Source organism: Hetaerina americana, unplaced genomic scaffold (genome assembly GCF_022747635.1).
Source record: "Hetaerina americana unplaced genomic scaffold, ioHetAmer1.1.p SCAF_91, whole genome shotgun sequence".
NCBI lineage: Eukaryota > Metazoa > Arthropoda > Insecta > Odonata > Calopterygidae > Hetaerina > Hetaerina americana.
This window is the reverse complement of record NW_027287550.1, coordinates 433,602-505,690: the sequence shown is the minus strand read 5'-3', so window position 1 is coordinate 505,690 and position 72,089 is coordinate 433,602. Positions and strand designations below refer to the sequence as shown.

At 36.8% G+C, this 72,089-nt stretch overlaps 1 protein-coding gene across 1 annotated transcript; it reads right to left on the bottom strand.

The window, feature by feature from the left end:
• Nucleotides 1–14,025: 14,025 nt before the first annotated feature.
• Nucleotides 14,026–62,402, bottom strand: LOC139699816 (serine-rich adhesin for platelets-like). Its single transcript, XM_071598241.1, has 6 exons — nucleotides 62,126–62,402; nucleotides 50,184–50,549; nucleotides 40,040–42,271; nucleotides 35,397–35,714; nucleotides 26,175–26,336; nucleotides 14,026–15,273 (listed from the first exon to the last, which is right to left on the bottom strand). Exons 1-6 carry the CDS (start codon nucleotides 62,276–62,278, stop codon nucleotides 14,026–14,028), a joined length of 4,479 nt encoding a protein of 1,492 aa, XP_071454342.1. The 5' UTR covers nucleotides 62,279–62,402.
• Nucleotides 62,403–72,089: the final 9,687 nt, after the last annotated feature.

The window sequence follows — 72,089 nt, the reverse complement described above, 5'->3', positions numbered from 1 at the left end:
CTGAATATCTCGCGAAAATCAAAGTGAAGTATGTTCCCCCTCAGTCTTCACCTATGTGACTTATTCCCGTTTGTAGAATGTGAAGAACGACCTTCATGATGAGGGTTTTTCATCAACAGAAGCAAGCGTAGGCGAGCTGAAAAATGTTATAATTTGGACCTATTGCCGTTGACGTAATATGTAATACTTCAGGTCGTATCTATGAAACTTGTAGCACGTATAAATTACACATTAAGCTAAGAATATGACATAAAATTAAATTTTGGCACCATAAATTATGCGAATAAAACTTGCGTGACCCCTCTAAATTGAACACCCCTCGTTTATTATTTCATTATAATAGTTTAATGCATCGGAATAAATTAATATCTTAGGAGCCATACATATAAGGAAATTGGAAGTTTCTGAGCCATCACAAAAGTATTAGTCTTGTTTGCCGTCAGGTGACTGAAAGGGATCACAAAATGATTTCTCAAATTATTTACCACTCAATTTTCATATCATGGTAAATGTAGATAAGCCTAATTTGATGAAGCAATGAATAAAGAAGTTGTCTAGTAATTCTGTTTATCTTCACTAAATCGTGCCCCACGATACCTCTTTCCTTTTTTTCTGAGTACATTCCATAGTTAATAGACAGAAAACAAGTCGCAAATTTTTGCTCGAGGAGGGCGTTGACGATCAAAAGGAATGAGAAAAGAAGAATTATAAGGAAAAGTAGAGGAAAAGGCAACACGAGGAACTAGAAGAAAACGAAGAACCAAATCGGTGGTGTATATCCTGATCAAATAAAATTATTAAGAACTTGATGGAAAGGAAAGGCCCTACTAGGTAGGTCAATGGACATATCAGCCAAAAAACAGCACTTACATCGGACTTTTGACAATGGTATAACAATATAAAGGTTTATTAACATGCAAGAACTCTATGGAATAAAAACCCACTTAAGTGGGAATCGACTCCGCAACCTCTGGGTTGGCAGCCGAGGAGGTTACCCCGCCGCCACCGGGGTCGTCATCATGCTAAGAAATGTGAGATATTAGATAGAAAACCTACCAAGGAGTACGTAAGTTAGAACTAGAATGGGAAGAATGTAGTGCTGCAGTGACAAATCTTATAATTGAAATACTGACGATGAAATAGCAATCTTCACAGCATACTTAGGTGACATTATGCCCCACAACGGATTGTACGATGCTAAGACTGAATCAGCTTTCGAGCAGTAATATATTCCGTAGCAAATTCAAGCTTAGAATTTTCGATATAAAGCTTAGTTGAAAGTCTTTAAAAGAGTAAAGTTTTGGAGTAGCACAAAGAGTTTATGTTAGAGATGCTAAATCTCAATTTAAACAATGAGCAATCGGAAATAGATACTCGTTACCAAAATGTTCAAATGACATCATAGGCTGGAATTGACATTAGTAAAATTGTGACTTTTTGTAACTCTGAAAATTCCAAAGTCCAGAAATTGAAATATTTCAAGTGCTAGTATGCATATCGTGTTCAAGCCCAAAGGTTTAAACGGATTCAACAATTGGGAGACACCAGAGAGCGGGTCCCTACTATATATGTTCTCGATGTGGTTCTAATTTGCTGACTCAATTGAAAGCATGACAAATAACTTCACTTTCAACTAATAATTCTAGCACCACCTTTAATAACACACCAAACAAGAGCGAGCAGCTCCTTGCGATTTGACTCCCTCGCTCCGCCACTCTTTCGCATGTGATATGAGTAAACCGACTATCCTTCAATCCGCGTTTTCCAGACTCTTAAGACAACCATTTCCCCTTAATGAACACAGTAGTCCTTATGTCTCCGCTAAGGCGTGTGAAAGGGAAGGTTAGAGGACCGGTGATCAGGAGAGAAGAGGAAATAACCGGTAGAGGGAAGATAAGGTTTGATTTTTTCCCCTGTCTTTTTGTGCCATTGTATCCCATTGTACCATTATTGGAAAAATACCTGAAACTAATAGTCCCGCAATCTACTTCTCTCTTAATTAACAAATTTCGTTTTCCTCAGAATGAATTACTCCGTGGAAAAGAAAAATTGTTGCATTCAAATATCCAAAATGGATCCTCAAGAAAATGAGACTTATCATTCAAATTTCTATTTTCAGTTTTGACTGCAAAACGGATTCACATTAATTATAAACGAATCCTTTGGGTCACAATTTGTGCATTAACAGATCCATTGTAGGAAATAAAAATTCTAGGTAATGCTCCAAATCATTTAATCTTTGTGAGATTCAGTTCATCCCTGAAAATGCTTCTTGAAATTGACATAGATACCTCCTGAACAAAAAAGAAATTTCCTCTCAGGCAATTTACTTCGTCACTTTTGTGGAGAATGATAGTGGGGCGTGGAAATTATTTGCAAGAATTATGTTCAGGGCAATTTCTAGACATTTTATTACCTACGTTCATACTCGTTAATTTCTGTACAAAAATGTAATTATTTTGAATTCACATCATTATTCAAGTTCATTATTCAATCGCACGTTCCCATCGACCTCAGTAATCACCCCGAAGTTGGTTTTTCATAGGGGAAGGTTGAGTCCAACTTATACAGTAAATCTCATTGTGCCTGAAATACACACGTTACGTAAATACTCGTAAGGTTAGGGTTGATCAGTTCGTTTCCGTGTGCCGCCGAGGTTTCTCAGGATGGTCTATGGCCCGAAAAAATCACACAACTGAGGCTTCCTAGAGGTGCCCCTCGGAATTGGGCCCAGACCCTCTGGTCAGTAGCCTAGTACTATACCCACTGGAATGCCACCCATCTAACATTCATTCCCAGCTAAATAAAACCCAAGAAATCTCCGCAATGATGCCTGCCAGCGGAATCGAAGGGCTCCATAGAAACAGAGAGAAGGAAGTCCGTAAACGAGGTGTGTGTGTCGTTCATCGGCCGGCACAGGGTCGCACCCAAAAGTGGTAGGACTGATTTTCTCTGGCGCGAACGGAGCCTGTATGTATATGCATATATATATATATATATATATATATATATATATATATATATATATATATATATATATATATATATATATATATATATAAACCATAAAAACAGTAATCAACAGCAAAAGACATTTTCGATGTACATGCATGATCTAAGTAACGAGAAATTACATGTTTACTTCACTTTTTTATCATTACACTATGTGTTTAACAAAAATTATCTCATACACAAAGGCACCGAACACACGGAGTACTTCCGTATTTTCACCATGAGACGATGGAGCGAAATATCTGCCCTTATTGTCTGCATCTTATAGTGAGTGTGTGAGTTGGTCTTCTCTTTTTTTTAATGAAATTTACCATCGTGCATTTCTAAATGCGTAGTACTAAAGTCACTTACATGCAGATCACATGGATGCTGAGCAAGTCGCTCGAAATCACATAGACCTTTATCACTCAGAATTTTTTATTGTTTAAATAACCTCGGCAAAAAGGTTTATGTTGCCTTACGTTGTTGAAATAAGTATGTTTAAGCATAAAAATAAAACTGAATATTCTATCAATCGTCCAGGAGGAACACCAGAAATTATTTGTACGTACTTGAAACCCAAGCCGTCAATGACTAAAATTCTTTCGATGGTATAGTTAAATCTTTGAATTTCGTGTATCATGAAAATAATATTTTAAAATTCCGAGCATAATCTTAAATGATGTTTTTTTCTAAAGCCGTGCGAAGTTTTAATTCTCATCCTCCTGAATTAAAGAAAGACCACCTGGGGCTCCTTCAAATCCTGACTTTACAAATCATCACGATTTAAATTCAAATGCCTAAAAACTCAAAAGCTTAAAACAGCTAAGAACTAGATTATTCTTAAATATTTATTTTCCATGCTTTCTCTCTCAAAGAAAATTATTTTTGTGTATGATACATTTCCAGGCTGAATAAAAAAACATTATTGCAATAATTTCATTGACTTAACTAAGTTTGACCTCATAAAAATCAGTCCGAATGCAAGTGAACGAGAAATGAAGAGTTATAACCAATTAGCTAGGTTTCCTAGAGCTATGCGTCGTCCCATTTTTACATTTGTGATTACGAGGAACAAAATGCTTCCTTCTTAGAGCAGACGAAGAGTGTACTCATGTGAAAGACACACGCGAAAATTGTAAACATTAATCGGTCACAGTCTAAGGCCCGACCACAACGAAAGGTAAAATTAAAAGGAAAACTAATTGAGAACAGTCTAGGATGGATTACGAGAAGCTATTTAATGGAAAACTTCAGTGAAAAGAGGTATTAAGATATGATTGGTAGGATTGGCAGAGAGCAGCGTAGCTAGGGAGGCTCCTACAAACCAAACTAAGAGACGATGAGTACCGTATTCAAAATATAAATTAATTTACATTCACATACATACATATATATATATATACAGGGTTCGTCCGGAAAATAAGTGTACTGATTTTTTCCCGCCGCTCCAGGCGCGCCCAGCACCGCTCTGACGGGCTGCGATTGGAGGGGGTATGTTGGCAAGCGACGCTGAAAAAGGCAGTCGGCTCTGAGCTGTGGTGTAGTGAGGAGCTCTGTTAACGCGAACCTCCACGCTTCGACCCACGTCACGGAACGCGATGCCGAAGTTTTTGGAGCAGCGTTATTCCATCAAATTTGCGGTAAAGCTTGGGAAATCGTCTACCGAAACTGTCGATATGATTAACCAGGCTTACGGGGAGTCAGCCATGTCCAGAAACATGATCTTTCGGTGGCACAAGATGTTCGTGGAGGGCAGAGAAGAGGTCGACGACGAGTCTTCGAGAGGTTCCCGATGATGCCTTCGCGGGAGCGTTCCAGGAATGGGAACGCCGCTGGAACAAGTGTATCGACTCACAAGGGTCCTATTTTGAGGAATATTAGCTTAAGATATGTAAAAGTGTAACAATTTTTTTTCCTGAGCTCAGTACACTTATTTTCCGGACGAACCCTTTATATATATATGGCACATTGGCGTCCACTCCTTAAAAGCCACCGCGTCGATTTATGCAATATAATTTGAGTGATAACAACAGTTTGGAAACACCAGCAATCAACGTACACCGATAGTTGAATGACAAAATAAGAGATAGTATGCTCAATGAAGAAGTTCATCGCCAGATGCACATAGGTGATGGTTTCAACCTAAGCACCATTAAAAAAGTTTGATGGTGAATTCCCCCTGGATTATCTCGTGATTTGTACTGTTATTAGCATGGATACCAAGCTATAATGATAAGGATTAAAATTAATTTTCTGCAAGTTGTTGTTCACATCAATCGGCAGGACAAAAAATACGCTGTTCATGTGCCTAAAAAATTCGGAATACTAATTCTGACAGCTGAAAATGTTTTCAAGTCCCAAGGAAGGCAGTATCTCAGGGTCTTAAATCCACAATCGGGGTAGCATTCGCGACCGATTAAATTTTCATGAACTGAACGGGTCGAATGAACGTATCACACCACGATCCGGTCTCAAGATCCGGGACCTCACAATCAGCCCACCCCCTATTTCCCAGGAGGGAAGCCGCCGACCACTCTCACCTCCTCCCCCGCCGCCTTCTCCTTCCCTCCCCATCCTAATCCTCCTCCTCCATCCCCGATAACCCCTTCCCATACTCCCACTCTTTCGCTGCAATCAACCCGCACCGGTTTTTCGAGACACGGGCGGCGTTGTTGCCGGATCTAAGACCTAAGCAGAGCGCACACACATAGGCCCTTGCTCTCCCCCTACCACACGACCCACGAGGGAAGGGGTGGAAGGGTTAATGGAGGGTTTAGTAGTCGGGGTGAGGGAGGATGGTGGTTTGGGGGAACGGTGAGGGGGATTGAGTGAGGGATGGGAGGAGAGAGAGGTCCTGGGACCCCCTCCGGTGCGACGGGGCAGATTGCAGAAACCCTCCCCACTCCCCTCGCGCACGCCCCCCTTCGCCGCATCTCGCCCACCCACTCCCCATCCCACCCGGCACGTCCCGGCCATCTCCTGAAACGTTCGGCCGAGTTCGATTCCCGGGTGCGTGGGAGGAATGCCACTAGGCAGGGTCGGTGGCCATCAGGTGGCCGGCCAGCCCCTTGAGTGGGCGACACGCGCTGAATGTGCAGCACGTCCTCGATTTATGCCGTCCCGATTTGTGCGTCGCCCTCGCGCGGTTCGCGGTCATGGCGAAACATTTGGAAACGAAAAAGCACGCAGTAGAGGAGATGATAAAGGTCACGTGGAGCACCTTAGAAAAACGCAAAATCACATGGATTGAGCTACTCTTGAGACATGGCTAATGGATTTCTTAGGAACATAACGGAAAAGAAAATAGGAGGGAAGATCGATCCCACGAGGAAGAAGATCAAGGGGCAAATTTGTAGACCAAATAAAGAGAAATCTAAGGAAGAAGTAACAAGGCGTAACATCATTAATATCGAAATTGGAAGAGCATGCGGCAACATTCAGCCAACATTCGTAGCGTAAAGGAATATAACAAGAAAAGTACCGTCTAGATCATCAATTAACTATTCAAGACTATATGTGATAGCGCACATTCTGCACCCATTCGTAGTACTTAGTGCAGGTTATTTTTACAAGCTATGGAATGCACAGCGCGTTTCATCGCTCTCAGGTGTTTCTTCATACAACCCGAAACCAATTTCTCAAAAGTAAATTCAATCGACAAACACCTGTGGCGTACTCAAACAGTATTCTTTTGATATCCAATATATCGTATGTATGTCGCGACAATTATCACTTCTAAGTTTGACAGAACATAAGGTCTGAGAACAGGATCCTGAATATAAAACCTGAACATGAGGCAAAAAGGGTTTCGAAACAGGTTTTCTGTATTACTAATTTGGTTAGTGCATTCGTTAGTGTCAACAATGTGAGAATAGAATCGGATATCATCCACTATGAACTTCCGTTTATTTTTACCAGACGATGATGACTCGATATATTCCAAGGTATTTAAAGTGCAATCGAAATATTTGAACTATTTCCAAAATAGCAAGGAATATTAATACTATAAGATTCTCCAACGTTTTTTCATTACATAAATTATAATTAATAAATAATAATAAAAGTATTTAACAAACGACAGGTGAGCAAAGAGCGATATAAATTTCTAACACCAACATTGGTGACCTCTTGGATTCTTTTCATGCCTATTGCCTAAATATATATATATATATATATATATATATATATATATATATATTATATATAGGTATATATACACATATACATATATATATGTATATATATACCTATATATATTATATATAGGTATATATACATATATATATATATGTATATATATATATGTATATATATATATATGTATATATATATATACATCTTTTTCTATACACACACACCGGCAAATAGCGTTTAGCGACTCCAAGCAAAGAATGAAGAACACCCAGCATAGAGATTCATTGAGCAAGGAATATTTTAACCATAATGTAATTACTTTCAAAGTTTTAGGGGTAAATTAGGGACGATACAATTACCTGAACTACACGAAACGGAAATTATAACGAAAACAAAGCATCAAATAACAAGTTTCTAATGCCATTCCCCGGCAGGTCACGTATTAACTATACAAACACTACGAAGTGAGGTGCATCAATCACGAAACACAGGGTTTAGGAGGAAGATAAGATGAGCCAGGATATAAAGTGCTCGGATATTCAATGCTGAAGAATAGAAAAACGCAAGCGAAAATGGGAATCAAAAATATTAATACATAAAACCATGCTTCTCTCGATGGAGGGGAGGTGTTTTGCCATTTAACTGTATTAATTATTAATTTCAATTAAGAGAATTCCATGATTTGCTTTCGGTGTACGTCATAGTAGTTAGTGTTTCATTTTTCGGGCTCATCCACGCCATATTAATAAATGAAGCACTGTTTTAATGTTAAACAAAAAAGGAGAATTCATATCGTCGCCATTAAGAACGGCGAAAAGCCTCAATTTTTTCAGAACAATCCAAACAGTTCTACCCTTACGCAAAAAGCTGATGCAAGTAGTTTCTTAGCGTCCAAAATTTGAAAATTCGCATAGTCACTCTCCATTATATTTTTAATGTAATGTATCACATTTCCTACACAATAAAAATATCAAGGTGCCAGAGGCTGCATACAAACAACTGCACACCATTTTCTCTGAAATCCTTCAAAATCACGCTACTTCATCGTACGTTCCATTGTATGGAATTAAAAATCACATATCTCACGACAATTTAGTTAGCTTTCTATCGATAGTTTATTATTTGTTTTAAATTAATTGTATATTGTAACCACAAAAGAAAGGAAGATTGTTTCATGCAAAGGTTTTGATGGAGGATATTCTTAAACGTTTAGACTAAGATTTTGAAGTGAAAAGTTACAGCTATTTGCGAAGCCGAAAATAAAATACAGTTTTCAATCACAAGGCGGATCCCGGTTCTTCCCGCCGGCAACTGGACACACGGTGATACGGAGTACTTATATAATCCCGCATGCTTCTTATTGGCGAATTGTATAATCTAAATCTCGTTAAGTTCGAATTAGAAATGGAAAAACCGAATGAACGATTCCCACCTGGCATGAACACGACGAATTGTTGGGAAAAGTAGAACCTTGGAAAATGATTAAACGGAGGTAAAAATAAAACTAAAAATCCTACGAAGCTGGTCCAAATGTATGTTGTTAGGGAGAGAAAGGGTTAGGGCTATTGTTTTTCCCCTTGGATAAGTTTCGGGGTCAAATAAACCTATCAAATAAAATTTTTATGATCATTTACAGTAGTGACCTTTTTATGACTTAATATTGAAAATTAAGAAATTAATGCCATTGAATGACAAAATAGTTGATACATGTATAACAATTAACTTTTATTTTAAAAAATGCCCTCTTCTACCATAATTTTGTTAGAAAATTAGCAATAGGGTAATTCCCTTGACTTGAAACGAATTAATGAAACAATGGAGAACGATACATTAGTTTCTAACTGGGAAGGCCACCACGTACTAACACTACAAGAACTACAGTGCATCAATAAGGAAATTTGGGTTTGATTTCGGAGAGGGGTAGAAGAATTAAACGAGCTCATATATGAAATAATTGAAAGGGAGGGAAAATGTACGCCGATGAATGAAGAATACGGATGGAAAATGGAACTGACAAAAATAATCCACAAAACCATCCATTTTGCGCGAGGTAGGTTGTTTATTTTGCTAACTACATGTCATGCAAAATATCTAAATTTTATACTTTGGAATCAGAGTGGCGAAATTTGGTCCTATAAATAAGTCAGTTTCGGAGTATTAACTATCAGACGGTGTTTAATGAATCTGGCATACGCCGGATTAATGTACGAAGGACATCATTCGACGCTAAGAAAAAAAGAGGACAAATTATACATGACGCCAAGCGTTTAAATAAAGGCTCAAAGTTGGCGAAAAATACATTTAAGTAGCAATATATTCCGAGTAAATTTACTGCTATCTTGCGCTTTAGAATACGGTACTATACCTGATAAATAAGGGTAAAAACCGGATTTTACATATTTTGGAAATATTGCAAATTATAGGCTGATTGTGATTCTGGAGTTATCAATTTCCTTACTTCTACGGTTTTCCAACCCAACATTTGAATTTTTTACAGATAAATTCCAACAAACAAAACTTCTCGAAATTACCTTCTCAATTACCTAAATTAGCACAGAGACCATTAGGACGATGTAATATGATGAAGTCCGATGAATAATTAGTGTCACAGGCTCTCCCGGAGAAAAAAGTTCTCTTCAGAGTTTTTCTTGAATGTAAAAAGAAATTTCAATTTATCTGAATTTTCTTGGGTGTCCAGGGTAATTTCTCCGAGATTCCTCGTTTCCCCTTTCCACAGATCGTTACGCTTCCTTCGCTTTTTCAACCTCTAATTCATTATGTCAACTGCAAAAGAAAGAATGAAACATTTTCAGAAAAAAAGCTATTACTTTTATGAAATATACGAAATATTACCTGATATTAACACAATGAGACAATTAAACCGACCGTAAAAATACCCGCTGCTTTAACTAGCGAGTTACTGAAAAAAAGGCTTAAGTGACAAAGAAAATATGTGCCCAAGTATCTTTTAAATGTAATTTTTTTAAATTCGCAACTTTAAGTACTAGGTAAGTGTAAGTGAAACCTCTGAAACAATACAAAAACATCATTTGAAATTTAATTAAGGGTTCATCTTCTTACACTCACTTGCCTTCTCGACTTTACTAGACGTTTCTTTGCGCACGTGAACACACTTTTTCAGAGACTAGAATAAAAATAAGTGACATCTCTTGAATGAAATAATTACGCCTAGCAACATAAAATGCATTGGATTTAATTCTGTACGATAAAGCCATGTGCGCGATAATATAAAATCGATATGAATACGATGTCGAAAACCGTTTCAATTCAAAATGTTAACTTGAAATTATTAACACATTATATTTTCGTTCAAAAATAGTCGTTACATTACGAATCCTTTCATAGCTTCCTTTAAAATGAACCTGCATATCAAAGAATCTTTCCATTGTTAAATCTTCATCGTTAATACCGAATTAATTACATTGTCTCAAATTTGTCCCCCCACATTGTTTAAGCTTCAGTGACCCAGAAAAATAATGTAGGGACGAGAATGTATCCTACCCCAAATACAACATTTGGTAATACCTATCGTTAATCATTATCTGAGCTGTTGCGCCGCCTGGATATTCCCTTAACGAGTCAGCGTTTTCGTTGTACAAAGCCTATTGGAGACGATCTAAGAAATTACCAGCGACAAAACACACGGCGGGTTTCACTTTTTAAAAATTACATGCGTAAAGAAGATATTTCCATATTTTTGCCTTAGATCGTCAAGATTTGACAAGTACATATGTATTGGAGAAGAAGTGTCGCTAAAGACAGAATCAAGGGTCAACATTAAAATAGGCTTCAGAAGAATGATGTTATCAAGCAACTTCAGTAAATACTGAAATGGAAGTAAGAAAATGGCGACAGATATTTTACGGTAAAAACCCCGAAACAAACACATCATGCACCAAAATGCCTAATCCAAGCATATCAAGGGCATAAACCAATTCATCAATCAGAAGCGGCCGGAAAATTAAGATCGATACCCCGTAGACATCAAGTAGAGAATGCAGCTGCCTTTTGTTGCTAAAACGTCTGATCCATCCATTACAACTACAATCCAAGATCGCACTAATATTGTTTCAGTAATTCTGCCAAAAGTTAGAATATTTCCAATAGCAGAAAAAACGTGTGTGTGTGTATATATATATATATACAGACACACCGAAAGCGTAAATAAAAAAGAGAAAGGAATTCACAGTGGGCTCGTTCAGTTAAAATCTGTTCAGTGACTTTAAGGACCTAACTTTACAGCAGAGCGGCTGGAAAAATTTTGCAGGGGCGCATTACCCTCATAGAATCTCACTCCTCCCGACAGAGATAAAAAGCAAACTTTCATATATTTTCTTTTGGGTGTAACTATAATTATTAAGCTCCTTTGCTCAACTACCAATTTGCTTATTGCTATTTTTAAGAACCGTTCGAGTAGTTGTCTGACGGCGTTATCTATGAACTGCATTCAAAGTATGCTTTTTCCATGTGCGATGAGTTTTTTCATAGCTTAAAATTGCACTACAGGTGTTGACTGGCTTATCAAATTCCATCACTCCTCAAGCTGAAACAGTCATGAAACTCATTTTAAGTACTATTTGAGCATTAAGCAATCATTTACAAGTGACACATTTGCTTCATTTCACTTTTTCATTCCAATTCTTCCTGTATACTATGAGCAGTGAAGAAATATTTCAAATTAAGACTATCCAAAATAGGGGTCGGGCCATGTTTGAAAGTTATATGTTTTTAAGCGAAATATCTTGCAGGATAATTATGAAATAATTAATCTAAAAACAATCGTTAATAAAATTATGTGCTCTCAATGTAAATAAAATAGCCCAATGCTGAATTTTTTTAAATATGACTTAATAGCAGGGTTGCCCATTCTTGCAGAATTTTCAACCTTGATTTAAAGCTTATATTTTTGTTTGAACTTCTAAAACCAATATTAGAATGAAATAATTCTTAAAATTGCCCCTTTTCGGTCGCAACATCATTCCAACTTAGCTCTTAAACAAGGCTGAAACAGATGACAGCCAAAGTGGCAGGAGAACAAGGAATGATCAGTTTTTGCCCATGCAGTGGAGAAAAGTAAAAATGAGAAATAGTGTACGATTTAGAGAGCAAGTTTTTGGGGCAGAGTTGGATGAAGAAGAATTTTTTGTATTCGGCGATTTCCCAACTCTGGATGGTGACTATGTGGTGAAGTCTTAAGAATAATGAATAAAAACTAAGTTTCTACTTCGATTATCATTGTTGTAATAATTAAAACTTAACGATACCCACTCATGTAACCTTTAAACTTGAAAATCGTAAGTTAGCCAAACAATTATACTGTTATTACATATTTTGACAACAGTATGTTTTTTTAGATACCCTTCAAACAACTTGTGACATAAAAGACATCAATTTTTCAAATAAAGAAGAGAAACTGCTTTTTTATTTATTAACACCATGATAAACATATAATTCAATATTAATACATAATGATTTAATGTATTACATATAGATACCTGAATCAGTACATTTAAATCAGTTCAAACTATACAGAAAATTTCACTGAGTTTACTCTTCAACTGTAACTAAAATTAATATCACTGCGGAATAATCCACCACAATATAAAAAGTAAACTTAAAAAAATATCACTAAGGCTTCTGCATCCATGGATCCTACCTTAAAAATAAGGCAACAAAAACTTTGCTTAAGTTATAATTTTTTCATCATTTAATTACACTAAATCATGAAATTGATTGGGATAAAACCTTTAACTAAATAATAACATTATTTTGGCAAAGCAGTTACATAATACAAACAATGCCATTTTGACATTATCCTTTTAGAACATAAAATACTCCAAAAAGTAAAAACTATGATTTTACTTAATAAATTATTGCAGATAAGGAATATACGAACAAAATTTTTGCAATGCAAAAGTTTTGAACAATTTTGAAGAGTAATTTGGTAACTAAATAAAACACCAAAAATACACAGCTCCCAATAATTTTATGCACATAAATTTACAGTCTCTATGGGTTGTAACAGAACGAAATACGTAAATGATACTGCCAGGAGACCCAGATTTAAGAATAGAACTAGTGGATCCACAAGCAGATATGCATATCAAATTTAAAATATGCAATTTCCTCAAAATTTGTGATTCTCAATTTTCATCCAGTCATTTAATTCATAAGTTGAGTCTTGTTTCACCATTACTTACTAGTTCAATACAAAATTTAACAAAATACTATCTATATCAGAAGAAATACAAAAATATTTGTTTATGCATAAGCAATGCAAAATCTAACAAAAATAGATCATTTATGGTTATAAAAATATCTGAATCTACTGAATTGATGAACTTCTGGGAATATTTAATGATTACTATACTTTCCACTTTCCGTGGATACTTATGATTTGAGGCTTGACAGTGAAATTTAACTTCAAATTATCTCTGGTTTGAGATTATTTTCAATTAAATTATGCCACATTTTATCTTTAATGTAATTCTCAAGGATGATAATTTAGCCAAAAGGTACAAAAGTAACACTAATACTTTATAATGGTGCCACTTCTTTATAAGATTAAATAAATAATGTTTACCTTAGCAGATAAATGTAGTATGAAAGTAACATGAAAAATATGAACGATTAACAAAGAATAATATATAATTATCTTCTTAACAAATATATACGCCCATGAAAAACAAAGATTATAGAATAAACTGGGGATTGAACATCATATAACTTGGAACAAATTGAAATGACAATTTTTAAAATACTTTCCCCACCACCAATGATATCTTCCAGAAAGATACTCAATTTCCAGTCCCTATCTGGGATACCTCTGATAAAGGAGTTGAAATGGTAGCAGTTGGTTTTGAATCATTTTCTTTATTAAATGACAGCAGCACTTGAGTTACTAGTGCCTGGTGATTTATTATTATCCCCTGATGTAATATTATCTGATGTTTTCGGATAATCTGATGTTTTATGTTTATGTGATGTTTTAGCATTATCTGATGTCTTGGCAGCATCGGACGGCTTGGTAGAATCAGATGGCTTAGTTATATCAGATGGCTCAGTAATATCAGATGGTTTGGTAGCATCGGATGGCTTGGTAGCATCAGATAGCTTGGTAGCATCAGACGGTTTGGTAGCATCAGACGGTTTGGTAGCATCAGACGGCTTGGCAGCATCAGACGGCTTGGCAGCATCAGACAGCTTGGCAGCATCAGACGGCTTGGCAGCATCAGACAGCTTTGCAGTATCCGACTGCTTCGCAGCATCTGATGGCTTGGCAGTATCAGACAGCTTGGCAGTATCAGATGGCTTGGCAGTATCAGACAGCTTGGCAGTATCAGATGGCTTGGCAGTATCAGACGGCTTGGCAGTGCCAGACGGCTTGGCAGTATCAGATTGCTTGGTAATAGCAGAGAGCTTGGTAGTAGCAGACGGCTTGGTAGTATTTGATGGTTTGGTTATATCTGATGGTCTAGTAACAGATGATTGCTTGGTAGTATCCGATGGTTTGGTAGTCTTTGCTGGTTTGGCAGTAACTGACTGTTTAGTACTCTCTGATGGCTTGGTAGTATTTGATAATTTAGTACTTCTCAATCTTTTAGTATCTGATACTTTCACAGCACTAGAGAAGTTAGCAGTACATGATTGATGAGTAATACTTGATGAATTAGCAGAACTGATTTTCAAGTTGCCTTCCAGTACTGGAAGAACTATTCCATCTGGCACATTTCCATTTTGGCTGGGGCCCTCTAACTTTGCTATTATGGGTTCCTCAACTGACTGATTGGATGGTCTGGAAACAATCTTCCCCACATCGTTGAGAGAACAGTTACTACATTGGGGTTGACCAGGAGTTATACTAACATAGAGACAAAAGCCACCAACTTTTGGATTACAGATAGCATCAAGTTCCACACACAAATAATCTCCCCTTGACCAAAGTCGCTCCTGAAGTGAAACAGGGCTGTGCGGCATTGGTCTTTGAGGGTTTGGTGTAGGTGGAGCCAATATACTCCACACACGGCCCCGCCATCCTTGTGAATTCCCATTCTTCAACAGGACTTCAAGGGATGCCTTTGTACCATTCAGGTGAATACCATTGTGCCCTGATCCCGGTAATGACTAAAAAAAAATGATGAATCGAATGAGATTATAATAACATTCATGAAATGCTAATTCAATTTGGCTGGAATCAAAGCAGTTAGGAGAGAACTAGCATAATTCTCATGCCATACCACAAGTAACAACTACTTTGAAACCTATTTTACAATCCTGTGCACTATGCAGTGGGTGCAATTGTTCAAACAGTAGCAAAACCACTATATCCCAGTCAGTCATCCTTTTATAATTTTGCACAGGCAATATTTCCCTGGCAGATGATATAACTCTGTGATATGTCAGCGACTCACAGTATTTTAACCTGATCAATTCAATACCCAAAATTGTAACAAAATGAAAGCATGTGGCAAGACTAAGGCTTTTTCTTAAGGGACAATTTTTTAAAAATTCACAAAAATCAAAGAAGTACCTCAGAACAAGTTTGGAAAAACGTGTCATCACTAACAACATTATGATGTCAACGGGACGAGTGCTAAACACAAACTGAAACAGCAGGCATGCAATCATTCCAGAATACCCATCTCCTCATCACTTGTTATATGAAAAGTGATGAGAGAGGAGTCTCATTTGTAAAGAATATTTTAACTCATTATGCAAATTACCCCGCTCACTAAGCAAGGCACCATGATACAGTAGAACCTTGATCACTAAGCAAGGTTCTATTGTACAATTGTTTCCCACAGATTTAAGAAAAGCATGATCAATTCGCAGTTTCCTGGAAGTGGATATGAACTCTGGTCACAATTTAGTAATAATAATAAAGTGTTGCATTTGATTCAAAAGAAAAAAACAGGGAATGCAGTTTAAAAATGGGAAAGTCGAATGATAAACTAGATTGCCAAGGAAGGATTATGTGCACGACTTAGAAAAAATTATGAATGAGAACAAGGAGTTGGGTACCATCTAAGAAAAATGGGAATATAACAGAAAATGGATAATGAAATCCATAACAGAAACTATAGGAACCATAGTTATAAGTAGAGAAATAGGTAAGGTACAAGGAAGCAATGTATTAAAAAAGAGATGATTAGAAATATAGATGAGAGAAGGAAATGGAAACATGTTACAACAGATTTTGATGGAAGCAAGTATAAAGAGTTGAAAAATTAACTGAAGCTGGTAAAAATAGAGCAAAAGAAGAGTAGTGGTAAACACATTGTAAGGGCATAAAAAGTTTACTGAGGAAAGATAAAATTGCTTTGCTATTAGGAAGGTGAAAACAAGGCCAAGAAGCAAAAAAAAAACATCTGTGTAACAATCGGAGATGAGTCAAGAAAAATATTAGTTCAACCAGGTAAGATTCAAGAGAAATGGAAGCAATATATTGAGAAAATGCATGTTAAAGATATTAGGCCACCAAGATAGTACATAGAAGAGAATATAATGTGGACTCCTTTCCTTCCAACTTAGGTCCAGGCATACTCAATAATGAGATAGAAAGGGCATCAGGGGAAATGAAATAAAATAAGGCCATGGAGGTAGACAATATTCCAGTAGAACTACTTACAGGTTTATGAAAATGTGGGAGGAAGATTTTTATGGACTAATTCATAATTTTATAAGAGAGGAATTTGGCCAGAAGACTTTGTGTTAGTTCCTACTCCAAAAAGAGTATAGGCTACTTCAATTAAGGACTACAAAACAATAAGTTTGATTTTGCACGCAGCTAAAGTGCTTCTCAGGATCAAAAAAAGAATAGAGAGCAGGGCAAATGAATACATAGGGGATAATTAATGGTTTCTGGCGAACTTTATGGAACCGATTCATTATAAATAAATGAAAGAACCTGATGATGAAATTTTACTTCGAAACCCGGGTCGTGTGAATAAATCGTTTTCGTGTGGAACTACAAAGTTAGTCCTTTCATTTATTTATACGTAGGGGATGATCAGTTTGAGTTTAGAAAGGGGAGAGGCACACGCGATGCCATTGCAGTAATCAGATCACTGATTGAGAGGAACATAGAATATAATCAGGAAGTATTTCTTTGTTCTGTAGATTTCAAGAAAGCATTAGATGAAGTAAATTGTATATAAATATTGCAATGATGAATAGGAGTAGATTTGAGATGAGTAGATAGGAGACTTATTCACAATCAGTACATATCTCAGATGGCTCAGGTGTGGGGTGGATGGAGACTCCAAATGGGTAGTGATGGGAAGATGAGTACAACAGGGGTGTCCATTACCACCAATGCCGTTTAACATTTGTGGAGGAAATGGCTAAAGGGGCAAGGGAGGAACTGGAGATAGGAATGAAAGTCGGTCGACAATTCATAAAATCAGTGAAGCTTGTGGATGATCAACTTTTAGTTTGTTAGTCAGTTGCCAACTCCACTGAGTGAACTGGAAAGTCAGTGCAATATGCAAGGGATGAGAATAAATGTAAACAAAACTAAGAGTTTGCAGTTTTCCAGAAAGTGAAGGCTATATCAAAAGAAGATAAATATCAAAATAGAAGTTCATAAGCTTGAGCAGGTAGAATGGTTTACTTATCTCAGAATTGTTCTGGACCAAAATGGTCGAAGTAGTAAAGACAACAGACAAAGAATTGCATTTGGCAAACAAGGCTTCACAAGGAGGATTTTGATGACAGGGATGTTGGGACAGAATGTTATGAAAAGGTTCGTCAAAACTTTGATACGGAGCATTGTTATGTTTGGTGCGGAAACGTGGCCATTAAGTAGAATAGAGAAGGTGAACTGGACAGGAAGGAAAACCAATGAGGTGTATGGTGGGGGAAAAGGGATTGTTGTGAGAAATCACCAGCAGGCAGGAAAAATGGATGCAAAATATATTAATTGACAATTGGATGTTGAAGACTGTGATACAGGGAGGAAGTTTGGGCATATGAGGAAGGGGTAGGAATAGGGTAGGGATGTTGGGTGGAAAGGAGGGAGGAAGGAAGTATACGGAGCGGAAGAGGGGCTTAACATAATATCAGATTTGGGTGCGTAGGATATGTTGGGTTGTGTTTTAATAGGAGAATCAAGAAAATTGTCACTGTATCCTTTGGTAGCTCATGTCCACCCAAAGCCTAGCTCAACCAAAAGATTACCAATAATAATATGAACATGAAAGGGATACCAAGTTTACTCACTTTTGCTACTTAGATAGCTACCATAATACATTCAAGCATTGTTATGGTGATATGTGATCAAGCAACTAGACTGAAGACTACGAGTTCACCATAAAAAATTTTGTAAATCAGTCTAATAATTTATCTCAGTAACATACACATCCCCTATTTAACTACAGTGATGATTATGGAAGAATGTCTCTGTTGGCGCAACCTAATTATGTTGCTGCATACAAACCCCATACTTCGAATATCATGATCGAAATTATTTAAGTTCCTCCAGAATTGTTTTGAATGACCAATTTATTGGGATAACGGAAGGGTACAGTAAGTAATAGATAAGAGGGTAGTTCAAAAAGTTTCCACTAAGAGAGAGAGCACCACTGATGCATATGAAAGTTATTTTCAGTTACACCATCTTATGAAGGGACAACAATTTCAGTCAGAACTGAATATTGCCATGTTTAGTATTAATTTTAATTGATTCAATTGAGCATGTCAAGTAATTTCTAAATCGTATATGGAACATAATTTAGTGTATTGATGAAACATAGTTTTAAGAAAGAGGAATCACCTTAGGAAATTTAAGAGAAACATGATAAGCATTGAGGCAAACCTGTCTATGAACAGAATGATATAGAAGTGATTTCATAATCTCCAGAAAGGCCATATGATGAGCACAAGTGGTGCTGAATTTTCAGAATACTCTGTTAATGCCATTGCTCCAAAAACTATTGACAAACAAGTTGTGCTTAGTGTGTTGACCAACAGTAATGAATACCGGAAAAGTTTGATAAGTGTTGGGACTTCAAAAATGACCAAACAAACGCACACGATGAAGAGCAGAGTGGCAGCCCCAGTACTGAAAGCGATGAAATCATCCAAAGAGTGGAACAATAACCGAGATCTAATAGACAATTGAAGATTAGTGCTCTGACTGATAATTTCCTGTTGTTAGACGCACCACTATTTTCATGATTGGTACAGGAAGCTCAGATATCACAAATCATATGCAAGGTGGCAACTGGAGACCCTTACCCATCAACACTAAAAGCAAAGAATATGAGCAGATGAGAATTTTTGGACAACTGGTTCAATTTCCAGGCAGCGAACCCATATAAAGAGGGATTAAAAAAAGCTGGTGCAGTGCTATGAAAGGTGCTTACAAGTGAATGGCAGTTATGAAGAAAATAGAAGCAGGTTTTTATGAAACCAAAATCATCAAAAATTTTTTATAACGAATACATGTTTTATAACCAAATGGGTCCAAGTGAAAAAAAACCTTTGTATGAGTAGTATCCTGCCTCAGTTTACTATCCTGTTCTGACTACTTTTTTCAACCTAATTCTGTGCTTACATTCACACATCTTCTCTCATCTGTAATCCATGGTTTCCTTTCCCATTTTCTATTTACTGTTCTTATCGTTTTGTTTCCTGTTTTCAATACCCCTTTCTTGATATATTCCCATTTTCCTTCAACTACGCTATCTCCTTGTCCCAATACAATTTTTCCACTGTCTCCAAGAACTACTCCTTGTTTGCCCCAGTTAATACTTCTTCATTCCATTAACTCATATATCTTCCCTCTTTTATTCTCTTGAACTTGAAGTTCCACTTCATAGCACTTAAGTATGATCTGAATCAGTGTCCACCCCCAGAACACTGCAAATTAATCATGTCGTACCTATATCTGTGTCTAATAGTAATATAATCTGACTTATCTCTGAATCCCTGGACATTCTCCACTTCTATGTCCATTGCAGTGCTTAAACCAGGTGTCCGTAATACCCTGTCTCTTGCAGAACACAGTAGCTTTATCCCCACAGTCATTCCTTGTTGCTAACTGCAGTGTCCTATCTCACGCCAATCTCTCCCTATGCCCACCACTGCATCTAATCCTATTTAATGTTTCCTCTTGGGGACACCCTCCAATATTTCCTCTAATTAACCTTGAATGGTATTTGTTCCCCCCTATGGCTTCTTGTAGGCATGCTAGTAGATATGAAAGTGGATTTGAATGATGACATACGAGGGTCATCCGGAAAGTAGTACCCGTTCGTGCCGCATGAAGTGCTGACGACGCGAGTAGCCGCTGGACGAGGTCAGATAGCTTCAGTGGCTTGTCTGCCTTCTCTGAGCCAAGTTGCGTGACGCTAGCATTGCCTGTGTTGTTTCTGTGATTGTTTACAATGTTTAAAAAAATTGAGAACGCCGCCAGTTGTGAAGTGAGGGCAGTGATTAAATTCCTCAATGCAAGAAACGTTCGCCCATGTGATATTCATCGCCAATTAAAGGAGGTGTATGGAGACAATGTAATGGACGAGTCGTCTGTTCGGCGGTGGTGTCGCAACTTCAACATGGGGAGGGGGAACACACACGACGATGAGCGTTCGGGGAGACCGTCTGTCATTACAGACCAACTGGTGAGCTCAGTTGACGAATTCGTGAGGAACGATCGGCGCGTCACAATTGATGACATCTGTGAGCATTTTCCCAATGTTTCTCGAACAATTGTTCATGAAATTGTTAAACACCATCTGCATTATGCAAAAATTTGTGCAAGATGGGTCCCTCGCGTATCTCAATGAGCTGGCGGCGAAGGACTATGCAGCAGGAATACAGAAACTTGTCACACGTTATGACAAATGCCTTAATTTGCTTGGAGATTATGTTGAGAAGTAGTTTAAAGTATCCTCTTTCAAATAAAATTTTTTATGTTTATTAATATTTACTTTTGTGGCTTTATTTCACGAACGGGTACTACTTTCCGGATGACCCTCGTATATAAGTGCATTCATTCAGCTTTTACTAATAATAAGTTATCACTCGCCTGCTCTATGTTCACTACATTCCTTCCTACCCTTTTCCTCATTACTACTGTCATCCTTCACCAGCTCTTTTCTCCTCTAATAAGCATTTCTCTACAATTATCACTCCAATAAGCTCCATTACCTTTCTATCTCTCCTTGCATACGCCTAATACTACCTTGATCAAAAAGTTCCCGGAATAACCACCGTGTGGCGCTCCCCATCGTTCCGATTTGAGTTCTGTTTTTTTGTTAAATTGGTACATCTGTTGTTGATATTCCCTTTAAATCTTAGTGTCATAACTTGACATTTGCCAAAGTTACGTAGCCAAGAGTACATCTATCTCTGTGTGTGTTGGCGATTTTTTACAATTGCAGAAATGGATTTAAATTTGCAACAACGAACTTGTATTAAATTTTGCGTAAAAAACGGATTTAGTGGCGCACGGACGTTGGAAATGTTGGAAAAGTGTTTCGGCAACGATTCTCTAAAAAAAACGGTCGTTTACCAGTGGCACGAGCGGTTCAGAAGTGGTCGTGAGTCAATCGAAGATGATGAACGCAGTGGCAGACCATCGACATCGAAAGTCGGTGAAAAAATTGATAAAGTAAAAGAAATGTTGGTCAATAACCGCAAATTAACCATCAGAGAAATAGCGGAGGACTTGAACATTGCCTATGGATCCGCCCAAGACATTGTGGTTAATGATTTGGGTTTCCGTCGTGTAGCAGCAAAGTTGGTGCCGAAAGACCTCAATTTCATGCAAAAAAGAGACCGTGTTGACGTCGCAAAAGACATGATTTGCGAGGCTGAATCCGATCCCACATTCATCAAAAGGATCATTACTGGAGACGAGACGTGGGTTTATGAGTACGACACGCAATCCAGACATCAGGCAAGTGAATGGCGTTCACCAAATGAGCCGAGACCAAAAAAACCACGTCGTTTTCAGTCAAAAAAGAAGGCAATGCTGACGGTTTTCATGGATTACAACGGTGTAGTGCATCATGAATTTTTGCCAGAAGGCCAGACAGTAAACAAAGAGTATTATTTGGGCGTTATGAGACGTTTGCATGAAGCAATTCGCCGAAAGAGACCAGAAATGTGGGCAGAAAACTCGTGGATTTTGCACCATGATAACGCACCGTCGCACAGTGCTATCATTATTCGTAATTTTTTGACGAAAAATGCAACAAATACCATCCAACAGCCACCGAATTCACCTGATTTGGCTCCCTGTGACTTCTTTCTGTTCAATCGAGTTAAAAAACCATTACGGGGAACGCGTTTTAGCAGCCGAGAGGAAGTAATGGAAAAATCGCAGGAAGCACTGATGGACATACCGAAAACCGAATATAAAAAATGTTTCGAGGATTGGATCAAGCGCTGGCATAAGTGTGTTGCAGTCGATGGGGATTACTTTGAAGGGGACAATATAGATTTAGATGAATAAACTTGTATTTTTAATTTTCTGAATAAATTCCGGGAAATTTTTGATCAAGGTAGTATATATCTATATGTCCTCTCTCCATCTCCCACTTAGCATATTCTAATTTCCCAGTCCTCAACATCATTCTAACAATTTAAGTCTCTATCCTAACAGTAAGAGCAAAGTCACCAAAATGATTATGTAAATATGTGCAACATCCAGAGCGATATTGTTTGAGAGTCTACACTTTCCGATTCACCACAGATGGTTTTATAGGCATTATTTTAAAGAATTTTGAAATGGTATATCCAGCCATTAAATGCTTTCAAGTAATCCATGTTTAGCCTTACTACAATATGCAGTACATTTTCTTATTAACAAAATACCACAAATTGGTAAGCTTGAAGTTGATGTAATCAGGTCTTCAACGTTCCTTCAAGCTCGTATTGCTTTAAGTACTTCAAGTATTTTTGTCTTTTAGTCACATAGCCCCATTTTTAAAAACTTTTTCAATTTAATCTTCTGGGATTAAACTATTGCATTCAATGATGAAATTTGAGCATAATGTCACCTAGCCATGGACTCAGGAGTGCTAATATATCAGTCAATTTTATGAAAAATGTTGATTTTATTTTATAATGATGACTTCCTCACATGTTTGTTTGCTTTTTAAAATGTTTTCTCATAGTTGAAAGAAGTAATTCTAACCTAAGTGAAACTGAAGTAGAATTTATTACAAATATTACATGAATGGGAAAATTGCATGACGGATGAGATATTAAAAAGAGAACAATTATGAGCACAGGAATTAACAGCAAGCCTAATCTTTTCACCAAAGCATAAGAATAGGAAAACAAATAAATCAACATTCATACTTCCATGTTTAAGCTCATGTGTTACCTAAATATAAAGTCTTACTCATTATTTAACACAAGTGCACTAGCTGCCAGTCTGCTTAATTGCTAAAAATTGTAGAATATTTAACATTCTTGAGAGTAAATAATGGGACAAGAGTGTAGCAAAAGGATACAAAAATTCTAGGGACCTGTAGAAAATATCATCAATCAAGCATAAATCTAAAATTCATGGGGTAAATGTGAGTTGTCACTGTATTTGGAAGTGATCAGCAAACTGGAGAAGTAGCGGATGAGATACTGAAATCTTAAAAGTAGACTTTGAAAAATAAAAATGATTTTACCCAAAAACTAAATCATTTTCATTTCTGCATGAACTCCTAAAAACATCATTGCACGCAATATCATCAAGAGGTCATCCAAAGAAGAATCAGGAAATAATATGGGTACCAAAATTATTTGGATAAGTTCATCAAATTACTTTAGCATGATACCTGTACAGCATGTGAAGATCATGATAAATGTTAGCGTCATCATATGATTAAAAATTGGTAATTAAATAATTTAATATATTACATTTGAATCAATAACTTGTTAATGACTAAATAGAATGAATGGTAACTATGGCCGTATGAATATTATGGGAATCAACCCCAACCGTACTCTCGAACAGCCGTAAGAGTACGGCTGGGGTTGATTCTTCCCATGATACTGTTGAAGATTGCTTGTCAATCTGAAAGGTAGCATTCTCTTATGATGTTCTCTATCGGTCGCGGCAACTATTTGGAAGGTAGAATGCAGTATTGATAGGCAGTAGTATTAGATATAATGTCCATCAGCCTTTCAAGATTCATTTGACTAAGATTAACATTCAAATGCTTGGTACTGTTTTTATGTTGTAACATGCATTTTGTGCATTTATTGCAGTAGGCTTATATTAAATTTTAGAAAATGGGATGTATATTGTGAATTTTGGCATTATAATTATGTTAATTAAGTAAGATCTGGTGCTTTCCCGGCGTATTTGATTCGTGAAGGATTCTCGGGTCTTCCACCGGGTCAAGGGTTCCATATTGGCCGACGTTTCGATGCACGAGTCGGGCATCGAAACATCGGCCAATATGGAACCCTTGACCCGGTGGAAGACCCGAGAATCCTTCACGAATAATTATGTTAATGTTCGGAAGACTCTTCTGCATTATGATGAACAGAGTAAAATTTATGAAATTATGACATGAAAAACAACAATGAAAAAACTACTTTCAAGGCTAAAACATATACCTACATTGTTTACAAACAATAGCACCACTTAATAATACACTTCAGAAGTCATTTTAACGGAAAGGTTTAGGATAATTTGAAGGTGATCTGAAAAGTTCTTGGCATCACCCATAGAAGTTATCACTACTCTCATGATTTTTTCCCTCCTGTTGAGATAACCATGCACAGATGCCACATGACATTGAAAACCATTCCATCTAACAGGTCAGTATCAGTCATATGAATCAGTTGCAATGCATATATTGCCAAATTTAGAAAAAATGAGTACTGTCCAGTGATAAAATTCTTTGCAAAAGAAGGTTTAATGCCAACCAAAATTTAATTGAAGATTGTAAAAATGTGTATGAAGACTTTTCCTTCAATTTTCATTGTGGAGAAATTGGTGATCATGTTTAAATTTAGCCATGAAAGCCTCCAAGATGATCACCATGAAGTACATCCGAAAGTGCAACCAGAATCATCAAAAAAGTCAATGCTATGATTTTCGAAGATCATGGTATGAAGGTGCATGAAATAGGAAATACTATAGGGATATCATAAGACCGTATTGGTTATATTTAGTACAAGCAATTGCACATGACACAGCTTTGTGCAAGATGGGTGCTGCACATCCTCACTGGATCAAAAATACATTCAGAAAACACCTTCCAAACAGTGCTTGGCAAGCTTTACAAAAACAAGAGCGATTTTTTGTCCTAATATATGAAAATGGATGAAATATGGGTTCAACATTACACACCAGAATCGAAAAAACAATCCATGAAGTGGAGAGAGTCCTGTTCTTTAGCTCTGTAGGCAAAGATAGTGACATCGCCCAGCTAGGTAATTGTGTCGGTTTTTTGGTATGTGAAAGGAATTCTGTTGATCTTGAAAAAGGTAAAACTTAGGGAGTATTATTCTAACCTTCTAATTAAACTGGACAAAAAAATCTTGACAGCAGACCTGGCTTATCAAAGAAAAAAAAACCATATTCCTTCAAGACTATGCTCCTGCCCATGCCCACTAAAGTGTCTTGACAATAGGAAAATTAGAGTATTTGCACTATGAAGGGCTAGAAAATCCACCCTATTTGGATTTGGCTCTTTTACACTTCCACCTCTTCTGTAAACTCGTAAGTATCCTTGTTGGTGAACATTTTCATCCTGTTGGTGAACATTTTCATCCAATCAAGAAACAATTGTGGCTGCAGATGATTACTTTGCCACACTTGCCGGAAGAACATTACAGAGATGGGATAATGGCCCTGGAACACCACTGATGGATATTCGTTAATATCAAAGGCGATAATGTTGAAAAATAAAACTCTATAAAACATAAATTGTCATTTTCATTGTTAGACCGAGGACTTTTCAGATCACCCTCAAATAGTTTTAGCTTTACATCAGTTCTCTCTTCTTCTACCATGAAAAATCAATGCCATATAATAAATAATTATAAAAATGGGATCAACTTACTTGAATTGTAGTTAGCATATACTCCTTCTTCTCATGAACAGCTATCATGTAAAGAGTACCTCCTGCCTCTTGAAAAAATATAACATAACTTCTATGTTTTAACTCCTTCATATCGATTACATAAGATGTATCATTACCTGTCACCACTTTATCACAATGGACCTTGAAAAAACGAAGAGTGACACAGAGTTAAGTTTGTAAATCAATCAAAATGTGAAGATATTATTTCCAGCCAATATCATTAATAAAAGTACACAATGAACATTGACTTTTATTTTATTCCAACTTAGAATAATGAACACAAATTAAATTCTAATATGGTAATTTTTTAATATAATGAAAAAAATTGATTATATGGCAGTAGTATTTAGGTTAGATGGGTCATTTTGTTGCAGTAGATACAGAATATGATATGAATATGATTCACATCATGGCATACTTCATAAAGAAGAATGTGTCTCACATTATGATGAAAAAATAATATTGTGAAAGTACACACCCTATCATATTTATTAATGTGAACAATTTTATGAGGTCTGGTGTAATTTTTCTACATTCTGTGCAGTTAAATACCATTAGAATTTATTGAATGCTACATTATATATAAGAGGTAATTTACGAATTCCAACCATACACACACAAGCACCTATCCTGTGATATAAAATATTATGGCTAGCGGAAGCATCACCCACTCCTCACTCAGATGACATACGAGGTTTGCTCAAAGGAACCCAAACTTTTTTTTAAGGCATGCCTCCAGTTGATTTTTTTTAATCTGCTTGAAGGTGCTCTGTCTGCAGAAACTTCCCATATAACCTTGAACCATTCTGTTGATTTCCTGTCCGTATGATTAGTTCTGATAGCAATAAAATAGTCCTAGAAGTTTTTGAATAGACCTTTTATGCGTTTTGAGTATCACAGAAATGTTTAAAATTTGGGTAAGTCTGAAACTTGCTTGGTTGCCTCCACGCAGGGGCAGACAAACAATCTTCATGACCTGCATGGCCATAATATCTACTGCCTGTTATTGAACCTTTCATCCAATAATATTGTGAAAAATCAAAATTGTATTTATTAAAAAAATAAGTACTTGAAAATTTTTTAAATGTTATCTTCATATTAAATACAATACTCACAGAAAATTTAAGCATAATATATTTCATATAATTACCAATCTAATTCATTGGAGAATCAAAATCACCACAGGCAATCAGCCTGGCAAATTGGGTTTTGCTCTGGTTCCTACCAAGTATTACTAATTATTTATCTTCCCTAGCTCTTGTTTGTCCTATATTATTTCCTTCCTCAATTCATGCTCTATACAAGCCTTCCTGCTTAAGTCTATTTGCTTGCTTCCTTCCTTCCCCAGTTAACTACGTTGTACCTTTTCAAGTGGAACCTTGCTTAATGAGCACCTCGCACAGCTAGCAATTTGCATAATGAGCAAAAATATTGGTCTCATAAATGACTCACTTAAAAAAAAGACTTTGTGCATAAGTGACGAGGAGAGGGTACATCAATATTATATAGTCCTGCCTACAATCCTACCTATCATAATTTTGATCCAAATCTATTTAGAATTTATTAGAAATGAAAGGTTACCAGGTTCTTGCAGCCTGTGCTACATGCAGCCTTACCTGCTAAAAATTACAACACTACCAGTCTAAAACAAAGCCTTCTACATAGAAACCACTGGCCTGCTTTCATTATTTTTTTTTAATAAGCAGAGTTTCCCTTCTAAAGAACAACTTAAATAGCCAGCACCTAATTGCCCATTTCTCACCACTAAAATGTATACGCAATGTATTGACATTAAAGCAGATGTTATAAAGTGTTTATAAAAATAAGCTGCAGAAATTCTTATATTATAGCTTATTTTACATAAATTTAAATTTACATTCCCTAAGACATTAACAAGCAGGTAGGTTGAAATTTTGTGTGCATGTTTATGTGACAGAATTGATATATCTGATAGTGTAACTATAAAGTGGAACCTAACCTTAACAAGCACCTAGCACAGCAAGTAATTTGCATAAAGGGCAAAAATATTGGTTCCGAAAATGACTTGCTTAGTGAGCAACTTTCCACATGATGAGTGATGAGGAGAGGGCCCTGAGTCAAATGTAGCAGAGAACTTCATCAGTGACTTCAAGTGGCTCTTAGATTATTAGGGTTACAAACCCCAAAAGGTTTTGAATTGTGACAAGACAGGTCTATTCTGTAAGAAGATACTAAAGCAAAGCTATATTTGTTCCCATCACAGTAGAGGAAAATGGATTGTCTAGCCAAAGTCAAGTCTCACACTGCTATTTTGCACAAATATAAGTGGCGATTTGAAAAATAAACCCTTGCTTGCTTACTATTTAAAAACTCCATGAGCCTTAAGTGTTAAGTCCCAAACAGCAGGCTAAATGTGATGTAGAGGTCATGGGAAAATGTTCCAACGTACCATGCAAACAAGACCGCCCCAATAAGGCAGAGGCTATTAACCTTTATTTATTTCATGATAATTGAGTTGCATTTTTACAGAATTTTTTAGTGTCAGCAAAAACAAATGTCTCTATATAGCGTCCTTGTGAAAAGGAATTATTAGCATTAATAATAACCTAATTAATATGATTTTTTTGTCTTTACAAATAGAGTTCACATTCCCGGTTGCTTTATTCATAGAAGAAAAGATGAATTATCCACCATCTTAGAAAATGAATTTTCTTTGAATAAACATTTTACATAATTTTTTTTCAGCATGGAATTCATTAGTATATTTTATGTCAACTCTTATGCAAGAAGTTCTTTTACTCATGGTATCTTGCTTTATGAGAAAGATCGGGGAATGAATTATGCCCATCATACAAGGTTCCACTATAACTACCTTACGAGTGAATGATAAGGAATACCTTACTATTGTGTGATTTTTTTATGATTAATGACAGCGTGATTTGCTAAATGAATCACTGTTTTCAGGAAGTGAGTGGGCTCAAAATCAAAAGGAATATTTTTGCGCCTTGTGCACACCATTGAGTTATAGCCACTGATTAAGAGTACATTACATTGTAATGAGAGCATGATGCTGAATAATGAAAAGAGTGTAATTTTGAGAAATTTGTGAATGATTAGTGACTGTACATCTGCCTAACAATTTTCAGGAATATGAAGTGCAAAAGGGCACCAGTTAGCAAGTCACAACTGGATTAGCAAGACTTGTTTTATCTTTTCATATGCTGCCATGGATGGCAGGAGCAGTGTGTAGGCGGGCTTTTCAAAATAGCAATTTTTACCCCTTTGGTAGGAAGACTATACACAAACTGGCATCCTATAGAGGATTTCTTACTTGCATATAAGAGGAATGAAAAAGTTTATATGAAATAGAAATAATTAAGGTTAAACCTTTACTGTATAATGTTCAATATGTATTAGATAATGTTGTATTTATCCTTTATGCAATAAATAATATTATTATGGGTAGTTTACTTTTTAACACAGGTTTTGGATGGACAAAGTCATAACATCAATACATTTCTAAGCGTCAACAAACAAGACAACCCGACACCTCATCACACTCCGATATGATATTAAATTGCTCTTCAATTTTAGGAAATTTATGCATTCTATCCAAACTGTTTTAACTCCTCCTCTACTCCCCTCTCACAAACCCACCTTCCTCACCTCTTTCACAGTCTGCAACATTCAATCCCCAATAAAAACGTTCCCGCCTCTTTTGGATTTCTTCCAACAATTTTCTCTCCTCCTCCTCCATAATAGGTACTTCATTCGTTTTCATTCTTATCCACCATACCTTCCCCACACTCACATCTTAGAATCCTCCAATCCACGCCTATCACCTTGATTCCACAGGTGGCTTTCCACTATGACCATGTCTCACATTGTACATAACCACACTCCATACGAGTCATTTCTTTAAATCCTTCTTGACATAAATTCCCTCCTCCTTGGGAAATCATCTTTGCCTAATGCTATTCCTGTTCTTCTTACATCCATACCACTTTAATTATGATAGAACTACAAATATATGTCAACTGTTCTGACAGCTCTAGTTTTTTCATCTAATTTGAATGATTACCTAATCCTCCCTCTCTCTTTAAAATAACATAACTGTTGAAATTGTTTACATGATTTCTCACCTTATATTACACCAATTTTCCAATGTAATCAGCAATAATTGAAACCTCTGGCTCAAGCTTGATCATCGGCGAACCTGACTGATTGCATGGATTACTCACTTACCCTCAATTCATATTTCCAGTCCTTTTTTCCATGCCTTTTCTACAATTTCCTCCATGTATATAATAAAAAGCATGGTGACAATGTACACCACTGTCTTACTCCACTCCGTAACACTACCAATTCTGACTCTCCATCTGCCACATGCACCTGAATGGTCTGAGACATGTACAGGTTTTGCAGTTATTGTACAATTACCTCTCTTTCCCTGCCATGCCTAGCACCTTGCTCATTTGCTTTCCTTTCCGCTCATTCCACATTTCCATCCTTCTGCACTCCCACATTTTAACAGGCTTCAATAGCAGCAATAATTCCCTCCAATGACCATGTATCTGCACTGTGAAAAACAAAGGCCCCAAACCAAAGTTTCAAAAAGTCTTTTCTTAGCATCCTTATTCAATATACCCATCATCAATTCCCTCCTCCATGTAAAAGCTTCTTTGCCAAGTGCAACTCTTCTTTTTACATTCCCACTACTTGGACCATCTTGTTCTACATGCATCTCCAAAATAGGTAAAGAGTTCCACCTGGTCAGTATATAACTTCCTGTTTTAATAATTAACTCAGTCTCTCATTCTTGAAAACTGCATATTCCTTGCATTTTTTAAATTTATTTTTTCTTATCCCATACTTATTACACTGACTTTCCAATCCACTCAGCAGTGCTTGCAACCTCTACACTAACTGAAAACTTACAGCTTGGTCATCAGCAAACTTAACTGATTTTACGGATTCCCCGCCAACTTTCATTCCTATCCCCAGTTCTTCCCATACCTCTTTAATTTATTTCCTTCACATAAATGTTGAACAGCCCAGGTGATAATGAACAACCTTGCCTTATGCCTCTACCTAACACTGCCCATCCAGACTTTACATCCCCTGCTCACACCTGAGCAGTCAGACATGTACAGGTTGCAGATTAGACTCCTGTCCCTCCAATATAATCCTATTTTCTTCAATAAGCTCATTTTTTCACAATTTACTCCATCATAAGCCTTTTTGATATCAATGAAACAGGAAAAAACGTCCTGATTGTATTTTAAGTTCCTCTTGATTAATAATCTCATTACTGCAACGGCATCACACGTTCCTCACCCCTTCGAAAACCCAAACTGATCATCCCATAAGTAATCATTTTCCTTGCTCTCCATCCTTTTGTTGATTATCCTGAGGACCTCTGCATGCAAAATCAAACTAATTCTTCTCTTAGTCTCCGCACATGCCAAATTCTCTTTTTTTTGCAGTAAAAACTAAAAGCTATCTGACAAAATATTCTAGCCAAACTTCTCCCTCATAAACACTATGAATGAGCCCATTAAAAGTCTTCCTTCCACTTTTTTCTCTTCTTACTTCCCAACTGCTTTTTCACCTTACTGTACACGGTAATTATTTCAGCCTTTCTTTGCCTAATTTCCATATCCTGAACCCTCATAATTATTTTGTAATCTGGCAAAGATAATGTAATCTTTGCTAGATTAGTTTCATGCCTCAATTTATTGTCGTCATTATTTTTACTTTCTTTCACCTAATTCTGCTTTTATATTTTTTCCATTTACTTCTTTCATTTATTTCCTTAATAATCCCATCTGTAATCCATGGTTTCCTTGTCTATTCATATCAACTGTTCCTATAATTTCATTTGCGGTATTCAATATCCTTTTTTCATATATATGAGGGTGGCTCAATAAGTACCCATGTTTGACAACAAAGGGCGTTACTGAGGGAAGTTATGTTGTCACCGTGTGCTGCCATCTATCAAACAACAGTGAAACAAATTTCAGACTGATTTAAAGGTTAGTTTGGATTTGGCAGCCATTCAAGTAAGACGTGTTTCGTGATTTTCGCTAAGATGGAAAAAGAGCAGTATTGTTCAGTAATTCGCTTTTTGTGTTTGGATGGGAAGAAATGCGAGGAGATAAAAGCAAAGTTGGATGCTGTTTATGGGTACACTTTGCCATCTATGACCAGTTAGATATTGGTTCAGCGAATTTAAACGTGGGCGAACATATGTTTTTGATGAGGAGCGACCAGGATGCCTGGCAGACGTGGTTACCAAGGAATTCATTCAAAAAGTCCACGCCCTGATTCTCGCTGATCGACGAATGAAAGTGTGGTAAGAAACAGAGGCCGTGGGTGTGTCGACCAGAATGGCAATTAATATTTTACATGATAAGTTGGCGATGAAAAAATTGTCGGTCCGATGGGTGCTGCGATTGCTCACGGTGGACAAAAAGCTGATCCGGCTGTCAACTTCGAAAACTGCATGAACTACAATATGAATTGCTGCCGCACCCCTTGTATTCACCTGATCTGGCTCCCTACAACTTTTTCTTATTCCCTAACATGAAAAAATGGCTCGCGTGAAAAAAATTTAGCTCAATGAGGAAGGTATCGCCGAGACAGAGGCGTATTTTGGAGATTTCCACAAAACATATTTTTTGGAGGGGTTAAAAAAATGGTTGGAACATTGGGAGAAGTGCATCTTTCTAAAAGGGGACTATGTTGAAAAATAAAAAACATGTTTTTGAAAAAATGGTTTCTTCATTTCTTACACGGGTACTGTTTGAACCACCCTCGTATTTCCATTTTTCTTTCATTGAACCTATCTTCCTATTCTCACTCAATTTATTTTACGGCCTTCATGCATACCTTTCTTTTCATCTCTGATAATGTTTCATTATCCATTTCCTCACCTCTCCTCTCTTTTATTACCTTGAATCAGATATTAAACTTCATTTGTACTAAATTATGATATGCAATCGCTTCCAGGAAACTGTACAAATTAATCATGTGTTCCTAAATCTTGGTCTAACAATAATAGTCAATACAATACTCTTTCTGAATCTCTTGACATTCTTTATGTATATCCATTACTTTTGTGCTGTTCAAACCAGGTTTTCATCACAATAAAGCCCGGTTTCTGCAAAATTCTATAGCTTTCTCCTAGCAGTTATTCCTTTTTTCTCAATTGTATTGCCCTATCTCACTCCAATGCCTCCCTTGGGAAGCCACCACATTCCAATCCCATTTAATGTTTCCTCCCAGGGACAACCTTTCTCCATATAGTTACTTGTACCTTGGTTGTTGTACCATATAGTTACTTGTACTTGTGTTACTTGTAGACCTGGATAGTGACCAAGTTTGTTGGATCAGTGTTTACTTCAACTACATACATTCCATCACTCACCTGCTCCAGCTGTTTACTACACTTCTTCCTACCTTTTTGTTCAATATTACTGTCATCCCTCACTGGCTCTTTTCCCCTCTAACATATTTTATTCAACATTTATTGCTCCAATATTTCCATTCATCTTTCCATCTCACCTCACAGAGCCTCAAAATATCTCTATTTCCTCATTCTATCTCTCTATATCTCACTATATATTTGCTAAGTTCCATTCGATAACATCAGATAAACATTATAAGCCCCTATTCCAACTGATTCAGCCTTCTGCATTGTTGCTGTAGATAAGGATTCCGTAAGATGAGTCCCGCAGAAGCTTTGTCTCTCCTGCTGCCAAGCATGATACATGGCCCAGTGGGCTGATTCTTGTAGTTTGCAGGACTCATTTTCATACCACCTGAGTACCATCATCATTCCTTGGAATAATAACCGATGTAGTTTCATGTTGCCTTTCTTAATAGTGTTTTTAATGTGATGCCATCACTGACATGACTACCCCACTGGGGTCAGATACCATTTCAGCCACCTGACTGAAGAACAGATTTTTGGACTACCTTTTGTATGGCTCCTACTCTCTGCCCTATCTGGGTAATCCTAACAGGAGAAATTCATTGCTTCCACCAGCACAGCTCTAGGGGGACATCAGAACTCAAAACCCTTACAACACATCGAGGTTTTAGTTCATGAGGAACGTTCAATCAGATAAATGGATTTTGTTCCACTTTCAACAAAAAGTGAAGGAAACATTTGGTTGCCCTTAACACCTTGCGTGTAGATGGCAAGAATTCTTATTTAAATCCCAACCATTGTGGATGGATGATGAGAATTCTTATCATTTAGCAGCATTACTTGCAACTTTAAACTAACATTATTTACATGTTTGGTGGTAATTTTTCATTTGCTTCTCGTTATTTAATAAGAATAGTCTTAACTACATATTTGATTTTGTTATGTAATTTTGATAGTGTTAAGTTGTTTAACAGTATTTAAATCCCAGACTGTTTTCCCATAATGGCGTACACCTTCAATTTCAACAGCTCAAAACTTATTTGTCATCCCTCTTTGTTTCAAGTAATATTTCTTCAATCTCTTCCTCGGGTACCCCAACACCTTGCCTCATTATTTATTGAGCAATAATAAGCCGACATAGTGCGTTCCTTCAAAAGATCACCCACATCTCTTGAGAGACCTTAGTAAACATCATCTCATTATTATGGGTAAGGAGAAGAAAAAATACCACACAAGAAGCTGTCAAGTGTGCGCTTAAAAAAAATTAGGAAGGAGACCAAGTATGCATGCTGTTCTAATGATGTTCCACTCCACAAAGGAAAATGTTTCATGAAGTATCACACAAAAATAAAACACTAAACTTATTTGGGAGTTTTACATTCTAAGTTTCATTAAAAATTTTCAATTTTTAAGAAAGCTGTGATGAATTTATTGAAGCAATGCATGTTCAAAAACTACCCTTGAAAAATCTGCCAGAACAGAGGGTTAAAACAGATTTAAATACCATGGTACCCAACGTGTTAAGGCTATTACTAGAAATAGATAATGATTATTCTACTGTATTCTTATGGTCCTGCTTCTACGTGTGGTTTTCCTTAAGCCGAGACCTTCATTATGTAGTACTGTCATTACCCGGGAGACCAACAACATTACTAAATACATAGTGTGGACTCAAGTTTTAAATGCATATCATTTGGGCAACGTGCCATATAAAATTATAGACCTTAATCATCAATCCGTAATGATTACATGAATGCATATTAATTTAAAAATAAGGATAAACTCACCGATCGAATATGACTGGCCAGGGTAGGAATTCGACCAACCCAGATGCAGGTACCTCTGTTGCATGGGCATGAAATCAAGTCTTTCTTTGTCATTGCCTTCCCACGTGACCCAGATCGTTTGAGAGATCCACTGCTGCTACCTTTACCACCTTTGACTTTATGATGGTGAATTTTTGAAGATTTTCCCCTGGCTGGTTGACATCTTCTTTTAAAGGGTATTGCTGGAGTTCCCTTGTCCTCCTGAGTCACTGGAGTCTCATTATCATCCAAAGAAGACTCCAAGGATGAACTACTCAGATGAAGTCTCAATGATGAATTCTGTATTCAAAACGATACTATATAACTGCCAAAGATCATGGTATACTACCTCTCTTCCCAAACAGTAATTGAATACATGTTAATAGCATTAGAAAAATAAATAATGTGGTCAGCACCAGAGTTCTGCATAGGAAAACCGACCAAGGAGGCTGGACAGATAAGCACCTAACATAGCATGGAACAAAGTTCCTTCTTATAGAATTTACTGCAAGTACTCCCGGGTCCACTTAATGAAACACTCAATACAAGTGCTCCATGGAATTCCAGATCTCATTGCTCAATGGGATGGTCAGATTCCTTCACCAATACACCAATACTTTGGATTTTATTTGGAGTATGAACTTATATCCAATAAATATAATAAAGTTAATACAAGTCAAAGAGTTTTTTCCTCCTCAGATGTACAATTAAGAAGGAAATGTAACCCTGCTATACGAAATAAAAATAGCAGGAACGAAAGAAATTCATAAAAAAACATGAACAATGCAAAACATTAAATAGCTACATTGATAACATTGTACCTGTAACTCATCTTATTCATTGTGTCTCATGAAGAAGCCTTTTCCTTTAAATTCACAAGCACAATTGGCAATTCACTGGCTTTCAAGTCTATTTAAGGCCTACGTTTGTCAAAAGTTATCCTAATGTCACTGAAATTGGACTTACTAGCATCTCTATGATCCTAGTATTTTAGATGATTGAAAATTAACCATTTTTGAGATGTGGGTCTGGAGAAGAATTGAGTAAAAAGGTTCAATAGAGAGGACTAACATGAACTTTTAAATATGGTGGGAGGAATGCTTCTGCTAGTCCCCAAGAATCCAGATTTTTTATCACAATTATTTAGTAAAAAATTTCAGACTATGAAGTTGCAACATTGCTAGTTGTTTACATATGCATCTTTCATTTTTTATTGTGAAATAACATTGCTAGCCCTCAATATTTACTGCTTCAACCTAGCAAATATTGAACACCTCATAACTAATGGTTTCATTTATTTAGAAATTTAGAATTCATCTAGAAAATGTAAGAACAGAAAATATAAAAAATGAAATGAAGGAATACATAATAAATGGAACATTTTCATTTCATCCATTCCACTTTGCCTTCCTCTCCACCACAAACATGGTCAAACCTCACATCTCTATCCCCCACCCAAATAGATCGCACATGATAAGCAGAGTAAGAATTTTTGCTTTTTTTAATTTTTCATTTTTCCTTGCATAGACAATTTAAATGCAAACTATTTGCGTTAGTATCCTTCACTGAGAAAGTCACCCGATACACTAATTTCCAAATGACTCTTGTTGTTTAGTTGAAATTAACTAAGGGAATCTCTTCAAAGGATGTCCAATTATTGGTACTTTAAACAAAAATTCATCATAATCACAAATGAATCAACAATAATGATTGAATCTATGCTTTCTGGCAATCATTTGAAATCTGTTAAAACTATTTGTTTAGTCAGAGTTTGATCCCAATTTAGAACTACGAGTAAGGTCTTCAACATTGATCTCGATGAAAACTGAAAACCGATCATCTACCATGAGAAATGAGTACATATTTGGTTGGTGACAACCACATTGGGAGAGGGAAAAGAATCGATTGGAAGCAATGGAAATATAGATTTGCAGAATAATAAGAATAAAATGGACTGACAAGAAAAGCAACATAGAAATCATAAGAGAAATTAAAGTGGGAAGGAATTTAATAAAGAGATGGAGAAAAGGAAAACTAAATTTGTTGGACATGTTCTCAGACATAACTTCCTTGAGAATATAATGGAGGTGAAAATAATATTAGGAAGAGGATGGCCGAGAAAGAAATTTAAACATGATATATAAAGTACTGTGAGAATAACAACCTACAATGAACTGAAAAGAACATCTATAGAGAGAGACCAATTACTGCAACGACAAGGCTCTGCCGTTAGAAGAAGATGATTTGGTTGGTTCAAGGCTCAGAGTAAGCACTCCTACTGCATGCCTAAGCTCTCTAAAATAGAGATAATCCATGAATGTTATACCATGCCAAAAATTAAGATCAACCCACTTCTGAGATTGTAAATAGCATCTGCATGAGAAAGTATGTATAGTTTAATTAGATAGTCCAACCAGAAACATTGGTGAATGACTGGCTAAGCACACCCTATGCAGTACTCTGACCCACACATTACCTCTTAAGATATAGATTTAATGAGGCCCTATAATGACATTGATTTCATAAAATAATCATATCAAAAACCAAATGATACTGCTATACTTCAGGGCACTTCACAAAGTTAAAACTACAGTGAACCCCATTACAATGCACACTATTAATGATAACTCTTTAAAAAAAAATATCCAATTTTTATGCATATGGAATATCATGCAATAAAGTTTGAATACTTAATCTACCTGAATTAATGTTACCGTAATGTTCAATGTTTCATACTCATTCAGTTCTGATTACAATATTTAAGTATTAAAAACTGGGGAAGCCATTACTGCCACACACACAATGTTTACCTACCATGTGCACACGAGGGTTGCTATTTATATCTTGAGCCTTGACTACACTAAGTCCTTTGGGCCCATCTGACGTTTCCATCTGAAAGTTTGACCCTTTTATGCTAACTCTCTTCAGAATATTTTGTCATTTGATCATAACTTGTGTTGTTTACAGTGACTCGAAAATTTTAACGAGTCAACTTGTGAACACTTTCGTGCGATGATTTTTTATAAATTTCGATGTGGATTATCAAGACAGGAGTGCATCGATCAACTTACTTCCACTTTTGGTGATGAAGCCCCATCCTTTGCCACTGTGAAACCCTGGTACAACTAATTCCATCATGGCCACTGTTCGCTCAGCGACAAAAGTTCTGAACGTTGCCCAAAATCAGTTGTTATGCCAGTAAACATTCATGCTTGTGCAAGAACTAGGAAAGGAAGATCGTCATGTATGATGTAGTATGATGAGCATCAATAAGATATTGCATTAACATTTAGCTGTGAAAAAAATTTGTCCATGTTTGATGCCATGCAATTTGACAAAACCTCGAAAAGATGCTCATGTCAATTGGTGTAAAGAAATGCTCAACAAATACAAACTCGGTGCATCAAAAGCTGTGCATAACATCTTTACAGGTAACAAATGTTGGATCTCTGCATATGAGCCCAAAACAAAACAGCAATCCACAGTATGGGTCTTCCAAGACCAGCCAAATCCAACAAAAGTGATTCGTGCACCTAGCACATAGAAGCAAATGATCGCCAGTTTCTTCTGAGACATGTGGCAGCAGTACCATTAGAGCAACATAGAACCGTGAATTCTGAATGGTACACAAGCATTTGTTTGCCAGAAGTGCTTGGTGAAATACATAAAAAGAAGGGGCAACGAAGGATCATTCTTCATCATGACAATACAAGATCTCACAGATCAGATGAAACAATTACCAATTTGACTGGACAAAACGTCGAATTGATAGGGCATTCTCTGTACAGCCCTGATTTAACACAAATGACTTCTTATCATTCTCGTTTATCAAGAAAATATGGCGAGGTCAATGTTTTTACACCGCCTGAAGAAGCCATTGATGCATTCAAGAACCATCTTTTGGAGGTATCTCTATCGGGGTGGAAAAACAAAAATTGGTTCAAGCGCATGCAAAAGTGTATGGGTTATCATGGAGAATACTCCGAAAAACAATAAAACCATTTTCAATAATAAATTACCCACTTTTCATTATTAGGCTCTAAATATAAATAGCAATCCTCGTATACCACTAAATTTACAACATCATAAGGGATGAAATTCAAGATTTCACCAGCATGTGAATACCAGTAACATCACTTCATGGCTAAAATACAGGAGAATGTACTACCAAGGAGCAATCTCGACATGGGTGATGAAAAGTGATCATGCCCAGAAATCATCATTAAATGGGCTCATCAAAACAATGGATAAAATAAAAAAATTTCACCAGAAATAGGGATGGTAAGGATTGACAATTGTTATAATTATGAGATACTGGTTCAAAAAAATGTTAAAAATATTGACTTCCGCAAACATATTATAAACTGGATCAAAAAACAAGCGACTTTCCCACTTTTTAATTGATAGGTTCTACTAAGTAATTAATACCTGCGACAATTCTATTATTCAATTTCCATTCATGTATCTGATCAAAGAGTAATCAGAATACAAGTGACAGAGCTCTATTTATCTTCAAATACTAATACTCCTCTAAAATGAAAAGATTTAACTGAAGTCATAAGTTCTTCATATTAAGAAATCTGTTCTTCAAAACTTTTCACTACATTTAAAAATAATCCTCTCACCTCTGACAAATTGCTGCTCTCACTTGCACTCAGTGGTTCTTTTGATGGGGAGGGCAAGGACTCATCACTCCTGGAGCTGTTGCTTCTTTTCTCGCAGATTGGCTCCATCTGATCTTCAACAGGAGACTCCCTTTCAATCTGCTTTTTCTCCTTGTCCTCAATGGATGATCCCCCTGAAGATGATGATGTGTCACTCTCTCCATTCGGCTCTTCTTCATCCACCTTGGCAACCAAACCCCCTTCAGGCTCACCATCTGTTGTACCCATGACATAGTCATATATGTTCGGAAAGGATAGGCCTGGTTCATCTACCATCTCAAGGTCTCCATCATCAGGAAACACCCCTTCCATGCAAGTATCCCGAGATCCATCCAACTCTGTGTCCACAGGAGAAGAAGTTACCAAAGGGTTGTCGAACTCTTGAGCTGATCCTTGTGCAGATGACCACATGCTTTCCATTGAGTTCTGGCTAATGTAAGATCTTGAAAAATGTTCATTGACCTGTTGATCTTGAACATAACCATTAACATTATCATCTGATATGTTAGTGGAGTCAATTTCTTCATTTTCTTGCCCAGGATATGGAGAATATGATTGTTGGCCATAATGGTATCCATACCCAGCAGCTGTTGAATGATTGTATTGGTTACTTTGAACAGGGGATGAGTGAGAAGAATTTAGGTTACCCATGGTATGGTAATGGGTATATTGGTGAGAACATTCAGTGCATGGCAATGAATTACCACTAGGTGGTATGGACCCATACCCTGATACACATTGTGTATTAAAACCAGGCATATAATTGGGAGAATCTCGGGGTTTCATCGATGGATAAATATTGTTCCAGTAACTGATATTAGCTTCTACTGGTGTAGGTTGAATGTCAATAGCAGCAGAATCTTGTAGACATTCAGATGCATCATGGACACTTGGTAGAATATTACTAACCTCACTATTGAGGTTGATATCTTGTTCATCATTACTAGAATATGACTCAATTGAAGAGTTACTTTTGGTGCCCATCAAATCAGAATTTCCATCTACATTGTTCTCACCATGTTGTGATGGTTGATGCATACTTAATATATTCTCAGAAGTCTGTCTATGCTTTGCTGCCTGCGCTACTGACCCATTTGCATTATAAATGGGTGGCTTCTCTGAAGAATTTTCACCTTCAATGCCAACTCTTGGAGGGTGGTATAAATGTGCAGGTCTACCACCAGCCTGCTCCTGATAGTCACCCTTTGCTTCTTGGCTTTGAGTTTGAGTAACCAAAGCTTTAGCAGATGGAAAATTTTCCAGTGAAGCTTCATGGGAAGCACGGCGGGATGGCATCGTTAAATCATGAGCCATAACTGACGAACTGAGTGGAGTATCATTATAATTCAGAGGCATACCTTGGTAATGCCAGATGTTGCTTAAGCTGGGCAACACTGTTTGGCACTTCTTGTGCATCTCCTGTGATACAGCACATGTACTGGACACATTACCACTTTCCCAGTATTTGGCTGAATTATTTGGAAGAGAAGGTAATGAGGAAACTTGATAAGGTGGGTAAGAATGGCCTACTACTTGCTTGTGCGTATTATCATCTAAAGTACTGAAGGAATAACTGCTATCTCCAGATCTTTGGTTGGCAAAAAACTTTTGTCCATATATCTGGGATACTGACTGCTTTTCCACCATTGTGTTTACTGCTTCATTAGATGATGATGAATCGCCTTGCTGTGAATACCCGAAGCACCCCATACTATTGTCACCTCCACTATCAGGCTGAGGAAAAGGAGGCTGCTGAGGATGTGCATTAACACTGGAAGAATTTGGGTAATGAGCTAATGCAGCATAAGATGGATGAGCGACATATGAACTATTGTAATTGCACTCTGATAACTGAGGTTGCTGGTGTATAGATGAATACATATGGTCTCCCTGAGGTATTTCTTGCGTAAATGTATTTGACTCTTTGTTGATAATTGTTGATGCATTTGTTGGGATCGATGGATTTGCCATATGGTTATAATTGTTATTCTCAACAAGTGAGAAGGGTGAATTAATATTTGACAAAGAAACTGATGAATTTATCCCAAAACCACTGCTAGGCTTGCACCTTAAATGACTTTTAAGCTGAATTGTTGAAGATGACTCACTGTTGGACAGAATGCTGGCCAGAATATTTTTTGGAAGAGTGATTCCAGAACTGGCATCCATGGCATACCTACATGGATATACCACCTGAAAAAGGCAAACAAAAATATTCAACTCCACCTTAAAGATAGACACAAAATAAGAGAAAATATGCTAAAAAAGTAGAAAACATACTTAAGAAGGAACTTACAGACTCTTAAGCCACAAAAATACATATTAGTGACAACTCAAATATACTGGCTTTATAAGGAATTTAATAATCATAAGATGAACAGAGGAGAAAACTAGTGAATTAGACATTAATTTGGAGGATTAAAATGTCCAATTCAATGCAAATCATACATTTTAAACTTTTGTTGTAATTCAATGATTATGAACTACGTTTTCAGGTTTGATGGGTGATATGCATCCACTGGTTCTATGTTTATCCTAGATTTTGGCAATCAACTGTAGATACAAATGTGCAATTTGGGGAAACTGGTCCACACCTAGACCTATAATGCTCAACTCCATATATTCATAGAATTAATCCACTATTTTAACAAACAAATATTATTACAATACCTGATTTCACAAATTTTAAATGCAACATAATACGTTTCATAAATTTAATTTCCTGCTAATATTGACAATATGGGTGAAAATTCCTTTTGAAGTATATCAACAAAAAAATCAATATTCTTCGAATGCTCAGGGCAACTATCAGCATTCTTATCACTTGAAAAGTATTGTGAAAATTTCAAGATCTGCAATCAAATTTAAGGAAATTATAAGTTTTTAAGAATATGACATGAAGAGAAAGAACAAAGTGTAATGCACTGAGTAATTGAATGGGTTATTCAATCTAATTACATCCACTGCTCAATTGCCTCACCAGTTTCATGAGGCAGTGGCTGAAATGGTAAGTGCAGGAAGAATCTATTAATTTATCTATATTTTCATTTGTAAGATCAAAGGAGGGAATCACAGTCTTGTCATGGCTTAATAAAAGAAGAGTACAGTTCAATGAAGTGTAATCAAACTTCTTACTTGCATAATTTATTATGCAAAACTTTAATTTCATATATGTCAGCCTACTATATATTACATATTTGGTAAGTTTGATTAAGCTGACTTCAGTATTGTATCAACAGTTGCAAGTTGTTCAGTTTGCCTCCAGCAACAATTGAGATCACTTGAAAGCAATAAACAGCAGTGAAATTTTGATTTCACCAGAGCTCATCAACAGTAAAGGCTTATGTAAGCCTTTTTTTGTACAAGAAGCTTATGCTAAGTCTGTTCTTTCCTAAAGTACATCCAAGGTAGTTTTTTTAGAAAGGGGCAAAAATCAATTTCAAGGAAAGGCAAACCCAGAGTTCCAGTCACTGCTCTTATGGAAGTCAAATCTCTTATGGTTTCAAAACTTAACTCTGCTGCTGACATTGTGAGAGAAGGTCACCAAATAATGTTAACAGCAGTATCAAAAATGACCTTGACAATGTCATTGTGTGCCACCCACACATTAGTAAGAGAGAAACATGAGATATATTGGTATAATATGATTTCCGAGACTTTTTATGCACAAACAATGTCACGTGTGCACCAGTTTTTTTGTCGTTGACATTGATGTCACAGGAAGTTCAACTACACGTCTTCCAAAATATTATCACTGCAGATGAAACTTAGTTACATCATTTGATCCAGATAGCAAATATAAAAGCTGTAGGAAATCATGATTATATTTTTTTTTATTCCAGGAGAGGTGTATCAGTATGTCATATCAGCACCAAACTGTAAACTGAGCACATTACAGTGACATAAAAAACATTTCCTAGGCCAAAGCAATCATCCAAGAGGCTACAAATTTCAAAGTGACCATCCACATGCTGTCCCATTCATACATTTTATATTGCAGATACTTCGTCCAGCAGTCATGAGGTTTTGAGATTAATATGGATTGGCATATATATCAATATTTTAAGAAGTTATCTTCTCCTAAACCACAAATAAGAACTCTCAGAAATTGTGCAAAGAGAAATGTAACACATGATGGGCATACTATAGAAACTGTAACACATGATGAATAACCACAAACAGTTTAAATAACTAGGGGGTACATAAACAGTTAGACAAGGAGAGTATAAAGAAAGCATAAGTTTCAGGCCTGCTTTACACCAATTTCTATGCAGTGCAGAGGCAAGTATTCATGAGCGATTTTGAAAATAATAGTAAGTTTCAATGTTGTTCCTTTTTAGGTTATTCAAACTATCATATTTCCCTGCCCATAAGATGCAACGTGATTTTTTAGGTCAGAATATAAGAAAAATACTTGGACCAAACAGAAAAGCCTCAAAATATTTTGATGTTAACACTTAATATGAAGAAAATTGAAATGCAACATTAATAAATTAGCAGCTACACACATTTTAACATTCATTATGAATAAAATTATCAACATTCACTGTAGAATCCCATAAAATCCATCATCACTGCTTCTAAATCATTTCTGCAAGTATTTTCACCAAGATTTCACTTTTCATTCACTGTGCCAGCATCACTTCCACTTAGCACATTGCTAATTTCACTAATTTTTTTAGAAGACATTATGATTGTCTCACTTCTAACTTTCCGCCAGCACTTTTTCAATCAGAAACATTAGTAATAACAATAATTATGGATTTATTTGTCCAGAGAGTTGGTGCATATTCACACATACACAAATATAGGACACATCAGACATAAAATTTCACAATTTTAGAAAGAATACTATATATGTACATACCAATATACTAATACTACATATTATTTGATCAAGTCAGCAATGATGTGTAGTGACAATTCCAGAGATTAATTTACAGATTAGAACACTTTTTTAATAGGCAGAGCAGCTTTTTCTTGAAAACGCATACTTCTGTTTCATATTTGATGTTATGGGGAAGTGCATTGAATAACTTTAAGCCCATTGCTTTGGGCCCAAGAGCAGTATTTTGTGTTCTGACAAATGGCTGGTGTAGGTCATTGCAGCTCCTAGTATTTATAATGGAGAATTAGAAATTGATGGCCACTTCATTGTTCCTATTGGTGTTGTTGTAAGTTAGTGCCTTATAATCTTTTTAACATATTTAAGTGACAGTTTTTGTGCTATTGTAGATCGGGTACATATGCACACACCCATTTACCTTATGAATACCGCATGACAATCATCTCTTTTAAGATCTCATGAGGTTATTATCATTTTTTCATTTAATGCCATGCTTTGTTTCTATTATTATCTATTTTGATATCATCAAATTTTGTATTAAAAGTAACCACTTTCTATGCCTTACCACACACTTATACTTCTTAAGGTTGAATGCCTGTAGACTACAAGTTTAAGAGGAGAGATATAATATATGTATGCATTAGCAGAGGGGCATCATCCCAATTAGCCTAACTTATGTAAGTTTTGCAGCAGCATTACATGTGAGATGTAACCAAAAGCAATGCTTTGCATACATTTATGATTAAATTTCGAATTTTTCACCAAGTACTTCTTTCTATTTTTCTTGTGACTCTGCTTTCACTTATATATCTAAGTTATACCCCTAACCCATAAGAGACATTATCATAAATCATTAGGAGGCAGGAAAAATGGATGAAGGGCATATTGATTGGCAATGTGATGTTGAAGACCGGGACAGAATAGATAATGTTAGGAAAACGAGATGGGGTAGGAATAGGATAGGGATGTTGGCTAGAATGAAGCGATGGAGGAAATGAATGAATATGGCATTGAAGAAGGGCTTGTTGTAAAAAAGGATAATAGCCTGTGTTTTGTTAGGAGAAACAAGAGAATCATTTGGTTGTTGTGTTAATCCATAACTTACCTTAACCAGTACATTACCTATAGTAATAATAATAATGTGATACACAGGGGATATGATAGTACCTATGACTTTTACTTCTTTCAGCCATGGCCGTATTTCTTTGACAAACAGATTACGGGCGTTCACCGAAATTTAAGTACTAAAACAGCTGACTACCTACAATGCTTTGCCATGAACTCCCATTCCCAGAGAAATTCACCAGTGACTACCACCTATGGAGGTATTTACTCCAAACAATTACTCTTAAGGCTAGACAACTTGGATGCACCTTGAAATTAAGCACATTAGCTCAAAAAATTACGGGACCACATTGGTTTATACAAGTGATGAATACAATTATTGCTATTATCCTGTAGTGAACTACGGGATTCTAATCCAGTCCGTAATGGTAGTCAGAGGGTGGTAAGGGTGGGGGTTTACGGCGAAGCCAATTTGACACGCCTCCCTCCCCGAATTGTGAGTGGGTCCATTGTAGAAAAAAAACGCAAGCCGACCGCACACCCTCAATAAACCATGCCGTTGTGGGCTGAGTGGGGGGGGGGGGAGATTGGGCTCTTGAGAAATGCTAGGATATTTCCATCATTCATAGCATTTGTGTTTACCATAATAAGATTTTAGCTTCCACTTTCATCCCCTTCTACTTCATGAGATACTCTTGAAAACCACCCCCACTAATTGCAGTCAAGTCGCTATGTACTCATAACAAATTAACAAGCAATGTTGACTCTTTACCATCAATATCCTAATCCACTTTGAAATCTAATAAATTTGCACGCGACCAGAAATCCTGCATTGACTCCTGGTGCCACGGACATGACCAGCATTTACTAGCGAGTGTGTTTGTATGGTGACGATAAAAAGTGTGGCAATAAAATAAGTCAAAATTCCTTAAGTTCAGTCGTTTACTATTTAAGACCTGAATTTGAGTTCGGTGAAATCTTCTGTTCTGAAAAAGGCGGAGGTACCAGGTTGTCTATCCAGTCTAGTCAGCTGATCCTCGATATAGGGTGATCATAGAAACCAAATTAGAGATAGAGCTCTGGGAACCATTATTATTATCCATTACGCCATGGATAATAACGAAGGCTTAGGTGACTATTATGCCCTATAACTTCGATTCATACCGGAAAGAGTAAAAAAAATTATAATATCCTGGCGTATAACCGGATTCAGGACCTTTCTAGGTGACCATTCATGACTTCTTAAAGTTGAACAAAGTCGTACGCAAATAAGCATTACATATTGATATCTACTAATACTGATAAACACGCCCGTCCAGGGGATCGAGATGGTGCGGGGGCTAACGTACTGGCTTCCCACCCTGAGGGCGCGGGTTCAAATCCCGGCGGTGTTGAGTATTTTTCAGAGGTATCTCGATCCCTACTTGAGGTGCTTTGTGAAGGGCACTTTGAGCGAGTACGCCGTCCGTCGGATGGGACGTTAAGCCGCGGACCCCTTGGCGCCTTTCGTAAAGAGTAGGCTAATGCCGACGCCGGGTTTCTCTCCACCCTTCATCCTTTCCTGTGCATCCCCTATGGCGCAAATGACCTTAGCTGTCGGTCGCCTCCCCTAAAAACTACTACTACGCCCGTCCTCCAATTACCTTAATGGATCTAAATCTGCCCCTGGGACAATCTTGGAATGGAAGATTTGGCCGTCACAATGGCCCTTCACACCATCAAATACCACACACATCGCAGCTTTAGTGCGTAGCATGCGATTATTTCGTCCGCCAGGCAACCAATCCGTAATAAAAGCTGTGTAAGATAACATTCACGTCTCATCGAACAACACAACAAAGCTTTGTCTGCCTTGAAACTATCACATCCCAAAGTTGAAACTTTCTCGAAGGATCAAAACAAAATGCGTCCCTGACCGGAAAGCCATGCAGTCGACCGGCCGTTTCGGGGTAGGGAAGGGTCAAAGTGAAAAAAAAGGGAGCAAGCGACCCAGAAGCAAACACCAAACAAACCACTCACACCCGCTCCCCCATTACTCACGGGAGATCGGTCCCAACACCCCCATCCCTTCCTATGGTATACCGAGTATGTGCATGGTATTCACCCCACACTCTGACAATTCGAGGAACGGAGGTCCCACAGACACACACAACCATAACTTCAAAACTTCTTACGTGAGATTGAGTGAGCCGCTGAGGCACAAAACATACAATGCACAGAAAAAACAGCCTCACAGCCCTGTCATCCCGGAGAAATTTATTAAAAGACCTCGAGATATACCTCTCGGTTGGCGGTCATTGAATTATGCTCTTGGTGCGCAAAACTTATTGAGTATGCAAATGAACACTAATACAAATTTTAATTAACAATAATTACTCCGATAACCAAGTATGTTTTCCTACAATACGCATCATTATTCAAAACCGAATTATTTGAAATATCCCGAGTCCTACTGATATTAAATGAGGTCGGTAATTGTTATTTGTTTTTTAACGACAGTCTAGGAACTAGAACATACTGAAAGGAAATTCTAAATTTAATTATTATTACTCAATTTCCCACGGAAATGATTTTTGGGCATCTGTATACATATTATTCTCTTTTATTCTTTACGTCCCATGTTTTTCCCTCACAATTCATGTATTTTACTCCATATGTCTTATTCGCATGGAAGACCATAGAAGAAAAATGATTCCGATTTGCTCTGTACACTCGTCAAATCAGGCAACGCTACGACACTTTCCACCAGAGAAGGCGTAGTTTCTTGAGAGTACTTACATACCCATAAAATAAACCCATTTAAATTTAAAAAAAGAATATTGAATATTATCCGAAAAACTAAATTACGAATAGCATTTCATCAGAAATTATCCATGGACTGATTTCAACAACCATATAAATATGCGGCCCGTGTAAGCCAAGATTGAAAAAGGAGGTAGGTGAGAAATTTTTTAATTCAGGATCCTCTTAGATTGACAGTTACGAAAACAGCAGTAGGGAAATGTGCCTTTATTCCATTTTTGCTTTCTTTAAGCTGCGGAAAAGTTGCTTCAGGGGATAAGATTTGAATTTGAAATAACCCTAAATGCCTCGAGTTTTATGTGATCTCAGAAACCAATATGAGTGCCCCAACTAATAAATATTTTCGGAGATGGTTGCTTGCGAGGAGGATGAATCACCTGAACTTCCCTCAAACCCCAGATTGTTCAACGATTCACCGGCACACAGAGATGCATGCCCCTTACCAGCCTTGCTTGCTGATGAAATTATAAAATTATAAATCGGTGATGAAACAATTAACTATAAAGCAGTGATGTTGAAAATGTACTATCACCCCATCATGCTACGGTAGGAGAGATCATGCTAATAAAATTATGAAAATTAAGTGTAGAACGGATACATTAGGATGTCATTTTTTCCACGAATGATATGGGATCATAATAACTTGGTCCGCCTGCGGTAGGGTCATGTTCGGTTAAAAATTAATCTGGTGTTTATTTATCCCCTGCCACATATCCTAGCGGTGTCTTGCAGGGCACATCAATAAATAATAATAATAAATACACATTTAACGTATCTCGGAAGTGTTTTGGACCAAAATGATCAAAGCAGTAAAGACGTTGGAAGAAGAATTGCACCAGGCAAAGAGGCTTTCACCAGGAAGACGGAGTTGAGAGCAGGGACGTTGATTAAGGATGTTAAGAAAAGACTCGTTAAAACTTTGATATGGAGCGTAGTTATATGCGGCGCGGAAACATGGTCACAGAGCAGGACCGAGAAGAAAACCAATGGGAAAGTACTCGGTGTGGTGGTCGAGGAGACGGTATTGTTGTGAGAAATCATTAGGAGGCAGGGAAAATGGATGGAGGGCGTATTGATCGGCAGTGAGATAATTAAGACTGTGATAGAGGGGAGAATGTTAAGCAAATGAGGACGGGTTAGGAATAGGATAGAGATGTTGGACGGGATGAAGGGAGAAAGGAAGTAGTACACAGAGATGAAGAGGGTGATTGTGGCAGATTAGGATATTGGGTTGTGTTTCGTCAGAAGAAACAAAATACTTATTTATTAGTTGTGTCCATCCAAAACTTACCTTAACCGGAAGATTACCTGATTATAATTCAGCTCTTTGAGTTTGCTGACATTATCCCTAACTGCACCAAGAGGAACAAGGGCCGAAAATAAATCCCTTACCTGAGCGACGTAACCGCTCTGCCCTTCAGCTGGAGCTTGAGGTCCTTGGGTAGGCGCGGAAGAGAGCAGAGACCCCTCCTGGGTACCCTGACTTGCAATACCAACCCGCTTTTTTCTCGGTCGCTCGTCACTCCGGGACGAGGTCCCACCGTCTTCCCCGTTGAGCGAACCGCAATTTGCCCCGGCGGCTTCCATGAAGTGCTGCGGGAGAGCGCATATGTCGTCGAAATCTTCATACCGCCCCCTGGCTTCTCGGTTGCGTTTTAATACGAGTTTCCTGGAGAGTCTATGCTCTGTCACTATTTTCTCCACGTCCCCATCCCTGTTAGAGCGTTTGGCTTTGATCAGGTCCACCAACGTCTTGTGCTAGTGGATGAGGAAACAAAAAAGTTTCACAATGATACTAAATTCTAACAATGCAAAATTTTGCTTTAAATATAATCATATATGGTGATGCATCTTTTTGCCAAATTTCATTGTGTTGTCACCACAGGAAAGTCTAAAAATGGCATAAACAACCTGGATCCGTGTAAATGATCTTTAACGAATTTGCTTTTAACACTAGTACCGACCTTGGGTCTCCGGAGACCCGAGAAATACATTTTCGAACATATTTTTTAAATTTTTTTGCTCTAATTGATACTTAATGTATTCCTAGGAAATCATATCAGGAGTTAAAAATCTACAATAAACGTATACCTTAATTTAAATTATAGATATTACCGGACTTAATAGAACTGAGGGTTTTCGGGGACCCAGCTCCGTACTCTACATGTTGTAACTTATATCCTTGTTATGATGGGGCAGTTCAAGGTGCAGACAAAATCTGCCAATAATTGTAATAAACTGCCAGTAATTGCAAGTTATTGCCAATACCAATATAAAAGCAAGAGTACATTTCGCCAACCAAACACCTACGGACCATTATAAACGGTAGGCTGATATTGATGGTGTAGAAGTGAAATAATTTTTGGCATTTTGCTATTGATAGGACGATTTCGGGAATCCAGTGAAGATGGTCAAAATTTGTGGAACAAAAACAATGCTTTTACAAAACCCGTGCATGCAGCCGGCATAGTCTCGAGATCATTTCATTATTTTGAAAAATTCAATCATTTCGAAAATACCAACACCCGAAATACACGAGGTCGAGAAGATATATTTGCTCAACTTATTTAAGTTGCCACTGAAAAATTACCATTAAACCATTATTCGGAGTATTGAGTTGACAGGTAGGAAAGTTTCTGCGGTAAGACAGGGACCTGAAGAAATTACAGGTGAAAAAAGAAAGACGTAGATGCAGTTCCTTCCCTGGTGAAAACAATTAATATGCTTCAAAATGTGACAAATGCAGTAGTTTTGTATGCAAAAACTACGCCATGAAATTAACTCGAATAATGTGCATTAATTGCATTTCCAACTCAAGTGAATCAAGCTAACTTAAAGTTATCTAACTAACTGAATTTTATTTTCAAAAATATATTTTTGCTTTATTCAAATATTATCCTCGAATAGAAATGTTTCATTTTTGATACCAATGAAAAATTCAGTATTTCTTTTTTATAATATAAAACATTTTAAAACTACGTTTTGTAAACATTATTATCATTATTCAATATTAATTCACTTCTAACTTACGTATAAAATATAGTTCAAGAAATCGATTTTAAAAGTCCGGGTCCTTTGGGACCCAGGTCCGTACTCAGCGTGAAGCCACCGAGGTCCGTACTCATAGTGTTAGTCCAGTGAAGCATATTACAATGAGCTTGGCTAAAATCATAAAGATATATTTATAATTTTATAAGAGCGAAACACGAGGAAGAGGCTATGACGGATCTGAGTGAGGGTATGTTGCATATTGCAGGTGTGAAAACTTTTACCGACGTGGGCATGGATGATCAAAAACGTTAAGGAACCATTGTTTTAACTAACCAGCATTGAATACTTGGTATTTGCCTAAACACGAGTATGCTCCCTATTTCACACACGTATTTCTGTTACTATTCAACTTGTCACCTCACCAACTAGTGGCGATTATATTATTTATTTGTTAGCGACAATAGTACCAAAAACTCTGACCTATGGAAACTATAAAAGGAATTAGTGACCACTGGTCAGTAAATGCTAAGTTTTCGCTTCATGACGTCCGAAATAAGAAGCCGATGAGGAAAATTTACGTGCTTAAAGAAGGGGAATATAATGGTCTGAAGTAGTTGCTACAGAATCAATTTGCAAGATTTAAGAAAGATAGTATTCAACGAAATACTGTGGATACGTGGAATCACTTCCTTGAGATCACACACTCAGCAGTCAACAAGTTCATTCCCAGTGAATTTATAAATGATAACACGGAGCCTAGATGGTACAACAACACTAATGAGATGTCATTTTTCCACGAACGATAAGGATCATAATAACATTGTCCGACTGCGGGAGGATCATGTTCGCGTAACAGTTAGTCCGGCGTGTATTCAGCCCTTGCCACAAGCCCTATCGGTAACTTGCAGGGTACATAAATAAATTTAAAAAAATAAAATAACCAATTCATTCTCTTCTTACTGTTATCCCGAAAGCGGAATATCGAAATCACTCCAATACCATCTCAACACTCGAGAATATATATAATGATGCTAGAGAAAGGTGATTTATCTGTAGGTATCGCCTTCAAATGAAAGACAGCTTTGTTTAAATCATGCAATACACCTTTGACTTCCCGATAACATATATTAACATAAATCCAAGGGTCTTCCCTTCGGTCTTCTGAATTTCTTTGATCATCACCGAATATTCAAAACAAATTTCTCCAATCAAATTTTCACTTAGTTGTCGAAAACATAGTGAAATATGGCACTCCCATGGCTGAAAAAAAAACAGAAAATTTGATATCAACTGCATACTCATTTCATAGCAGTTAATGAAGACTGTAATCATATCTGAACATGTCTCGGTGCGGTCTCGTTCTCTGGACACATTTCATTCAATAACCCTTCTCACGGATATATAAATTACATTTACAAATTATTTTAATGAAATGCCATAAATTTCCATTTTTTTGGTCTCATATGGCAAACTTTAATTTAATCTTTCAAAAAGAAAGAAAAAGCAAGGCTCACCAGCTATTCAGCTACAGTGGTTGGATGCAATGAAAGCGGCTACTATCAAATCACACGAAAGAAAAACTTTCTGATAGTGCAGTAGGGAGACACGCACGTGGCGTATCAAACATCCGTGGGAAGTCAATGACTTGGAACTTCCCAAGGCACCTGATCTCAAGAGCAAGGGGGGAATCGAAATAAAAAAAGAATGTTTTTCTCATCTTACCACAATCCTGACAAAGGATTATTTGGGTGGATGGGTGCTGCTAACGTGCGATATTGCAATACACAGTCTATGTATCAAATTACGACGTCAATTATGTATCAAATTACCTAGGTTTGTGATTGTGATTTTGGCCGGGATATTACGCCGGATCAGAGTTAGTCCTCATCCCAAAAACGGAAAGGCAGGGATGAGGACTGTATGAAGATTATAGAACAATAAGTTTGATTCCACGCAGCGTAACTGTGAGTCAGGATTATCAAAAAGAAGATAGAGAGAAGAGCAAATTATTACTTGGTGATGATCAGAAATGAGAGAGGCATGCGTTGTGACATAACAGTAATGTCAATCATAGAAGAGAACAAAAGAAGAATTCAATCAGGACGTATTCGTTTGTTTTGTAGATATGGAGAAGTCGTTCGATATTGGGTAGAATTCATTAATGTAAATCGGGAAATAGTAGGGCAGATGGAGAATCGGGATGGGGAATACTGAGAATAGGAATAAAAGAGGGATGCCAATTATCACCTGTGTCGGATGTGGTTAGAAGCATGGAAAGCAATGGAGATGGGAATGAAAGTCGATGGGGAATTTATAAAATTAGTCAGGTTTGCGAATGATCAAGGATTAATCAGCTGGTAGGCCAATTGGTGGCAATCATTTCTGATCATATTAAGAAATCAGTGGATAAGCATCGAATAAATGTACATGATACAATGGTTATAAGGTGTCGGAAAAAGAGGCAGGCTATTTCAAGCGTTGAAATAGGTCATTAATAAGAGCAGAGTGAACTTTTAAAGTGCTTTAGACCAAAATTGTCAAAGTATTAAGGGAATAAGAGTAATTGCTCTAGGCAAAAAAGCTTTCACCAAAGGGAAAGGATTTATGGCAGATTTTTGATTGGATGTTAGTTGAAAAAATTAGAGAAAATTTTAATATGAAGAATAATGTGAACTTGAATATGATTGGTGAATAGCGAAAACACTGTCGTTTAACGAAATTTAGGCTCAGGTTGGAACCACGAGAAATGCTGGCGTGGACGACGAATATGGTGAAATGGATGATAAAGAAAACAAACGAGGAAAAACTAGGCACGTGGATGAGAGAAGATTGCTGGCAGAGATCCAAAGAAAACAACAGTGGAATCGCAGCATTTTGATTGGCGATGGTGTTGATGGCTGCGCTGGAAGGGAAAATGTCACTCAAACAGAGCAGAGGGAGGAAAAATATGACCTCATTGGACGAAATGAAGTTAGGTAGTATGATGAATTGAAGATCTCATAAGTGTTCGTTGTCCGTTTGTTTGTTTGGATAAGCAAGGAAAGGAAAAAAATCGGTGACCGATCTGTTTCCATTCAACACCTACCTTAAACGATTGACTATCTAATATTAATAATTCCATTTATAATATTGTTTATCGAAATAAAATATATCCAGGAGATGGATTCTTATTAGTCGTAATATATATTGTATCGGTGCAACATTTCCTACATCGATATCGTCAATATGAATCTATCAAGGCGGAGATTAATCAACATAATCATATACGACAAAAATGTTAAACGATTTGCGGTTCCTTGCGAATTCTACGTACTCGTACGTATAAATCCACGTTTTCACGAAAGAGTGGGATCGCCGACAGTGCCAAGTATGTATCAAAATGTCGGGAAGTTCGAAAAAGTACTTGGTGGTTAAATCTAAGAGGCATGTCCAGAAAGTAAGAGTATTGTTGAGCTCTCGCGCCGTGGGATTTTTTTTCAATAGTTGGCAACACTGAGTGGTAGTGGGGGTAGTATCTGAATACAACGGGCACCGGCGAACTTCGTTTGTACCGAAACTCACCTCTTAGTGGCCATTTCTGTGAAATATGTCGATAAGAAATCCCGCCAAGTGCGAGGTGCGCGCTGTCATAAGGATCCTTGTCGCGGAAGGAAAAATTCAGGCTGAAATTTTGGCACGGATCAAAACTGTTTATGGCGAAGGTGTTAGAAATCGAGCGAACGTGGTGTCGTGAGTCTAATGAAGGAAGAACGAATATTCATGACGAGCAAAGGAGTGGAAGGCCTTCAATATTGACCGATGATTTAGTGCAAAAAACGAGGAAACTGTTCGTGAAGACCACCGATTGACAGTGGATGAAATTAATGCGATGTTTCCAATAATCTCCAGATCTACCTTACAAGAGACAATAACAGAAATGCAGGGATTCCGAAAATTGTGCGCAAGATTGGTCCCAAAACAACTGACAGAGAAGGACAAATTGAATCGGGTCGCTAGCGCTCGCGAGTTCCTTGAGCGATTTGAATTGGAAGTGGAGGATTTTCTGAGCTCCATTGTGACTGGTGATATAATATGGGCGACTCATTACACCCCTGAGACAAAAACACATTCCTCGCAGTGGCGGCACACTGGTTCCCCATCTGCCAAAAAATTCAGCACCTCAATTTCGGGCAAAACAAATCATGGCATCGGTGTTTTGGGACCGAGAAGGGATTATTTTGTTCGAATTTTTGCCGCGAGGGGAGACTATTAATGCACCACGATACTGTTAGACCCTAAAAAACCTCCACAAGAGGGTAATTCAAAACAAACTGAGGGGAATGCTAACTAAGGGAGTGTGTGTGTTGCACGACAACGCCCGCCCACAAACGGCCAGTTCCATTTTTTTGACGCTTTTGAATTCGTTTGGTTGGGTCATTCTTAACCACCCTGCATACTCCCCTTACTTGGCGCCTTCAGATTTTTATCCTTTCACCTTCCGGAAGACTCACATGGGTGGATAAATATTTTCAACCGATGACGAGGAGAAACTTTAAGTGGACGAAGGAGATGGCGGGAGAGATATACGAGGAAGGAATAACAAAAACTTGTGCCACAGCTTAAAACCTGCATAGAACGGGAAGGCGACTACGTGGAAAAATAAGTAACATATATACTTTCAATATAATGTATTTTTTTAAATATTTTTTCATTGATTTTTTAATAGAAACATTCAGTACTCTTACTTTCTAGACATCCCTCGTACAACTGAAAGAAGCAGGGTGGGGAAAGTGGTTCGCAACCTTGAATCGTCGATTTCTTATCCCTTCGTTCCATATCTGCAGCATTCAAAGCCCTTAAACGGCTATAAATAAATTAGTTGACTACATAGCAAAGTTGGAGATGGGAAGGTAAAATTGCATATTTAAATGACTTCAAAATTCGCAAAAATACGAATGCCTAAAAATTAATAGCTACTCTCTCCATTTACTGTTCGTACGTTGATGTGGCATGATAGCAGTACGACCTTATCAAATACAAAAAGTGTAATATCTCCCACATCATAATTCCATACATGTCGAGACTTAGGTATCTGAGTGAGTCAAATGTTCCCACATTTTTAGCCGATGGATCCAATGGTTTAAGAACCACGACAGACTATGGTGGCTGAATCATTCCCATTTTGTCTGCCGACGGACTTGAAGAGGAGTAGGCGATTTCCTAGGACAAATGACAATGATCTCATACCATCCTTAACGAAATTAACGTAAAGAAAATGAAGTTTGAGGGTAGATCCAACTACTGTTACCATTAGTGCGAGTGGTAGTAAGCAGAGAGTATAAACTCTCTAAAACTCTCCGCGTCAAGGAACGCTACGAAGCGAAATAAATAGAAAGAGCTAATGATGTTGGCTACATGAAAGGACTCTCGACAAATAGCTTTTTTATTCACGCTTCCCCGCTAATATTTTCACAAAACAACTTTTCGAGAGCAAAAAGGGTATTCGCCCTCATTTAACCTTCATTCTCGTCGCCTGATGAATACTAGGAATAGGAATAGAAATTTTTGTAGCACAAAAATTGAAAAAGATTAAATAACGTTTAAGTGATGCCTTAGGCATAAAAATTTACCTAAACGATAAATTTATTGACATAAGTCCATGTATACATAAATGCATCAAATCCTGGAGGCGGCAGATTTTTTTCAGCCGATCCCTACTTGAGGTGCTTTGTGGAGAGCACTTTGAGTGAGAAAGACCTCCGTCGAATGGGACGTTAAACTGCGGGCCCCTTGGCGCCTTTCGACAAGAGTAGGCTAATGCCGACGACGGGTTTCCCTCCACCCTTCCTTCCCATCCATCCCTAATGGCGCAAATGACCTTAGCTGTCGGTCGCCTCCCCCCCTAAAAATACTGCTACATTAATGCAAGCACGAATGGCAGCGGCGTTAAGTAAATGGACAAAATTAATTCCACATCAAGTTTTATTCACATTGACTTTTATTTAAATTATTGGTTGCTGATGTATTCATAAGAATAGTACGAGGTCGTATAACAACATAATGAGTAGTCTAGATAAAATTAAATCAACCATTTCACGAAACAGGGCACGCACTTTGGTAAATCATAACGGAGAAAATTTTTATGGCGTCGAGAACTCTGACTTGTTCTTTAAGGTGACTATTACTTAAGAAATTCTTATGAAAGCACTCATCCCTAGCCTCCAAGCCTTCCCGTTTTCTAGTGCCTTAATAGCTTTCGTCCAAGAAGCAATATCCTGTCGGCGTAATAAGCGAATCTCGGTGAAAACAACACATCAGGACTGTCTTTTCTGAGAATTAATGTCGCCATTTGTCCGTTCATCGGAAAAAATAAGATTGAAACGAAGCTGTTTTGAATTTCGGGAGTACAGGCAATCGCTATACTCATAAGAAAAGCAGTGATTATGTAACAAGATAAGTGGGGTGGAATGTAATAACACAGGTCTAGGTTGATCCAGCCTGAGAGTGAAGATAACTGCGTCAACAGATAACTTAAGTTCTTGCTTCGCTCAGGCCTAAAGATCCCCCCCCCCCCCGACCATTTGCACATCTGTCACTTAACACCACGAGGGCAACGGTTTTACAACCAAGTCATCTCTTTCAAGTATCCTGAGAGCATTAGGGCACTCGGGAATGCTGGTGTATCACGTGAGACTTCATTAGGTAGACAAAATCAAGACTGAAAAGGACGGCAATGATTAAAAAACGCAAGGACTATATTTCAACCTTTTCATCGCAAAAGGAAAATCTGCACTATTTTTCTGAGTCTAAACAAAGTTTATAGCAGTGAAGAGTTAATATTAATTGTATCGATTACGCAACGCATTAAGTATTTGACGTCAGTTCATCAATAACATTGTATCTTATTCGGGATGAATGTGGCAGTGGTAATTTTAGAGAAATAATTATAATTATCGGTATTCTACCAATTTATGGAGTTTTGATGAGCCCTATCACTACTCACTTCAGTACTCGTAAGCCGCAACTAACGCTGCACAAGTATCAACCTTATACCGCATATTAAAATTACTCATTCTTTGGCATTGAATGCTTACCCCGCTTCAATACTATCCAAATACTTCCCTCCTCCTACCTCGCTCTCCCAGTATTATCACCTCTAACACCGCTTGCAGCATCCCATCGTCTTCTCAATATCTCCTAACAGGCATCTTTCTTCCCTCGCCACTACTAACATTCATAGCTTGTCATCCTTCCCGTCAATTTTATTCTCTTCTTAATGAAAAAGCAGAGCAAAAAGTGCAATACGATGAGCATTTTTCTTAAATTCTTAATTGGAATAAATCTTGCGTTGATTGGTGAGAAAACTGAATTTCTCCAATGACCATACGAAACACTAATACACACAAATTTTGTTAAACAGATTTCTCCGTCGAATATAGGCCAACTTTAATTTTTTTAATCAAAATACTGTAATTCATGGACCATGATCCTATTACAAAACTGAATTAATAGCAACTGTAACTCGTGGGACGTGGAATCTGGGAAAGGTGAAGTGATAAAAAGGATGAAAATCCTAAAGCACTGAATGAACAGGTGATATCAACAGTTTAGGCGACGTTTGGTCTCTTCAAACTTACAGTTAGGCCTAAGTTCGGAAAATTGCTATGCCACTCCACACTTCGGAAATTGGGCAAAAAAGGAAAATAATTTGGAGCGGATTAGACAGAATGGGCAAAAATGTAGCCATTTGCGGAAAGTATGTCAAGGCTGTTAACTTAAACAAATTCAATATCATCTCCTGGCGCTATTTTTCATTAATCCCACAGCAAAAATAAATTTAAATAATAACCAATTTACCATAACCATCGGGCAAGATGCCCGTTCACGTTAATATATTTTTCAACCCATTCTCCTTCATAAGTTCAGCCAAATGAGAAGTCGGGAGTAAGAAACCGGTGGAATAAAAAAACAAGTCAGAGGTCTGTTTGGTTAGAAGGGAAGGCACTACCAGTTAAATTCATACACGATACTTCTCTTCCCAGTGCCGCCGACGATTTTCACCGAAAAATCACCTAACTCGGGAGAATTTGATGATGCCCAAAAGTCACATAAATGGAACCTGATCCAAGCTGTCAAGGCCGAATGCTCTACTATGCCACAGACAAAAACAAGGGTAAAACACGTTTGAAAAAATGGGCGTGTTTAATGATAAGCTAAAGCGTCCCCGAAAAACCTCAACCCCTGATTTGCTCGCTTTAGATAAAACAGCAACGTGTGGGCCAATACCGAGATTCTGAAAAAACCTAATTACGGGTTGCTAAGGTTACTCAGTAAACAATCACCATAGCAACCATGCAAACATGGCGACTATCGTTGGTTGCGATGCGAGCTTCAGGACGAATAAATACATTGCGACGCAAGGAAAACATTTTTAAAATCTTTCTTGTGGAAAATAAACCTCATGATATTAAGAACTAGAAACAACAATTGCCTACTTTAGAAATAGTTTTTTAATGCCTTCACTATGATCAAGGCAAGATTATAATTGAACCGTTTACATTTTAACGATTGAAGGATTTCATGTTTTCCCGGCGTATGGTATTCAAGAAGTTCTCTCGGGTTTCCCACCGGGTCAAGTTGTAGTGCACCGACGTTTCGAAGGCTGACTCTGCCATCGTCTTCAGGGTGAAGTGACTTCACCCTGAAGACGATGGCAGAGTCAGCCTTCGAAACGTCTGTGCACTACAACTTGACCCGGTGGGAAACCCGAGAGAACTTCTTGAATTTTAACGATTACCAAAGAATTTATCTAGTAATTCATTTTCTGATATTTTGCAAAAAATCCACAGCCTGCAATTAAATTACAGATAATGGCATAGAAAGATTGAAATCTAGTGCAGGGCTTCGATGAATATAAATATCATAGGTTTTCCTAAAAAAGTCCAGCAAATATTATTGATAATCAGCTACAACTGATTTTCAAAGCAAAAAGATTCTAGAAAAGGAATTTCCACAACGCAAATTGCCCTCATTTTCAAGGAAACACTACTATTATTATGTCGAACAAAAATCGATACCATCAAGAAAAGTTTGCCATTTAAATTTAAGAAGAAATGTTATTTTTCTATGTAGTTATCGAGCGCACAAAGATTAGTATGAAAATATCACATGCAAGGCTGTCTTTTTTTAACGTTACCATTTGGCACTTTTTTGGAACTTTTCTAGAAGATCAGCGAGAAAATTTAAGAACGTATAATACCCTGATATACATGTCGATTATTATGTTTAGAAAAAAATTTCATCTTAGTGATGTTATGAAACTTTGCCCATGGCCAGACAATTTTATAAAACACTTTCGTCAAAATCAAACTGCAGTTATTAATGCAGAAGATCAAAATAAAGTGTTCCGAGTATCGATCAAACTAGAGAAGATGTTTTTTAGACGCATTTCATAGATTGAAGCATTTCCATGACAGGAATACAAAACAATCCCCTTCTGAACGCGATAAAGAACGATATGATTAAAAGATTATCTAGTTATATCAAGAGAAAACTATTGTAACATTGGAATCATAGCTTGGGCTTTTACTAGCATGGCATTAATTATTTACCCCCGAAAATTTCTTTTTAAATTATAACAGAAAAATTCTTGCCCAACGGCCTTATGCCAACAGTTGTGAAACTTTCTGATGTTCAGATAAGACAATTAGAAAATTTCTTTTAAACATTTCTTTCCCGCAGACGATTGAGCCAAACGGTTTTTTTCACTCGTAAGCAATTCGCGACTTCTGCCTAGTAACCACAACATAAAGAGAAAAAATCTACGTATGAACAAAAAAACCCGGCTCCGGCACGTGATTTCATAATGCCGCTTTATCAAAGTTTAGTTTATCCCATAATGAGTCGTGCCATTCTGCGCTGAAAATAATTCAACCGGCCGAAACTTCACCAATTAATGAAATGGCACAGGTGCACAGAATTAACAGGCGTAAATAACATGTGACTATGGCATGCTACATTGTTTGACATTACAAGGGTTCCTCAAGATTATCGGAAATTCAGATTTGAACAACTCGTCGCATTTGTTGTCCACTGCGGCAATTATAATTCAGGCTAACGTTCGGGCGAACACGTTCGAATTGCTCATGTCCATTCCTCCCACCAGCCGGTTGCCGTTTCAAAAATTGCTCGTTGTAAAATGACTCTCAGAATCACGAACCAAAAAATGAGTTAAATCAAAAAACAGAATCACGGACTAAAATCGCAGAACGACAAAATAACACACAAGACACAATAAATAACGCACAGACAAAATAACACGCACAGAAACAAAAGTTATGTACGAATAAAAATTATTAGCAAACCTTTAAGTTTCCAGGAAGGTTGAGAGACATAGCCAGCTGTTGAAGATCCTTGTAACGCATTAAACTTAAGGATTTGTCTTGATTGCTGTCTGGCGTAACTTGGTCACAGGAAGATTCAACAGCCTCATAACTCACTTGATTATTCTCATTCATGGTTTAATTCACTGTAACAACGCGTATGCCACAAATAATTGGAGCCAAGTACTCATCAAATGCCCCAAAACTTATACAGTGACGTTCGCATGCCACACACAAACATTCGCAAACGACGGACCCAGCTCACTTGACGAAGGAAGACTAAGCAACCGCTCATCAGCATCCAAATATCCCAGGGTCTCTTTCAACCACCAACCGCCTTCTCAGAAACGTGATTGGCTCCCTTGAACTACGACTGCAGACGTCAGACAGCGGTCGTTTTATTCTAGTGAAAAAGGCGGAATGAAAGGAGATGTCAACTAATGGTTCAATGTTGGATACACTCTATGAAATTGTGAAATATTCAGCTGAACGGCGGCTTATTTTTTTATCCATTAAATCCAAATGGCTCATATGAATGAGATTTTTCGTGAATATTTTAACCTTTCCTTGACTTTTAACTATTTAACAAGATGACAAAGGAGTGCGCAGTTACGTAGACATTACGGAAATTAACTATTTGTTAATGTCATTTTGTATTTATGTAAAATACCTGTGACATCGAAGTATGTACATATCTCGGCTGCTGCTCAGTTCCGAAACAGTTGAAATACAATTTAATTGTCCCTTTATTTTTTATTGTGAGTGAATTTAATTAGGAATTTGTCGGAGTTGCTACATAATGTCAATATAGCTGTCATTTGGTAGAAGACACATTTGGTAATTTTCCTCACCTTATGTAAACACATATCCGGTTTTGATGTCTTAATAAAGAGTGAAAATTACGAAGTGTTCTCAATTATGAGTAAATACCAAAAAGTGGCAGAACTACAAGTTATTATAAACGAGTGTCATAACCGAGGAATCTGCTTTTCCACCGTGAGTGGAGACGAAAGTAATGTTGTGTAACATTTTAAATAACCTGAATAAAATTCTGGTTAAAAGTTAACGGCACCGTCTCAATTTAAAGTTTTCGTTTTTAGCAACCCTAAGTTTACTTCTGCACATAGATAATAACTTAAGATTGTTGCTCTTAATACTGTTATTTAGTGCGAAGTTATAACTGCAAATATTAAGTATTGAAGGATTCTTCGTGAGACGAGGATTATCATTGGCATTCCAGGTAATGAATGATCTTATTTTGACTGTACTATAACTCACTGCAGCATCCAAACCTTGGTACTGATATCTGTTCACCTATCAGTGTTGCTCCATTCTGTCAAAGGAAAGACAAAACCTACAAATGTTAGCATATTTAGCTCAGTATTTATAAAGGTCATGAAAAATAGGATGTAGACGCTTGAAATAAAATAATAATACTTTATTCATTTTGAAAAAAATGGTACAACCATATTATGTGTCATCAACCTAAATACTATTTAATATATAAACATAAGTTCTTAAATGTAATGAAGATTGTCAAAAAATAATTCATCCAATGAGTAAAGTGGGTGAGCAAGTAACCAGGTATATACCCTATTCTTGAAACTATGGAATTCAATTGAGTAGGCAGATAGTTGTACAGTCGCATGTTCATATTTTGAAATGTGTTGTAAGTTGATGACAATCTACAATAAGTAGTATTTAGATTTGATTTACCTCTTTTGGAGTAGTTTTGGATGTTAGATCTTAATTTGTAAGTTTCTAGATTAACTTTCACATGAATCAGCGCCTTAAAGATATATAAACTAAATACAGTCATGATTTCATACCTAATAAAGGTTTGCAGGAATCACCTGGTGATATACTGGCAAGAGAGCAAATAATTCTCTTTTTTAGTAGCAACATTTGTTTAACATGTGGGGAAATACCCCATAACTCAACACCATAATTCAAATGACAATGAGAGAAGGCATGGTTAAGTGTTAAATGATACTCATTTGAAATGAGAAATTTGAGCTTTCTTAACATATAAACTTTATTCGGGTTATTACGGGTCTGACTGATGTGAGTCTCCCAGTTAAGTTCTGTATCAATGTAACTTCCTACTATTTTAGCAGTTTCAACATAAGTTTTTTTTTATTTAAGACTGGATACAATATGCTGAGTATTGTTAGCATTTAAATGTAAATGATTAATATCAAACCATTCCTTAGCCTGTCTTTGGGTAGCACTAGATCATACCTTTGCATCTTCTAGATGTTGACATTTTTGCACAAAAGTAGTGTCATCAGTGTATAAAACAGATTTAGGTTTTATATTACAGGGCAAATAATTGATTATGATGATGAAAAGTACTGGGCCAAGCACAGAGCCCTGTGGTACACCACATTTTACTTTAAAAGCTGCAGATCGACAGTCATTGAGTTCAACCAATTGATGGTGATCATCCAAATGTGACTTCATTAGTTTCAGTGCAATTCCCTGAACACCATAATATTCTAGCTTTGTTAGTAATATTGAATGATTAACATAGTCGAAAGCTTTGCTAAGATCATATAGTGTCACAGAGACTGACGACTTCTCTTCAAATGCATTAATGACATAATTAACTAAGGACTCTACTGCCAAAATTGTAGATTTCCCAGATTGAAAGCCATACTGTGACTTGGAAAACAGATTAGTTGACTCAAAAAATTACATATGTGATCTTTCACCATAGCTTCAAAAATTATACCAAAGACGGGGACTATGGAAATGGGGCGGTAGTTAGTTAAATCATCTTTACCATCTTTCTTTTTGACAGGTACTGTTTTGGAATATTTTATAGCTGTTGGAAAATCTCCTGTCTTATAGACAGGTACTGTTTTGGAATATTTTAGAGCTGTTGGAAAATCTCCTGTCTCAAAACATAAGTTGACTGAAATAGCTAATGGTCCTGCAATGAACATAATAATGTCCTTCATTAGGCAATTAGACAGACTGTAATTATCCTTACTATTGGATTTTTAAAATTTTTTATCAGTCGATATAATATCAAATGGAGTAACAATTTTCCATTTAATATTTAAATTATTCAGAGGAAGATTTTTTTCTTCAGAAGACAATTTCCTTAAATGAAAAATATTTAGAGAATGTCTAATAATATCATGTCCTCCCTATGTTATTTGTTTTATTAATTTATTATGAATAGACAGTCATAAAAATGGCTTATTTCCTCTACCATAACAATTATTAGGTTCCTACTTTTGTCAGAATTCATGTTAGCTACACTGTATTTCTTTTCCTCAAACTCTTCTCCATGGAAGTATTACTTATCCTAAATGCCAGTTAAAGCATCAAGCTAGATAAAAAGAGTACTTCAAGTGCTTCTGTAAAACATGTATTACCTTGCATAAAGTTTTCACTTTTATTTTATAGAGGATTCTGTTCATATGTTTTGTTCAATGGAAACTAATTTCTGCTATGAAGAAGGTTTTTCCTCTTAAGCTATCAGATAGAATTCATATATTAACAAAAAAACCTAGATCTGTATTCATAATGTTTCAAATTCAAGTTGAATATTGAAGATATTTGCAAAACAATTTTACAAGAAGTACAAATTTACATCTATACATTTTACAAGAAGTACAACAACGATTCATAACTCTTGAAATCATATGTGATATCAATAAAAGCCCAAAGCCTCAAGAAAACAATAATTTTCAGATAATGGTGTTCATTCCAATTTTCACACATAATTTTCAATTCCCAAAAAAGATAGGGAAATAATAATCCCAGATGAGTGTGAATCTTGACATGACATTTTACATGCCCTGGCACTTGTACTGCTTTTGTCCTACTGATTTTGCTTTATTGACTGACTAAAAACTGAGAAAGTGATTGTATTGAGGTTCCTAACGATTTAATCTGCAGCCATAGGACTATAAAGTAAATAAGAACAGGTTGTAGATAGCCCATATTACATAACATGTATAATGTATAATATATTACATAACATGTATCATGTTAACTTTCTCTGCTTTGCTCCACATAATTTCCTTTTTTAGTTTGTCATACCTTCTGCCTGCCTTCTTTCCATCCCAAAATTCAATTATCCTCCATTTTTTAAGTCTCTTATCTACCACTCTCCTCTCTAAATCAACCTTCAACATGCAATTGTCTCGCAATATCTCCTCCAGCCATTTCTACCAGGGAGGAACCAAAGTCACAGGAGCTCTGTACCATGACCCCCTCTTGGGAAATGTTTTTGGGTTTAATAAAATTCAAAATGAATATCACTCACATGTCCATCAGAGCTTTTGAATATCTGTTATCATCTGAACATTAAATTATCAACCATAGGGGCATTGTAGTCTCTAAATTAGTGAGGTTATTTTACTTTCATTGTCAGTGAATGATTATAAAATTATTTTTGCTCATAGTTGAAAATACCCCCCCACTCTCTTCTTTGAGAGGTTATCTAGATCCCATATTTTCCTCTGAATTCTTCAAATTTCACCGAGTAACATACTCTCCTTGCCCACCGTATTTATAATTCACTGATAGTCTTCCTCTCTGCCCAACTTATTTTCTCCATTATACTCATCTCTCAAAATCATCCAATCTACCCGCATGGTGCCCACCAAACTGGAACACTAAGGGAAATATGCTCTTCTAGGAAACTCTGAAAATTTGGCACTTGATATGGACAAATTGTTATTTGATATGATTTATTCAGAAAGTTCCTGTAATTTTTAGATTCAAAATAAAGAAACTATGGATTACAACTGTATAACTTCATTCTCCTACAGCCCTATTACTACTTTACTTGACCCTCCACTGAAAGAGAGTGCATTAAGATTAAACAAATGAAGACTGATTCATTATTTCATGACCTGAATACTTTATTTTCTGAATCTTGTTATTTTACATTTTAAAATTTTCATTATACCTGTGATAGGTGCCATTATATAAGTGATTTTTTATGCAAACTATTAATTTTTTTCCTCAGCTGTCTTTTTGCCCAGAATGATTTTCTGGAGCTCCATTCTGGGGTGATATTTAGGCTTCTTGTGAATCAATGAGAATGATAGTTTGTTAATGTGACTGAATGTTACTGCTCTAGCTACTGTTGGCATTTTTCTTGAGATATATCACTTTGGTGAAACAGTAAATAATAATAGATTTTAGTTCAGTTGGCTAGAAAGTAATATAAATATCGAGCATATTTAACTTAAGGACGATATTATTTAATATTGATTAGGGTTGCATACTTAGATACTCATTATTCTTCATGAATTCATGCATACATCCGGTACACATTCATTTTGTTACTTGCTTGATATTACAATGAGGCTATCTTGAAATGTCTGATATTGCAGTCAATAATTCTTGCAACTTCACCAAAAGTCCCAAAGCATAGACTTATTTTGGGCTTTAGAATGGTCTGGAAAAATAAAGTATCACTTAAAAAACCTGGAAAACTCTGGGAAAATCTTTATATTTAGATAGTGATGCTTGTAGATTTGAACTGAGCTTTTACTTCAGTGCCCAGGTTTTGGATCCATTCCATACAAATCTATCAGTGATAATACAATGGTTCTATATTAGATATTTCTAGATGTATATTTCTAAGGAAGTAGTACTTGATTATAAAATTGACTGTTGTCATAGTGGGGTTTTTAAGTTGAAATATGAAAACTTTATAACATTAAGTCATTTTTACTGTGGCTTAACACAAAAAATAATAAAAATATCACACATTGTAGTCATAAATAGGGTTGTTTGATATGTTACGGTGCTGCTACCTTAATAATAAGACCAACAGAGTGAAAATTCACATTTCAGGGAAGGAGGAATGGTAGTTAATTTCCCTGTTCCAACTTTGTTTTCCTAGAAACATATGATAGCTAATTAATCATTAGGCTAGGGTGAAGCTGAGAGTCTCTGAAATCACCAAGAATCAAATTCCCATCATCAGTTGTCAATTGCTGTACCATCTAAGAAATTATGTCTTATGCCGTGGAATTGTTAAAATAAATAATGAATGTCCAACTATTTAGGCAATCTCTATCTACCAATTTTATTTTTTTATTGATGAAGTGAAAGTTTCACAAATTTTTATTTTTTGCAAACTTTTACGAAACTATACAAATATATAAGTCATGATCCATGTTTTAGTGCTTCGGTATCATCTTAAGGTGAACATAGTATAAATGTATAACGTGGGGGGGGGGGGGTGGAAGAAAATAAGAGAAAGGGAAAGTTAAAGGAAGAAGGTAGGGGTAACTAATAGAAGACTGCCTTGGGGATAGAGCAAAGGGGCTGGATATGGGTATAGGATTCACTGGTATAAAAATGTCAGGGTCTTGAAGTTTTTTTTAACATCTGAATTAGTTCTAGAGGGTTAAACTCACATTGGTAACAACTACTATATAAGAAATTCATTGTAAAATTCCGTTATGGCCACTGGTTAAAAGGTGTTTGGCAAAATTGCTTCTTTGTCCACATGTTCTTGTATTAATGAAGAGATTGAAATACCCCTTTGTCCGGGTGCTCAAATTTCTTGTTATTTATTTGGTTTAGGCACTTTCATGGTCATTGTATTTTCAAACTGAAATTCTTCTTTTCTTCTCTGATTCAATAGTCTTTTCACTAATTTTTTTTATAACAGGAGTCTGGAAAACATATAAAACTCCTCTTTTAGGAATATGTTAAAATATTACATGCAATGCTTCCTTGAAAAAATGTCATATTTAAATAATATTTAAAGCAAGATGGTGGTTTAAGGTTGTTGGGTTTAACAAAAGTGATTATGCACTATTTATTGTACCTAAGTACAAATTTGGTGAATTATTGAGAGGGCCTGATTATTATTAATTTTCAAACATTTAAAAGTAACATTACAAAATAGTTTGCAGTAACATTTCCATTTTTATCTTAGATTTTGAAAAGCCATTTTATAGAGTAAACTGGGTAGAATTAATGAATGTATTGGAGAAAATAGGAGTAGATTGCAGGGATAGGAGACTTAGCCACACCCTGTACGTGTATTAGACTGCCCAGGGGCAAGTGGGGAATAGAGACTGTGGTTGGGCAGTATCAGGAAGAGGAGTAAAATTTGTGTCCATATCCATCTATGCTGTTAAACTTATGTGAAGGAAATGGTTTAAGAGGCATGGAAGAACTGGAGATGGGAATGAAAGTTGGTGGAATATTCATAAAACCAGTATTGCGGATTATTGCTGTTTGTCAGTCTGCCAAGGGGTTGCAAGCATTGCTGAGTTCATTGGAAAGTCAGTACAACAGATATGGGGTGAGAATGACTGTAAATAAAAAAAAGGTCAATCAGTTTTCCAGAAAGGCTAAGTTAAATATTGAAATAGGAGTTGATAAACTAGAGCAGGTGGAACAGTTTACGTATCTCAAAAGTATTTTGGACCAAAATGGTCAAAGTAGTTGGGGCATATGGAGAAAAATTGCATTAGGTAAACACTGAGGGAATTGATGACAAGGACCTTGAGGAAGGATGTTCAGGGAAGGCTCATTTAAACTTTGATATGGATCATAGTTATACAGTTCAGAAACATTTATTGAAGCAGGATGATAAGCTATGATTGGAGGCTTTTGAATTGTAGGTGTTAAGAAGTCTGGAGAGGGTCATGTGGACAGAAAAGAAAACAAATGAGGAAGTGCTGGGGTATGGTGGGGGAGGAGAAGGGATTGTCAAGATAAGTCATAAGGACATAGATAAAAAGGATACAGAGCATATTGATAAGCAATAGGATGTTGAAGACTGTGATAGAGGGAAGAAGGGTTTGGAAACGAGGAAAGGGCATGCATAGGATAGGGATGTTGCACGAAATGAAGGGAGGAAGGAAGTATGCAGAATTGAAGAGTGCTTAATTTAATGTAGGATGTTAGGTTTTTTGCTAGGGTTAGAAATTATTGTTATACCACTATGTAGCTTGTGTTCATCCATAATCTACCTTAACTATTAGATTACCAATAATAAATAAAATTATGATTAAAAATATTCAAATTATATTATTTACATTTTTTTGACAATTAGCTTTGTGGAATTGAAATTATTCATTGTATTTCATGTATTTCATCTACCTCTGGTTACTACTTATCCATATTTGAGCACAATTTGGGTACCATTGGGGAGGTCTCAGACCTGACCACAATTATGAGCAGGTTTGAATAGAAAGCTGAAGTCAGTAAGATTTGGAATGTTGGTAAATTTTAGTTTAATTATAATTAATGTGGTTTTGGGGTCCTTGATAATTTTAAACAATCTGAACCAAATAAATGAAATATATCATGGAAGGATTAGTTCATAAGGTCCAATGCATATGAGCTCATATGCATTGGACCTTATGAACTGTGTTTGATTTTGGTTAGTCCATTTTCATAATGCTTTCCATTGAGATAAGTGCATTTCATAGGCACATAAGCAGATACAATAAAGCTCATCTACTTGGAGAGAGGAAATCAAACCAGCCTTTGTCACTCTCTTTCCTTTATTCTTCCCTCCCCAAATTACTGCTTGCTCATGTCTCCCCTCTAAGCAAGTACCTGACTTTCTTTTATACAAGATGGATTAGACCCACCTGCTTAGTATGGTGCTGAGTGTTGGCCATCTTATTCTCAACATGCTACACCGTTTCATAATATGTATTTCTAGTCAGTAGAACTGAGAAAATTCATTGGTAGAGAGGGCCAAATCTAGATTCTCTAACATCTTTGACATCACAAGGTGCTCCATTATGAAAAATATCTCCCATATCATTTTCAGACCAAAGGAAACATAAAAATTAGTCATAATTGGTTAAATCTTGTCTATAATTTCAAACATAAAAAGTTTCAGGCTTAACTTTGTGGAATTCCTTCATTATCAGGGTATAGAAAGAAACTTTGCACTTCCACATAAAGATTTATTATTTCACACGACCATGGCTTCAATGCTGCATATCATCATCAGGTGACATAAATACATGACAAATTTTTCAACTTATATAGCCTGGCTCCAAGAGGGAAGGAAGGTAGGTGGATTAAGGGAGAGGGGGTAAGATGAGTGCTAGTACAGCAACCTATTAGTGGCTAGGGAGGGGGGGGGGGTGTTTGACCTTCCTTAAGGGACAGTCAATGGTAATCACTGCCTCGGTCGGGGTGGGGTTGGTGGGGAAATATTTTGGAGTCTTTTAGGAAATTTAGGAGGGGGGAATGCGAGAGGTATATTGTTTTGTTTACTACCTCAAATCTGACCGACTGAAAGGATTGCCAAATTTCCAACTCCTCCAGAGCATTCAACTTCCATCCTTTCTTTTCTGCGTGAAGAATGTCTGGTGTGAAGTTACTGGTATGGTTATTTTCTAAGAGATGTTTGATAAATTATGATTGTTGCCTTTCTTTGTGAAGCTAGATTGGTGTTCTTTAATCCTAATATCAAATCTCCTCCCTGTCTGTCCAATGTAGATAGCATTGCAGTCTGTGCAATTGAGTTTATAAACCCCGCTTTGTTGCATTATGTCAATTTTGTCTTTGGGTGAACCCATTATGTTTTTTAAAGTGTATGTGCTGTAAAATGCTGTCTTGATTTTATTCTTGGAGAGTATTCATTGTATCTTGAGTGAAATGTGGTCAAGAAATGGAATTCTTTGCCATCAGTGCTTGTCAGGTTTAGCTGTATGGTATGTAGCTCTCTGGGCTATCTATGTTTTTTTTTCTGTTGTACATGTCATTAATAATATTTTTCCTGTACCCATTGTTGACTGCAATTTGTTTTTTAATATGGAGTTCCCCTGGTTTGTTGTTTGGTGACATTGGGGAATTGCATATCCTGTGTTACTTGGCATGAAAGGCCGCACATTTTTTTTGCTAGCTTGTGTGATGGCATTTAGGGTCCGATGGTGGTGGAGAGAGGATTTCACTTTTGGGAATAGGAAATAGCCTTCTGGTGCCA

Excerpts from the sequence above, each read along its gene's own strand:
- LOC139699816 (XM_071598241.1), bottom strand. The coding sequence starts at position 62,278 with ATGAATGAGAATAATCAAGTGAGTTATGAGGCTGTTGAATCTTCCTGT. Across the intron at positions 26,337-35,396 it reads TGGCCAGTCATATTCGATCG|GTCCATTGTGATAAAGTGGT; the intron begins GTGAGTTTATCC and ends CGTTTTTTCAAG. Across the intron at positions 15,274-26,174 it reads ATATGCTAACTACAATTCAA|TCATTACCGGGATCAGGGCA; the intron begins GTAAGTTGATCC and ends ATTTTTTTTTAG.